At 43.6% G+C, this 72,089-nt stretch overlaps 3 protein-coding genes across 3 annotated transcripts in view; 2 read left to right on the top strand and 1 right to left on the bottom strand.

Annotated features, from left to right (window-relative positions):
* Positions 1-32,532: 32,532 nt before the first annotated feature.
* Positions 32,533-63,920, bottom strand: map7d2a (MAP7 domain containing 2a; the record flags this gene model as incomplete). The annotated part of the gene is made up of 17 exons (XM_080749499.1): positions 32,533-32,803; positions 33,516-34,152; positions 35,897-35,942; positions 36,238-36,288; positions 36,512-36,586; positions 36,772-36,940; positions 37,349-37,511; positions 37,811-38,241; positions 39,980-40,095; positions 41,909-42,015; positions 45,233-45,331; positions 48,422-48,512; positions 49,247-49,410; positions 52,503-52,580; positions 54,324-54,410; positions 56,660-56,758; positions 63,881-63,920. The coding sequence occupies 17 exons, from the start codon at positions 63,918-63,920 to the stop codon at positions 32,533-32,535; spliced, it is 2,724 nt and encodes a 907-aa protein (XP_080605625.1).
* LOC308304083 (E3 ubiquitin-protein ligase TRIM35-like) lies at positions 50,323-52,427 on the top strand (the record flags this gene model as incomplete). The annotated part of the gene is made up of 2 exons (XM_080748642.1): positions 50,323-51,442; positions 52,414-52,427. 2 exons carry the CDS (start codon positions 50,323-50,325, stop codon positions 52,425-52,427), a joined length of 1,134 nt encoding a protein of 377 aa, XP_080604768.1.
* A 2,509-nt stretch (positions 63,921-66,429) lies between the features above and the next one.
* pdha1a (pyruvate dehydrogenase E1 subunit alpha 1a) overlaps positions 66,430-72,089 on the top strand; it is an 11,153-nt gene continuing 5,493 nt past the window's right edge. Inside the window, exons 1-6 of the mRNA XM_080749755.1 lie at positions 66,430-66,551; positions 67,044-67,112; positions 68,621-68,794; positions 69,484-69,610; positions 70,845-70,936; positions 71,704-71,796. Of these exons, the coding sequence (XP_080605881.1) occupies positions 66,504-66,551; positions 67,044-67,112; positions 68,621-68,794; positions 69,484-69,610; positions 70,845-70,936; positions 71,704-71,796 (603 nt within the window). The 5' untranslated portion in view covers positions 66,430-66,503. The remainder of the gene's footprint in view (positions 66,552-67,043; positions 67,113-68,620; positions 68,795-69,483; positions 69,611-70,844; positions 70,937-71,703; positions 71,797-72,089) is intronic.

The following is a 72,089-nucleotide window of genomic DNA, read 5'->3' as shown; positions in this document are numbered from 1 at the left end:
CAGCTGTGAGCTGACGCCTGCAGAGAGGTCCCACAGGCTACACTAGTATTACACTTTATAAATCTGGTATGGTGGAATGTCACCTCTCTGGCGGGGAAGGAGCTGGAGCTGGTGGAAGAGGTTGAGCGTTTCCGGCTAGATATAGTCGGCCTCACCTCGACACATAGCTCCGGCTCCGGAACCCAAGTCCTTGAGAGTAGTTGGACCCTCTCCTTTGCTGGAGTTGCTCCGGGTGAGAGGCGGAGGGCTGGGGTGGGCTTTCTTATAGCCCCTAGGCTCTCTGCCTGTACGTTGGGGTTTACCCCAGTGGACGAAAGGGTTGCTTCCCTGCGCCTTCGGGTTGGGGAACGGGTCCTGACTGTTGTTTGCGCGTATGCGCCAAACGGCAGTACAGAGTACCCACCCTTTTTGGAGTCCTTGGGACGGGTACTTGATAGTGCCCCGACTGGGGACTCCATTGTCCTACTGGGGGATTTCAACGCTCACGTGGGCAACGACAGCGTGACCTGGAGGGGCGTGATTGGGAGGAACGGCCTGCCCGATCTGAACCCGAGTGGTGTTCAGTTATTGGACTTCTGTGCTAGTCGCAGTTTGTCCATAACTAACACCTTGTTCAAACATAAGGCTGTCCACTTGTGCACGTGGCACCAGGACAGCCGAGGCCGGAAGTCAATGATCGACTTTGTAGTCGTATCATCTGACCTACGGCCGTATGTTCTGGACACTCGGGTGAAGAGAGGAGCAGAGCTGTCAACTGATCACCACCTGGTGGTGAGCTGGATCAGATGGCAGGGGAGGACGCCGCGCAGACCTGGCAGACCCAAACGAGTAGTGAGGGTCTGCTGGGAACGCCTGGTGGAAGAACCTGTCCGGACGGTCTTCAACTCACACCTCCGGCAGAGCTTCGACCGCGTCCAGGGGGTGGAGGGGGACATTGAGGCCGAGTGGGCCGTGTTCCGCTCCGCTATTGCTGAGGCGGCTGTCGCGAGCTGTGGCCGCAAGGTTGCCGGTGCCAGTCGTGGCGGCAATCCCCGAACCCGCTGGTGGACACCAGCGGTAAGGGATGCCGTCAGGCTGAAAAAGGAGGCCTACAGGGCGTGGCTGTCGTGTGGGTCTCTAGATTCAGCTGATTGGTACCGACGGGCCAAGCGGTGTGCAGCCGCGGCAGTCGCAAAAGCAAAAACTCGGGCGTGGGAGGAGTTCGGTGAGGCCATGGAGGAAGACTATCGAACGGCTCCGAAAAGGTTCTGGAGTACCATCCGGCGCCTCAGGGGGGGGAGGCGGCAACTTGCCCACACTGTGTACAGTGGGGGCGGGGAGCTGCTGACCTCAACTGAGGAGATAGTCGGGCGGTGGAAGGAATACTTTGAGGAGCTCCTCAATCCCACCAGCACGCATTCTGTGGAGGAAACAGAGCCGAGGGGCTTGGGGCTGGGTTGTCCAATCTCCGGGGTGGAAGTTTCAGAGGTGCTGAAGCAGCTCCGCGGAGGCGGAGCCCCGGGGGTGGATGAGATCCGCCCTGGGTATCTCAAGGCTCTGGATGTTGTAGGGCTGTCTTGGTTGACACGTCTCTGCAACATTGCGTGGACATCGGGGGCAGTGCCTTTGGAGTGGCAAACCGGGGTGGTGGTACCCATCTTTAAGAAGGGGGACCAGAGGGTGTGTTCCAACTACAGGGGGATCACACTCCTCAGCCTCCCCGGTAAGGTCTTCGCGAAGGTACTGGAGAGGAGGGTCCGGTCGATAGTTGAACCTCGGATCGAGGAGGAGCAATGTGGTTTTCGTCCTGGCCGTGGAACCATGGACCATCTCTTTACCCTCTCTGGGGTGCTAGAGGGGGCATGGGAGTTTGCCCAACCAGTCCACATGTGTTTTGTGGATTTGGAAAAGGCTTACGACCGTGTCCCCCGAGGTATCCTGTGGGGGGTGCTCCAGGAGTATGGGGTTGATGGCGCGTTGCTAAGGGCCATTCAATCCCTGTACCGAAGGAGTGTGAGTCTGGTCCGTGTGGCCGGCAGTAAGTCGGACCTGTTTCCGGTGGGAGTTGGACTCCGCCAAGGCTGCCCTTTGTCACCGGTTCTGTTCATAATTTTTATGGACAGAATTTCTAGGCGCAGCCGGGGGGCGGAGGGTGTCGAGTTCGGTGGCGGGAGGATCTCATCCCTGCTTTTTGCGGATGATGTGATCCTCTTTGCTGCTTCGAGCAACGACCTCCAGCTCTCCCTGGGGCGGTTCGCCGCCGAGTGTGAAGCGGCCGGGATGAGGATCAGCACCTCCAAGTCCGAGGCTATGGTTCTCAGCCGGAAAAGGGTGGAGTGCCCACTCCAGGTCGGGGAGGTGGCCCTGCTTCAAGTGGAGGAGTTCAAGTACCTCGGGATCTTGTTCACGAGTGATGGAAGGAGGGAGCGGGAGATTGACAGGCGGATCGGGGCAGCGTCCGCAGTAATGCGGACGCTGCACCGGTCCGTTGTGGTGAAAAGAGAGCTGAGCCGAAAGGCAAAGCTCTCGATTTACCGGTCAGTCTACGTCCCAATCCTCACCTATGGTCATGAGCTTTGGGTAATGACCGAAAGAATGAGGTCGCGAGTACAAGCGGCCGAAATGAGTTTCCTCCGCAGGGTGTCTGGGCTAAGCCTTAGAGATAGGGTGAGGAACTCAGACATCCGGGAGGGACTCGGAGTAGAGCCGCTGCTCCTACACGTCGAGAGGAGCCAGTTGAGGTGGGTCGGGCATCTGGTTAGGATGCCTCCCGGACGCTTCCCTGGGGAAGTGTTTCGGGCACGTCCAACCGGGAGGAGACCTCGGGGTCGACCCAGAACACGCTGGAGAGATTATATCTCTCAGCTGGCCTGGGAACGCCTCGGGATCCCCCCGGAGGAGCTGGTGGAAGTGGCTGGGGAGAGGACTGTCTGGGCTTCCCTGCTGAGGATACTGCCCCCGCGACCCGGACCCTGACCGGAAAAGCGGAAGAAGACGAGTACGAGTACGAAATCTGGTATCAGCCTACCGGTATATAAACCTAGTATTAAACTAGAACTGCACTCTGTCGAGGTGCCAACTTGCGTCTTACGCACAAGTAGGCTACACATGCACACATGGCCAACTTGTGTGCAAGCAGAGCACGCCACGAGGAGTGCCCTGCTGGCCTCATTATCCATTTCATCGACTGTTAATGAAGACATTACCAAGAACGCTCTTATACCACATCACCAGTGGCATCACCAGGACCACCTACTTACATACCGGTACATACACACATACTGTACATCCGCAGAATCCCAGCCATTTCACGGCTACAGTCTTCAAAAAAGTCGGAGATCTACAGTACATACATACCCAGCCGATTACAGTACTTGCGCGCTCTGCTTGAGCAAGTAACTATATAAATATGGTATCAATCTATAAACCCGGTATTAAACTATATGCTGTTCCGTTGTAACTACCATCATTAATGTAGTTGGTGCAGATTTACTGGACAGTGTGCTTAAACATGATCACAAGCTGTGTGTGTGTGTGTGTGTGTGTGTGTGTGTGTGTGTGTGTGTGTGTGTGTGTGTGTGTGTGTGTGTGTGTGTGTGTGTGTGCGTGCGTGCGTGCGTGCGTGTGTTCTACAATTTGAACTCTCTAGCTATCGCTTCCTCTTTCCTCTCCTTCTCCTTGCCAATGTATTTACATCAGTTAGAAACTGACCACAACTTCTGTTAATGGTAAATATGTAAAGAAAAAGAAAAGATTATGCGGTAGGTGAAGTTATAGATCGCTTGACACGATACCGTGGTTGTCAAACTTTTTCAGGTCAAGGACCCCCAAATGTATTTATAAGCCAGACCCCCCCATGTGAAAATATTGTGTGCCACAAGTTCAAATAGCTGAAGGTACAGGGTTAAAGAAGTAGTTCACCCAAAAAATTTCAATCAATTACAAACCCCACGAAGACTTGAATTGAAGGAGATTTATTTAGTTTTTGTCGCATTTCTGAGCCAATAATTTGATGATCTCCGGTAGGACCCTTAATGAGTCTCCTTTGAGCCTCCTATTGAAACGATTGGCTCATGCAGGAGTGTGACAAAAACAAAATAATCTCCATGAATTGATAACTGTTTAATTGATAGAAAATAATCTAAATTTGTAGCACCCAAGTCCCTATACTTGGCACTACTGTGGATGCAGACGGTCAGGGATTAAAGCTCAGACGTGTGCGCAATACAACTCCAAATGTGTCCAAATGTGTCTGTTGAGTTAAATAAATCATATTTAATCTCTGTAGAAAGTCCTATACTTTGCATATACCGGTACTAAATAAGTAAATAAACAGTCAGCGTACAGAACATATGCAGCCTTCAAGAACACAGTCAAAAAAGACTTGTTTAAACTCCTGAAATGTCTTCTGCTTTGATCTTTTTCTTTCTGGAGCTTCTTCTGTTCCTGCCTTTCTTGAGCCCTGCCATCTTCTTTTCTGCCTCTTCTTTCTTTGGCTCTGCCATTTCTGTTCCTTCTTCCTTGAGCTTTTAGCTACAGGCTTCTTTGCTGCGGGTTTGGCCTTTTAGCCACAGCAGGTTTCTTTGTTTTAAGTGAGTGGCTCTTACACCACTCTGTGCTACTTGGGCTTCTCCCCAACAGTTGGTTCTGGACCCAAGCGCTGATCATCAGTTCCTCTTTAACCACCTTCCTCTGGCTTTCCACTGAGGAAGAGAGCCCTTCGACAGCAGGTGGTGGCTCATCTGCAACGGAACCCTCAGAGTCAACCACATATTTGTGACAGTCACCATTTCATCCATGAAACCATCAAAACCTTTCTGCATTGGACCATATTTGATTAGCATTTTTGGCTTCATCATACATACCCAACAATTACCCATAAATTTGCAAAATGTAGCTTGTGCCTCATTTAAATATTTATCATCATTCATAAAGGCAATTAATCTCTTTCACATTTGACAGTTGCATCTCCACTTCCTCCATAACGAAAATTCAATGGTCCATGTTCAAACAGAAATAAAGTATTTGTCCAAAACAACATATTATTGTATTCTGTTGCGGATCAAACAAACAAATTAAAATCCAGAAAAAAACTGGTTTCGATTCCCAACAGCATACGGTTCACTGTTGGTGTGAATGCATTTACGTCAAATGCAGGCAAACTTATGGTAGAGCCGTCTGCGGGTTAAATCTCCCTCTCCTCCGTCTGCTAGATTTCTGACCATTGCCGCCCGTCCCCTCAATGATTTCATTTCTGGCCACTCCCTCCCGCTGTCCCGCATAGCAGCCGCAGGGACGGTGAATCCCCACGAGGGCCCCACCCTCCACCATAAATAACCCCCCTCACTCCCAACGCACACTACCCAGCTCGGATTTTAAGCCATGATTCTCATCTGTGGGCCAAGAAAGCACCTGTAGACAACAGAGGAGGGGCCCACACATTTGATTTTTAATTAACGTATACCGGTACATTTAATTTTAGTAAATTGTCAATGACCACACTGCCCATTTCCCCCAAGGTCCCCTGTGAGCCAAGGGCCCCTGAGAGCCAAGGGCCCCTGGCAAAGGCCCCACCGGCCCAATGGTTAATCCCATGCACCATTTACCATTTATTAGCGCCAGAATCGGTCTACTCTTTATTATCAAATATGGAGCTCAAAGGTTAAACCCCGGCCTTGGACCTCCGATTCTCCCCTACAGCTGAGCAAGGTAGATAACTCTCGTTGTAGGATAAGATACATTGAACATACCACCCTGGTAACGCGTTGTTAGCCTGATACTTCAGTCCGCACATCACCACCCCCTGTTGGTGGGTGGTGTGTAGTGTGGACTGAACCCGGAGATATTTTATTTTATTTCAAGAGCGCCTGAAGAGCGGGCGCATTGAATGGGCCAATCAGGGCTGTAGACTTGAGGCACGTGGTATGCTGGTCCGGTCCCAGCCCCCTCCCTTCGGAGCTGTTCTGCCCACGTGAGATTCCGTAGTGGACTCTGATTGGTGCTCTTCTGCCCACGTGAGCCGCTAGTGGACTCTGATTGGTCCCTGAAAACTGTCATGGCGGGGTCAAACTCGACTCGCATTCTTTTAACTAGAAGCTCGGCCGCCCTTCGGGCGGCCGAGCGTCTAGTCGGCGACCTGGCCAACTCGGGAACAATGTAAATAGGGAATGAATGCCCCGCCCTTTAATGCAAACCCCATTATACCTGTTGTCATAGGATCCGTTTTGACCATCTGTTTGCGTGTGTCCATTTATGCCCATATATGGAGAGATATGTCTGTCTACGTCCATTTTCTGACATATATGGAGATCTCTGTAGGACCTGGTTTGACCATCTGTTTGCCTGTGCCCATTTATGCCCATATATGGAGTTTGCGACCTGGCCAACTCGGGAACGATGTAAATAGGGAATGAATGCCCCACCCTTTAATGCAAACCCCATTATATGGAGATCTCTGTATCTGTCTGTGTCCCTTTTATGCCCATATACTCTATCTGTGTCCATATTTTATGCCCATATGCCCATATATGGAGATCTCTGTATCTGCCCATATGCCCATATATGGAGATCTCAGTCTGTGTCCCTTTTATGCCCATATATCTGCGTCCATTTTATGCCCATATGCCCATATATGGAGATCTCTGTATCTGCCCATATGCCCATTCTCTGTATCAGTCTGTGTCCCTTTTATGCCCATATACGGAGATATCTGTCATGGAGATCTCAGTCTGTGTCCCTTTTATGCCCATATATCTGTCTGTGTCCCTTTTATGCCCATATACGGAGATATATCTGTCTGTGTCCCTTTTATGCCCATATACGGAGATATCTGTCGGGTCGAGGCAAGGCCCCTGTATTGCCCATATATGGAGATCTCTGTATCTGCCCATATGCCCATATATGGAGATCTCAGTCTGTCGGGTCGAGGCTAGGCCCCTGTATCTGCCTGCAGTGATGTCACAATGACTCAGTGCTTGCGCCCGGCACTGCAGTGATGTCACAATGAGTCAGCGCTTGCGCCGATTTTGCGCCGATTTCCGCATAAGGAGATTCCGAACGTTTCGCGCCGGTTAGGGAAAACCGCGCGTCGGGTCGGGTCGAGGCCCGGCACTGCACTCCATGCCGCGGCGGGGAACGCGCGTGCCGAATCTGAAGCCGGTGGGACGAACGGTTCTCGAGATACGCGGATTACAAACACACACGCAGAGACTTCTCGCATTTATAGATAGATAAACAATACAATAGTGCCGTTTCATTACGTTTTAATACCATTTTGCACTAACGTAAACATGCAGTCATATAATATGTTATGAGAAATAACGTATTTTTGCAATGTCACGCCGCGTCGCCGTCGGCGACACACGGGGCTGTGTGTGTGTATGTGTGTGTGTGTGTGTGTGTGTGACGTCAATAGGCTTTACCCCGCCCCCGCTGAAGTAGAATCTCCGTCCCCAGGCTCAGACGAAAACGAAGTGTGTGATTGAGTCTGGCGCTTGCAGTCAGGCTAACGCGTTGTAGCCGTGAGACCTTTGCTACAGTAACTAAATACATTTACTGAAATACTGTAGCCTACTTAAGTACAATTTTAAGGTATTTGTACTTTATTTGAGTATTTCCAATTTCCAATACTTTTACTTCTTCTCCACTAAATCTCGGATCCAAATAGCAAGTTAAAATATATGGCTCTATATATTTGCTGGATTTTGCGTGCCCCGCCACATTTTTGGAGCTGTGTGGAACACAAGCTCCCTATACGTGGCCGTGTGTGTGGCCGTCCGTCCGTCCGTGTCTGTATGTAGCCTAAAGTTTGGCACGCTACTCCTCCCACAGTTTTTGCACCACACACTCGCGCCATATGTCAAATCGACCGGCTTACTCGGGAATCGTGTGCTAGTAACTTGCTAAGAGAAAGGTTCTATAGTTTAATTGATATTAATTTATTAGTGAATTAATTTTCCCCATTGACTTATAATGGGAATCGCAAAAACTCACATTCAATTATTTTTCTCTCGCAAACCATAGGGGCTACAGTTTCAAGACTTGGAGAGGAGGTTCATAATGATTTCAAGGATTAAATAAAAAATAATAGTGTCATTTGGCCTCATGGTGGCGCTATAACAGCCCAGTTTACGTTTTGGCCTGTAACTGTTGAACCGTAGGTCGGAAAATTAAAATTATTTTTTCCCTGGATTCCTTGGGTCAAGACGCATCTCCCGATATAGGCCACGCCCATTTGCGCCAGGATAGATTTTCCGCCATCTTGAATTTTCTCCAAAACACACTTTTTGCTCCTTTTCCTACATATTTTCTTCAAATGTCTTAAAAACCGGTACACATGATCTATGAGGTGGGTAAACCACCGCTCAGTGTCTGTCTGTCTGTATGTAGCCTCTGGTGTAGCCTGAGTACCCTGGGTGACCAGAGAGGTGCTGTTGAGTCTAGCCTGCCCTGAGCATCAACTGCAATACACACACACACACACACACACACACACACACACACACAGCTCCACTTCGAACAGAGGTTCGATTTTTTTTAACGTTTTAAATGATGAACGTGCCGCAAGGTTTATGTTGTTACCATGCAGCCCATGGCTTTACATTGTGGGTTGAATAATTTGTAAACACTACACTGGGGGACAGGGACGTGCAGAGAATGTTAGAGAGGCAGGGGCTGATATTTCTAAAAGGGCCTTATGGTGAAAATATAGAAAATAGCAGACCTCCAAGCTCACATCGCGTCGCGCTGGAGCGCATTGTGAGCTTGGAGGTCGGCTATTTTCAGTGTGTGATACCACACTAAACTAAGCATAATCAAGTCTATACTGGAGATGTGGCGTAACGGCATGGATTTCTACACAGAGAGGGCAATTCTTTCAACATAAGATGCTGCATTGAAGTTCAGGAGAGTTTGGACAAGGCAAATCTCTTGAATGCTGCCTTCAGGTGTGGCATGGAAAGGGGGCATTTGCATTTCTTTCACCATAGTAAAAACAGCATTCATGGTCTGGAGAGGGCACTGTTTACAGACAGATAAAAGGGCAGGGGCTGCAGCCCCCTTTGATGTCTATGTGTGTGCACGTGCCTGCTGGGGGAGAAGAGAAGGGGAAGGCAGTATTACGCAGTGGAGATGTCCCGTAGAGTAGACCCCCCCCCCCCACCCCCCCCAATCGCACAGACTATACCAAATTAACTGTGAGAAGGTGGTATTTCAACATGTTTCTGTTGAAAACATGTTGAAATACTTTAGGTTGGTTCAAACAGAAGTTACATTGAGTGTTTGACGCCATATAAGATCATTTCTGTCTAAAGAGTTGAAGGAGAAGAAGCTGCTGCATGAACGCTGTGTTTGTCTGTTTTTTGGGGACGTTATCTGGAGTCTGTCATGGTGAGATATTATTTACCTCTTATTCATATTGAATTGTTGTCGGCTGGCAGAAACCTCTTATCTCCATTATTTTAACTCCATAAAAACAAAGTCCATATTTTAACTCGTAATTTAATGCCCTGCTTGATCATATACTACAGTGTCACAGAAAAGTATATAAAATTGTAACCCCATATAGAACCCCACCCTTTGCTGTAGAACCGTTGTGCTCCGAGATGAGGTGTGGGGGGCACTCTCTACATGTATAGCCTATGCCGGCTGCGGTGGAATTCCTCCAGTTTATCACCCTTTTTCAGTTTCAGTTACAGTTAAGGGCTCGCACTGCAAGACTTTTTGCTCCGATTTTGCTGTCGCTGACCATTTTTGTCTCCCCGAACTGATGCAATATCTGACTTTGCTCGCCGAGGTTCTGCTCGTTGTGTGTGAAAGGCACTGGGGGAAGACCTGGCCTCGATAATATCGCTCAGCGATGCCTTAGGGGATGGTGTTTTCTGCTGGTGTTTCAGTCCGAGCGTATCAAAGGGTGCGTTCGGAAATGCGCACCGGGTGTGCTCAGTGTAGTGAGTGAGTGCCTAAACCTAACCCTAATCCTAACCCTAACCTCAGTAAAACTATGCCTAACCCTAACCCTAACCTTAACCTCAGTAAAACTATGCCTAAACCTAACCATAACCCCTAACCCTAACCACACCCGGTGCGCATTTACGAACGCACCCTTTGATACACTCTGACTGAATCACCAGCAGAAAACACTCTCCCGATGCCTTGCAGGTTTGATATGGGATCTGTATGAAAGAGGTTGCAAGCGCACCCATGCAGAGAAGAACTGTGTTACAGCTAATGAGAGCACAGGACAGCTGTGCTCACAGACAGAAACAGTGCCGGTTCTACTGTAGGACTCAGGTGGCCCAATTAGTTGGGGGCTTAGGGAGATTTGTGCTAATCAGTCTAAAAGCGCCACATTTTGCACAGATGTAGCCCAGGGCATGCTCTAATAATTTAGCTAGGGCACCCGAGTCGGCGACCTTCGGGGTCGCCACAGCGGCCAAATCAAGTTGGGCTCCCATTGATTTTCTATCCACTATAGTATACTACAGGAGGAAAAATACATCTGCTTTAAGCAGGATGTGAGGGGTCTAACTAGGGGTTTGGCATGATTCTGAATCCATTCTCAATCCATTGTTTTGCACAAAAAACTTTTCTTGGGCTAAAAATGGCCTGACAAAATGATTTAGTGATGAGTCATCACTTTTCACAGTTTTGTGGGCTTTTGTAGGGCCATTTCTAGCCCAAGGAATGTTTTTGTGCAAAACAAATGCTTGCAATGGATTCAGAATCATGACAACCCCCTGGTTAGACCCCTCACATCCTACTTAAAGCAGATTTTTTTCAGGGTATTTTCATCCTGTTTCGAAAGTCGATGGGAGCCCAACTTGATTTGCCGCTGTGGTGAGCCCGAAGGTCGCCGTCTCGGGCACCCTAGCTAAATCATTAGAGCATGCCCTGGGTTACAGCTGTGCAAAATGTAGCGTTTTTAGACTTATTAGCACGAAAAAACCCTTAGGCTCCCGACTATATGCAAGATTATTTTAGGTGGCCCATGCACATTGATGATGTGCGCGCAGCGCACACAACATTTTGGGTGTTTATTTTCTGTCTTGTTTTTTGCTGATATGGGTGGATATGGGTGTCTCAGCACATAGATTTATTACTGACGGACAGTGACTGGAGTAGCCGTGTGACTGGCAGGTCACAACAGGGCGGTACTTTGATTCTCTATACCAGCTCTTGTGCCTTAACTTGAAGGCCTGTCCATACTGTCTCCGACCACCAAATATTTTGTCAGAGAGCTCTGACTTTCCGACATGCAGCTTTCCGAACTCTAATTCGGGGTAATGCTTTTCAGAAGATGCGAGTGACGTCATTTTTTAGTTGAACTGGACCTTTTCGAAGAATTTATTTGTGGTCAGAGACAGTATGGACAGGCCTTTAAGTTAAGGCATACGCGCTTCCACTGAAGACAATCAAAATAGAGCCAAAGTCATAACTACTGCAGCACAACATCGGCACACAGACACACTTAATAAGGAAAGAGAATGAAGGGGCCTGTGGGCCACAGGTGGATTGCATAATGCAATTTGCAACTTGCGTTAACATAGTAGATGCAATTTCCTGTGTTCTGGTGAATTTTGGGAGTTTGATACCAAATCCAGGAGAAATTCAGGAGAAATGACAATTCAGGAGCACTGCAGGAGATTGGGTCAAAATTCAGGAGACTCCTGCCAAATTCAGGAGTGTTGGCAAGCCTGGTGTGTGTGCGTGCGTGCGTGCGTGCGTGCGTGCGTGCGTGCGTGTGTGCGTGCACGGCTTGCTCTTGCTCTCACGCACATATCACGGCCACAGGAGCCTTTCACGTTTTTTGTATCGTTTTTTGTGCATGCTATCTTACTTTGACAAAAAAAGAAGAAATCTAGCAGAACAATCAACTTGTCATAACCACTTCCACTTCACTAACATGACAGTATCATGTTAGATGTATTGCATTGAGGGGGTACGGTGGTGCAGTGGTTAGCGCTTCGCCTCACAGCTAGAAGGTCCTCGGTTCGATTCCCACCGGGGGACGCTGTGGGCACTGGGGGCGTGTTCCTCCCTCCGCGTCATCAGCACCCCACACCCTAGGTGGGGTTGGCGATAGGGCCTTTCTGTGTGGAGTTTGCATGTTCTCCTGTGTCTCCTAGGGTTGATACCCTCACAAAACTGGTTGGAATAACGTGTTCCTTCCACGTGCTACGTCCAAACCAGGGAAATCTCCACTGTCAGGTGAAAAGAAGCAACTTGGGCTCCTCATGCATAGAAGGAAGCATGAGGTCAGTCCGTTGCTCTCCCCAGGCGTGGCAGAGGGAGTGCAGAGCCCAGGATTACATAGGCAATTGCCACTGGGTGAAAAATGGGTTACAAAATCGTGGGATAAAAATTCTTAAAAAAAAAAGATGTGTTACATTGCATACATTAATATTAGATACCATATTGAAATTATAGATATTTTTGTTTGTATTGTGATGTTGTTATCTGACAATTGGTTTACTTTTGGTGTATTCTGTCCAGGAGGAGATGACACTCAGCCTGGGAGGAAATGAACCAGCTGCTGTCTGAACCCTGTGGCACTATCCGGGACTCTCGCTGAACCTCACTGCGGCACTATCCGGGACTCTCGCTGAACCTCACTGCGGCACTATCCGGGACTCTCGCTGAACCTCACTGTGGCACTATCCGGGACTCTCGCTGAACCTCACTGCGGCTCTGTGCGTGGGGCGGTGAGATGCTGCAACACTCTCTTCCAAACATTTAGCGTTGAAATGAACTATCCTCTACAGCAGTGGTCTCCCAAACATTTTAGCTAAAGACCTGAAAACAGAAATCACAAGTCAGTTTGAAACTATAGTGAAAATAGCAGATCTGCAAGCTTGCAGATAGCCAAAATGCCCTTTGTTGAAAAATTGGAACGATACAGAGAATATTAGAGAACCACGTTGAGAACTGGCACCATGCTATTCTTCCCTGTATCGTTCCAATTTTAGCCCAAAAGTACCGCCCCTTCTCTTCAGTTGCCAGGAAACTTAAGTGGAGTACTATAGACCGGTTTCTTGTTTACAAACATTGGAGACTAAATGCACAGCTGAATGTATCATGTAATCAATTCCCACCAATCCCCAAACCTGTTGTTTTGGGGAGCGCTGGTTTCATTGGCTAATTTTGGTACCGACCCTGCTTGCGCATCTAGTTCTTATCAGTGTAACGTGGGCCAGAAACCCGTCCATGGTACTATGGAAATCAGCCCTCTGTGATATAGAATGGGGCTAGTGGTCCCGGACCCCCTGTTGAAGACCTCTGCTCTAATGAACTCTTCCTCTGCAAGGGATGCTGTCAGGGTGACAACCTTTGGTGAAAACTACCGAAAGAGAAATGTTCAAGAAACAGATCAGGATGGATGATTTATGTTTGGGTGGGGTCCCTGGAACAAAATAGTTTAAGATGGGGGTCAAGTATCATTAGCTATGGCAATGCAGGAACACTCTGTTAGGGCACGGTCACACCGCACTTTTAGTCTACTGTACCTATGAGGGTGGATTCTGCCAATGCATTTCAATGGGAATGGAGCGGTTTGCTGCCAAAAGAAGAAAAGCTTCATTGCCATTGAGTTGCATAGGCAGAATCCGCCCTCATAGTCTTGCCTAGGATAAAAGTGCAGTGGGACTGTGCCTGTACGAGTAAATGTCCGGTATTCAAAATCTACTTGAGTAAAAGTACAAAAGTATTGGCATCAAAATGTAGGCCTACTTATACCTAAAGTGCAATTAGGACGCTCTTAATCCAGGCCTACATTGTTTTATCTGCCGTTTACAGCGCCACCAGTAGGTTGACTTATGTGACAATTTTTTTTATGTGTGCTCGGAAGGGCACTGTTTCTAGTCTCCATATGATTTTTTTCATAAATGACCCTTGATCATACTACTAGGCTACTTCAAAAGTAGCAGATCTGCAAGCCTGTGGGATTTTGACTTTCCAAAGGGCTAGTACACACTGCAAGATATCTGCTCCGATTCTGCTCAAGCCGACCAGTATTGGCGCTCGCCGTCAAAAAGGTCTTTGCTCTGCGAGGTTTTGCTTGCTGTGTGTGAAAGCCTCTGCGAGAAGATCATGTTGCGTGATTCCAGTGCTCAGCGAGACCTTTCCTAGTGTTTCTGGGGATCCCCTGGAAGGCCCCAAAAAATAATAATGAAAAAAGACCATTACTTAAAGATGGGGGGACATGCAACGAAGTTTAACATTATGCTACAGTAGGTCACGTGGTCTTTCTCCAAACAGTCTGAAAAGGGGGCGGGACCGTTACAGTTAGTAGTGAATGTATACTTTGTCCGTTGTACGGTGCCGTGCACAACCTAACGCTAATGTTGTTAGCTTTAGCACGGCTATTTTCAAGAGCTATTGTGTGACACACAGAGTGTATGAGAGCCGCAGACATCAACCGCCGAGGCCACCGCCGCCTCTTTTGCTTCTAGGGGAAGAGACAGCAGGACATGGCCGCTAAAAGAGCTCAGAGCTGGGGAGGAGAAGCGTTGGACCCTCGTTACTAAGCTCTAACACCGTTTTTGTAGAAGACTTTTACTTTTTTAGCTGTAAATAGTGGTTTCTATAGTGGATTCTATATAATTTTTACACCAAGAACTGTTAGTTTAAAAATGTGTCGCAAAAAAGTCGCAAAAAAGTCACATTTTCTCCTCGCACAGCTTCTGTGGGGGTAGTTTCAGAAGATAATGATATATACACACACACACACACACACACACACACACACACACACACACACACACACACACACACACACACACACACATATATATTTAAAAAAACTGAACATAACAAACTTTCTAAATATTCCCAGAAATGGAGGATGGTCTGACGGACGAGGCCTTCCAGAGCCACCTGCACGAACAGACCCTCCCAAAAGACCATCTGCAGGATGCAGTGGGCCCCGTGGTGCAGGATGCAGACAAGAGGGACAGAGTGGGCCCTGTGGTGCAGGATGCAGACAACAAGAGGGACACAGTGGGCCCCATGGTGCAGAATGCAGACGACAAGAGGGACACAGTTGGCCTTTCACGTAAAACATATTTTTTTACTCCTTCAGATTTTATCCAAATTTCAAGCAATCTCAATAGTCATGTGATCAACGCAGATCTGTTAGATTCTTCATAATCCATCCTGATTGGCTAATATTGACATCTAAAGTTTGGAGGGGTGGCCCGTTTTGAACAAAATGTCGCAAATCATAAACACAGCGTCCAATTGCAGTGAAACATTGCACGCACATTCCTACTAGGCTGAGGAAGAAATGCCACTTGAACATTTTCAAATCAGCCTCATGGTGGCGCTATAACAGGCAGAGTCATGTCTTGATCTGTAATTGCAATGATCTCCATGAAGCATTTTAAGGACACTCCTTAGAGGCCAAGGTAAAACATCTGTCCTGCACCAGTAGGTTGACTTATGTGACACACATTTTTTTATATCAGTCCTTCACATTTTATCTAAATATCACACAAATGATGAAGATGGATCTGTCACATTTGTCATATTCTATCATGGTTGTCTAAGATTGTCATTTATTTCACACACCTCGATGATCACTCAATACCAAATAGGCGGAGTCAATACAGGAAAAAAAATACCACCTAAACCCAAAAGAATTGACACAAATGACTTTTCAATGGATTCTGGTAGTATTGGGCATGCTGAATAACATACTAAAAGTCTACCAAAATCAACCTCCCAGAAGGCCGTCATTTTCAAGATGGCGTTCACGATGGCTGCCGGGAGCTTAAAATGCCTATAAACTGGGATTTAATGTGTCAAAAATCATAACTATTGTGCACTTGGTTACAGGTTTTTGATTTTAGGCATGGTGTTAAGTATGGGCATAAGGTTTTCAAAAAACATCACAAACAAGTTGGGCTTGCCCCCAGTGGTCTGTTGCAATTAATCCAATATTAAAATGAAATAGGTCAGTATATGTTTGAAACCCCAAATAATTGATGGAAGCGATTATTCAATGGATTCTGTTACTATTGGGTCTGCTAAATAGCATACTAAAAGCTAAGGTCGCCATCGTGAAAATTATGCCTTTCCAGTCGTTTTTTTCCCCCTAAGCTTTTAGGGTCCCTTATCAGCGATCAATAGTAGGCCTATAATGAAAACCAAAACGATATAGTATTACAGCTGATTTCAAAGAGATTGTGTAGTGTGAAATACTTTAACGATCCGATGACTCCCCGACACCGGCAGTATCTGGCAGTGTGTTCCTGGCTTAAAGTTTCCACAGACTGCTGCTAGTCGTTAGCTAAACCATCTTCATCCTGATTACATAGCTTAGAGCAGTGATTCTCAAAGTGGGTGCTGTGGCACCCTAGGGTGCCGTGATACAAATCCAGGGGTGCCTCAGGATACTTAAATTTGGAAATGCAGACGTTGAAAGAGTGGTTCAGAATGTTAACCAATAAGTCAATAAAAATAAGGTGTACATTGCGTTCAACTCTCTTTCTCTCTTTCTCTCAGCCAATAAAATAGAATGTTAACGTTCCATTCTGTTTCTCTTTCTCTCAGCCAATAAGAAGGAGCTTCTTCTAGAGATTTCTGCACCTTATGCCTTTGAACACCTCAGACATGTTGGCTATGACCCTGACACTGGGGACTATACCGTAAGTTTGTGTGTGTGTGTGTGTGTGTGTGTGTGTGTGTGTGTGTGTGTGTGTGTGTGTGTGTGTGTGTGTGTGTGTGTGTGTGTGTGTGTGTGTGTGTGTGTGTGTGTGTGTCTGCTAATTAGCAGCCGCTACTGTACATAAGGCGCCGTAGACGCTGTTACTTATAGAGTTGTACAATTTACAATTTAGGCATTTAGCAGACAACTCTTAATCCAGAGTGACTTAAAATAAGCAAGGTAGGGTACGTTGGGGTAGGTGAGTGCTGAGTCTGAATAGGTGGGTCCTCAGGCCATGGCGGAAGCTAGGGAGTGAGTCTGTTGTTCTAAGTGCGACAGGGAGTTTATTCCACAGTGTGGGGGCAAGGGGGGTGAATTGTCTACGAGTGGATTTTTGTCCTGGGGCTTTTAGTGAGGGTTCTGTCGTCATCCCTGTGTTAGCTGATCTGAGTGAACGGGTGGGGTTCTAGTGGTTGATCAGGCTTTGGAGGTATGGAGGTGCCATACCTTTGGCTGCTTTTAAAGCCAGCATCAGTGTTTTGTATTCAGTGCGGGCCGCAACCGGGAGCCAGTGGAGGGAGCGGAGAAGGGAGGAGACGTGAGAATTTCGGCTGGTTGAAGACCAGTTGTGCCACGGCATTTTGGATCAGTTGGAGAGGCTAAAGTTCACATGCCGGGAGGCCAGTGAGGAGAGAGTTACAGTAGTCAAGTTTTGATATGACAGATATCTGGATGAGTAGCTGGGCCGACTCATGGGCGAGGAAGGGTCTGATTCTACGGATATTATAGAGTGTGAACCTACAGGACCGGGTGACTGATGCAAAGTGTGCCTTGAATGATAGCTGGCTGTCCAGGACCACACCAAGATTTTTAGCAGTTGGAATAGAAGTCACCAATGCGTTATCTATGGAAATAGTGAGATCTTTCATGGGGCAAGACTTAGCTGGGAAGATAATCTCCGTCTTGTCTGTAGTACTGTATACTCTTTGTGAATGTAACGTCAACTGTACCTTTCAATATTTATGTGTGTGTGTGTGTGTGTGTGTGTGTGTGTGTGTGTGTGTGTGTGTGTGTGTGTGTGTGTGTGTGTGTGTGTGTGTGTGTGTGTGTGTATCAGGGCTTGGGGGCTTGGCTATTGACCTCAAAAATCACCATGGAGGAGCAGAAGAAGAAGAAGAAAAATAAGAAGAAGAAGTGGCGGTTCTCTAGGGGGTCTGCCACCCCTCCTGTTACCCCTCCTGTTACCCAGTCTGCCACCCCTCCTGTTACCCCTCCTGTTACCCAGTCTGTCACCCCTCCTGTTACCCCTCCTGTTACCCAGTCTGCCACCCCTCCTGTTACCCGTCCTGTTACCCCTCCTGTTACCCCTCCTGTTACCCAGTCTGCCACCTCTCCTGTTACCCCTCCTGTTACCCCTCCTGTTACCCAGTCTGCCACCCAGCCTAACACACCGTCTCGGTCTGCCATCCCGCCTAAGCCTGGCAACCAGCATAAACCTGGCATCCAATATAAGCCTGCCATCCCGCCTAAGCCTACGTTTCTGGGTCTGTTTGGGTTATTATATTTTAAATTTCAGTCCTGTTGAGAACAATATGAAAGCATTTTTATCCTATCGTTTTCTGTTTTCCCTTGTATTTCCGGACCGATGCGCATGGGGAACACCCAGGAAATACAAGTAAAACAGAAAATGATCGGATTAAAATGCTTTCAATTAAACAATACGGCAGCCATGTAATTCTGGTTGAGCGGCTATATATTAACCTTGTCTAAGCACTTTATTTTTGAAATCTGAACGTTTCAAATTCCAAATGACCTTTTTATTCCAAATGACCTATTTGTTGCACAGGTGATTTTTTATAAAATATCTGTATCATTTACCATGTCCAGCTTCCATGAAGATTGGTACCAGAGTCATGAGAGGACAAGACTGGGACTGGGGAGATGAGGTCAGTTAATACAGTCAGTACAGTTGGTGATGAGCTTAGGAGCTCATAGTTTTAATCAATCAAATTGGCACTGCTTTGTGTGCTTTGGTGCAGGATGGAGCTGGGCTGGGCTGGCTCCAGACAAACGTGCTCAAGGATGGATGGGTCGAGGTCCAATGGGACTCTGGCACAACAAGAAGATACCGTATGGGCAAGGAGGGCAAGCATGACCTCAAAATGCTGACTCGCTCTGCCACCCAGCATGTCAACCAGGCTTTCAAACGGCCTTGGCCTATCAACAGATCTCGATCAGGTCAGCACAGTGACATTAAAACAAATCATTATATCGTCATAAAGTGGCAATTTGCTTGTTAAAGGTCCTATAGAATTCAGCCCCAATCGGAACAAATATAATGCTGACAATGTTCCTGTGATCATAACACCTCCAGTACGAGCAGAGCTGACCGCCTCCACTCCAGAGTCCAGAGACGATGGGACTGCAGGTGGAAAAGACCAGGTCAGTTAATAAAATATTAACATTAGCATTATAGCCATCTTATACATACGGTATATCTCTGATATGTTTGTTAGTAGCCCCAAGCCAACAATAGGCTCTATGCCTAGCAGCCATCTTGGGCATAGGATGTTAACAATGACACTAATGAAGGCTCTGTTCCATTCTGGTCGAGTCAGGGTGCTGATATTGTTGCATATTGGCTCACTGGAAACACTGGTACACAAATGGGTCTCAAAGTGTCCTTGAAGTGATTCCAAATGGCCCCTTATGGGCCTGTAACTCTGAGAGTGTACACATTTGTTGGTGGATCCTTGAAATCAAAACATTTAAGAACCACTGGGCTACACCAAATGGAACAGAGCCTAAGAGCTCGTACACACTGCCCGACATTTTGCGCCGATTATGCTGTCGCCGACAAAACCGCAGATCTGCCGCAAGATCGGGCTTTGCTCGCCGAGGTTTTGCTCAGTGTGTGTGTGAATGGCACTGCGAGAAGATCTGGCCGCGACAATAGCGCTCGGCGATCCCTTCCTGAGCGTTTCTAGATACCGGTATCTACAAAGTTTGATATTTTGCTCTGTCGCAAATTGGACATCATACAGTATGAAAGAGGTTGCGAGCGCACCTCGAGAAGATCTGTGACAGCCAATGAGAGCACAGGACAGCTGTGCTCACAGACAGAGGGCTGTATTTTGATTGTCTTAAATTTACCTTAACTTATGCCTTAACTTAAAGGCCTGTCCATACTGCCTCTGACCACCAAACATTTTGTCGGAGAGTTCCGACCTTCCGACGTGCAGCTTTCCGAACTATAATTCGGGGTAATGCTTTTCAGAAGATGCGAGTGACGTCATTTTGTAGTTGAACCGGACATTTCCGACGAAAGGTTCGGTGGTCGGAGACAGTATGGACAGGCCTTTAAGTTAAGGCATAAGAGCTGGTACTTAAGACGATCAAAATAGAGCCCAGAAAGTCTGTCTGTATGGATAGATGGATACATCATGAATAGGCTATATAGACCTTTATTCCGAGGGTAAATTCAGGTGTTTTATTGTAATATTGCGGTTAAATAATAGTCTGTTTCATAATAATATAGATGCTGTTTCATAGCAATACCTATAAGACCAACGCATCTCACTTCAATATGTTGATAAAACCGTGCAGCATAACTGCACTGAACATGTGCGGGGTGCACTCGGGTGTGTGTGTGTGTGTGTGTGTGTGTGTGTGTGTGTGTGTGTGTGTGTGTGTGTGTGTGTGTGTGTGTGTGTGTGTGTGTGTGTGTGTGTGTGTGTGTGTGTGTGTGCGCGCGCACACATGTGGAGAGAGACAAAATCATTAGCGCTCTCATGCACATATGAATTAGAATAAAAACAAGTGTTGGCTATATAGTAGGCTATATGTATTGGTTCTGGATCGCATCCTGGTATATCTGGCAATATGTGATCCCTTGTCGGCGATCAATCTTATAGTGTGAAAACCACAAGGATATATGACAGCCGATTTGTTTTCAAATCTTTTTATTGGATTTTAACATAAAGCCCAGGGGGCAGGTATACAGTCACATTCATGTACAGTATGTGGGTATAAACAATAGACCTAGAGTAAACTCCTTCCCTTATCCCACACACCCCCTTCCCTCAATCCCCCAGATGGTTGCAGAACAACCTGTAATAATAATAATAAAAAAATACATATACCGGTAGGTATATACAAATAAATAACATGTTGAAGTTTGTTGCGGTCTAAGTGATCAAGGCAGAGCACGCCTCGCAGTTTGTGTGTTGTGGTAAAATATCATAAATGGGCCCCAAATTTTATTAAACCTTTTTTCAGAACCAGAGCCAATAATCGAAAATCTCAACATCTCCAGTTTAAGACAAGACATGATAGCTCGAAGCCACTGACTGTGGCTGTGGCAATAAAGTGAAGTCAATCATGCGACACTCTGCGTGCGTAAAGGGGAGATCGTCCCCACTGGAAGTGCCAAATAGGGCCAGCAAAGGGTCTGGGTTCAGATCACGCTGTAATATAGTGGATAAAGTACTAAATACATTTTCCCAGAATGCTTGCAATTGAGGGCATATGACAGCCGATTTCAAGAAACTCCCATCCCCAGAACGGACACTCTAACCACAAGGCCACCAAGCTGGTCTCTGATAGATCACTCAATTTGATTAAAAAAAAAACTATGAGACCTTAATGTCACTGTTGGACAAAAAGTTTTGTCTTCTTTTCTTAAATTATTTTAAATTGAAATCGATTTTCTCACACATGTTAATTGTTGTTCAGAAATTTGTAGTCATGTGTTTTTGTGACAAATTCAAAATCTCTATCTGCTGTTTTTAGGATGACCAGTACATGGTGAGCAGTAATCCTACAGGTCTCTGTGTGATCATCAACAATGAGAACTTTAGCAACCTTAGAGATCGAAGTGGAACAAACAAGGATGCTGGTACGAATGCTGGATAGTCTGCACTTAGCCTCATACTCTTTACTGTTGGTTGCTTGCAATTATCTCAATATAGAAGATTATGGCACTTACAGTTTCATAAATTGTTTCTCTGGTGGTTGAATCTTAATGATCGAGGAAAGGGTTTGTTTTCCTCCCCTGCAGATGATTTGGCCAAAACATTCAGCAAGCTGGGCTTCAGAGTGTTGATGTTTAAAGACCAAACCAAGAACCATATGCACGAGATCCTCAAGTGTTTGTCTTCTCTGAAGGACCTCACTGACTTACAGAGGTTCAGTGTAAAGGAATGGTCCATGAAGAGCATGAAGTTCACCAGCCCTGACGCCGTGGATCTTCCACAGCACGGAGATGTCTTTGCCTGCTGCATTATGAGTCACGGACAAAAGGGTGTAGTTGCTGGGACCGATGGGAAGTTCCTCCTCATTAATGACGTTGTTGCGTGCTTCAACAGGGTCAACTGCTGTGTCCTTGTGAACAAGCCCAAATTGTTCTTCATCCAGGCCTGTCAGGGCATTGACATTCAGGAAGGGATTGAAGCAGACGCTTGTTCAACTCCTGTGGTCCTCACTCCTGCGGTTGCAGATACCCTGATCGCCATGTCCAGCGTGGAGGATTACGTATCATTTAGGAACAGAAAAACTGGGTCATGGTTCATACAGTCTGTGTGCAAACAGCTAGAGGAATGCTGTCCCAGGTAACTCTGAAAATATACCAAATAAAGACTTATAAGGTTTTGAAGGTATCAACACATTACAACAGCAATTACAATTCCCTAAAAGAGTTTAGGCATAGAGGTTAACATTCACCGGTGTCGGCACGTTAGCATTTCACCAGGTTAACATTAGGAGCGTGTCGATATTGCGACATAACATCTGTTCGACGTTCCATTTGTTCGACGCAGGTGAATGATAACCTGGTGAATGTTAACCACTATGCCTAAACCTCACCCAAACCCCAGGGCCGTATTAATGTCAAACTGGGCTCTAGGCACAGGCAGATTTTCAGCCATCAGCAGTCCATCTTGGTTATTTCAATAAAACCATTGGAAATAAGGAATTTAGTTTCTTTATTCTATGTGTACTCTGCTATTGGGTTAAGCAGGCTGTGGACCTAAAGCAGAAAAAACATTAAAAACTATTTAAAGCAATTGTTTTAACTAATATCGTGAGTAATATCCATATTGAGGTATTCAACAACGTTATCGAATATCGAAGGTTTTCCTAATATCGCCCCTTAATATATATATATATATATATATATATACATATATATATATATATATATATATATATATATATATTGGAATGTCATCCATTCCCTAATATATATTTATACATCAAGTCAGTAATTATATTTGTATCGTCATTCATATAAAGGTTACCCTTAAAATGCCATTCAGTGTAAATGCTAAGCATTTAAATGAAATAAAATAACATTTTCACAGTGACAAGGTGTTAAACTGACTGCAATTCAGTCAAGTGCCACGTGTGGCTTGTTCTGAATGTTGTGTGTTGTTTTACAGGGGTGAACACCTGGTGGACATTCTCTGTCGGGTCAACAACGAGGTGAGCCACAAGGAGGTGCCACAGATGTCTGAAGTTAGATTCACCCTGAGGAAAAAGCTGGAATTCAGTCCCAATGGGAACAGCAGCGATGCTGACCCTGGTCCAACACCTCCAGCACCACTGACCACCTCCACTCCAGAGTCCAGAGACGATGGGACTGCAGGTGGAAAAGACCGGGTCAGTTAATATTAGTGTTATAGTGATCTTATATAGATACCGAAGTCCTGACGTCACTCATTCATCCCCTTGGTCGCGGAAGGTTTTTCTCTATGGAGAATAACATTGTGTCATCTTAAATGGTCTCATACTGTATAAACAATGTGGTAATTCAGAATACTTTGTTGTAATACTTTGTAGTAACAAATAGTTTTGTATTTTTTTTAGGGCTGTCCAAGTTAACTCATTTAATCGCAGTTAACTCACCGTTATATTAATCGTGATTAATTATTTTAATCGCAATTAATCGCATATTTATTTATTTTAGCCATTTGGCCTAACCGTGGTTTAGGACAGTGGTTTTCAACATTATTATTATTACAGCAATTATTTTTGGGAGGTCCCCAAATGATCAGCTTAATGATCTGCACATTTCTAAATGTATTGAATTTTAATTATTTTATTAATACCTCTAAAATGTTTTTCTTTTCCTTTTTTTTCTTCATTGTGACAAAACTAATCAACAAACTACTACAGTACTCACATTACTAAGTACATTTAGATTAAGTAAATTAAGCAGATCCTTATTCATGGGTTCAATTTGTACTCCTACAGCGGCCATATTGAGGACCAACACAGGTGTTCTGATTGATGTAGAACATTAATTCTATGCCAATCAGACAAGTGAAACACCTGTGTTGGTCCTCAACATGGCCGCTGTAGGACTACAAATTGAACCCATGAATACCCATCTGCTGCCACCTGTTTAATGCAGTACCATTATGATTTATTTGGGGTTTTAATTGATTTCCAATAAAAGATTAACATAATTTTGCATAAAGCCAGCATATTTTTCCACTCCCATGTTAATAGGGGTATACAAGACTTGAGAAATATCCCTCTAAGGTACATTGTGAACAGATAAAAACGTACGACTTATGTGCGATTAATCGCACGATTAACTAGATAAATCATGCGATTAATCACGATTAAAATATTTAATCGTTGGACAGCACAATTTTTTTTATAACGCTGTTACTTCTGATTACCCAAGACACATTTCTCCTCGGAGATAATAAAGGTTAATTCAATTCAATGCAGTATATCTCTGTTAGCCGACAATTGTTTCTGTAGCGTGAGATGCAAATACACACCCTGGACATGCTGCTAGCATGTCACATGATGCCTTTACCCAGAGGTGGATTTAGCAATTACCAGAATCAAAGCAAAGTTCATTCTTGAAACCCCCAAGTCCACCTCCTGAACATGACTGTCATTATATTACTCTGCCGGGGATCAAACTCCCAATCTCAGGACGGACACTCTAACCACAAGGCCACCGAGCTGGTCACTGATTGATCACTCAATGAGACTATAATGTCACAGTTGGACAAACTGTTTTGTCTTATTATTTCTTTTTTAATCTGGATTCTCTCATTTTGCTTGAGGTTGTTGATGAACTATCTCAAAACCACACCCATGTAGAATACATTACAATTGTTGTTCAGAAATGTGTGGAATCACACATTATGTGTTTCTGACAAACTCAAAATCTCTCTCTGTTGCTTTTAGGATGACCAGTACATGGTGAGCAGCAAACCTACAGGTCTCTGTGTGATCATCAACAATGAGAAAAGACAACATGGAACAAACAAGGATGCTGGTATGTATGCTGTCTGCACTTATACTCTTTCCTGTTGGTTGCTTGTAATTATCTCAATATAGAAGATTATGGCACTTACAGTATCATAAATTGTTCTCGACAAGCATAAATGGTTTCTTTGGTGGTTGAATCTTAATGAATAAAAGGTGTGTTTTACTCCCCTGCAGATGATTTGGCCAAAACATTCAGCTGGCTGGGCTTCAGAGTGTTGATGTTTAAAAACCAAACCAGGAGCCATATGCACGATATCCTCAAGCGTGTGTCCTCTCTGAAGGACCTCTCTGACTTCAAACTAAAGGAATGGTCCAAGAAGAGCATGGAGTTCACCAACCTTGCCGCTGGGGAACGTCTACAGCACGGAGATGTCTTTGTCTGCTGCATCATGAGTCACGGAGAAATGGGGGAAGTTGTCGGGTCCGATGGGGAGTGCCTCCTCATTAATGACCTAGTTAAGTGCTTCAACGGAGATAACTGCCGTCTGCTTTTGAACAAGCCCAAGTTGTTCTTCATCCAGACCACGCAGCAAGAGGTTGAAGCAGACGATTGTACAACACATAAGAGGGTCTTCACTCCTGTGACTGCAGATACCCTGATCGCCTTGGCCACCGTGGAGGACTGTAAACCATGGTTTATACAATCTGTGTGCAAACAGCTAAGAGAACGCTGTCCCAGGTAACCCTGAAAATATACCTTATAAGGTTTTCTAGGTATCAATAACACCAATTACAATTCCCTAAAATAGCTTTTCTTTTCTTTTCTTTTCTTTTCTTTTTCATTGGAACGTCTTCCATTCCCCTAATGCAATTCAATCAAGTGCCACATGTGGCGTGTTCTGAATGTTGTGTGTTGTTTTACAGGGGTGAACACCTGGTGGACATTCTCTGTCGGGTCAACAACGAGGTGAGGCAGGAGGAGGCGCCGGGAGATTCCAATTCTACTGGGCCGATGTCTGAAGTTAGATTCACCCTGAGGAAAAAGCTGGTGTTTTCACCAATTGTTTCCAAAGCACCATAAATGTGCATTCACGTCAGGGGCGTAGGCAGGAATTAGATTCAGGGGAGGTGAAATCTCAGTGTTTAAAAGTATTTGAACTGTTGTTAAATTGTTAAACAAGTTTTATTTAAGTTTTATTTATTTATTCGGATCTTTGCCTGTTTCAAAAATATATATATATTTGTGGATCTTCAAGATTTGTATTTGAGGACCCCTGCTCTACGCCTTCCTCTCAAGCTCCTGCCTTGCGGGTTCCATGTTGTTAGAGCATGTCTTTTGATATATTATGTCTTCGAAGTGTATGACCTATCCAGTGCACGGTATGGTACAAGTGTGCATACCTTGATTCATTGTTTAAAGGGTGCTATAGTTTTATACTTTTTCAGCTTTGCATGTGTCTATCTATTGAGTTAACATCACTCTAATAGACCCCTGGGTGCACTCTTAAAAATGTTGGGTCAAATGTTCAACCCTTTTGCTGGGTTGACACTGTTGGGTCAAAGGTTGGGTCAGTTTGACCAAACATTGGATTAAAAATACTTAAAATTAGTAAACCATCTGTTGGGCTATGGATGGCCCGCCCACATCATCAGATAAAATGCATTGAGTTCATAACCCAAGTGTTGGTATAGGCTTTTGAATTCGAGTTTACCCAACACATGGTTCACTGCATTGCACCAACTTGGGTTAAAATAGACCCGCCCTCTCTGTCTATCAACACATTGGTTTGTGAATTGCACCACTATTGGGTTAAACTAAGTGGGTGGGCAGTTACCCAGCATGCAACTGTGCTCCCATACAGATATTTTGTACAAACTTTTCCATTATTTTATGGTTTTAGATAGAGAAAACAACATTGTATTGTAGATGATCGCAGTGGATGTAGCCCAGTCATAATCCCTAATTAAAAAATATATAAAAAAACATAGTTGCTTACAGAAACAGAAACCATGACTAAGATGGTCCAGACTGACACATACAAACAGGTTTGCTGTTCTTTTAATGTGAAGCACCACAGAATCTGTTGTGTTCAAAGTTGTGATATATTGCCACGATTAAATGCATAATTTACTCCGCATGCATTCTTCCTTGAGTAGATTAACCCTCTAAGGCCCACGGTTGTAATATTACAACGTTTGTATTTTATCCAAAAAAAGGTTTAAATCATTTTATTTTAGCTCCCCCTACCACCTAAACACCACCATTGGATTCTATTGTTTAGTATTACAATGCCATTGGCCACAATATTTGCATATAAATACCCCCCACAGGGGCTGACATTCACACCCGCCACACCCGCTGAAATTCCAGAGTTTTGACGAACAACATCTCACTTTTTCATGGAAGCTATACCTCACAAAAACATAAGTAAAATGCCTGTACTATTTTTTTGGTGATCATTAGAATGTCTAGAACATGTACATATGTTATTATTGTGAAAAATATCCCCCATATGTAAATTAGAGCATGATTTATGATTTTTGATTTATGGCTATAAAATCTTACAAAAACATTTTTTTGAAAAGAACATTACATTTTCCTCTTAATAGGACTCCTACAACACCATCTGATTTTTTTCAATTTTTTATTTCAAGTATTTCTTAATGCGGGCCTTAGAGGGTTAAGCATGAAAAATGTCATTGAAGAAAATGTTGTAAAAAAAAAAAATATAGATTTAATGTGAATGAGCGTACAATCCCAACAACAAGGTCACTTTTAAGCCATTTTTGGGTGTTAGATTCCAACCCATCAGCAGTATCACATTAACCCAACAGCAAAGTCACTTTCAACCCATTACTTGGTTGTACAATCCCAACCCAACATGCTGGGTCACAGCCTTAACCCAACCCTGTTGGTCTGCAATAACCCATGTTGGGCTGGTCCAAAACAGTGTTACGTGTTGGGTTACATAAATAACCAACTTGGGTTGTTTTTGACCCAACAATTTTAAGAGTGTGTGTTTATAATATGCAAATATGTCTTCCCTGTGTATTTTTGGTATCTTCCTGAAAGCTTTAAGCACTGGGCTCTATTTTGATTGTCTTAAGTACCAGCTCTTAACTTAAAGGCTGGTCCATACTGTCTCCGACCACCAAACGTTTCGTCAGAAAGGTCCGGTTCAACTACAAAATGACGTCACTCCCATCTTCTGAAACGGATTACCCCGAATTAGAGTTCGGAAAGTCAGAACTCTCAGATGAAAAGTTCGGTGGTCAGAGACAGTATGGACAGGCCTTTAAGTTAAGGTAGCCTTACATTAAGACGCATTCTGCCGAGACTTCCGCATTGTGACGTTGGGGCGATGGCAGAAGCGGCTTACCGACTTGTCAGACAGTTCAGGGGGATGGTCGGCAAAACTGCAATAGCGGCTCTACACATGCACAAATGCGAAATATAGCACACCGCCGAAGTTCTGCAAAATGTATGCGACTTCTTAGGAAGCCTTGTTTAATGTATTAGTCCGTATTTTTCAATAAAAATAATTTTTACCAAGTGTGGGTCGGGGTGTCCCTGGTTTGGTTAAACATGGCTGCACTTAACACGTGACGTTGATCGAGTCCCCCATTCGCTTATAGAAGGACATGATGTATGTTTCCGGAAGAATGCACAATAATGTTTCCAAGCCACCAACAGGCGCTGTTGCAACTAACATTGCAGCAAACAAGGAAAAGCAGTACACTTGGTAAAAACAATTTTTATTTAAAAATATAGACTAATACGTTAAACAAGGCTTCCTAAGAAGTCGCATACATTTTGCAGAACTGCTACAGAGTCCTATATTTCGCATGTGTGCATGTGTAGAGCCGATATTGCAGTTTTGCCGACCATGCCCCTGAACTGTCTGACAAGTCGGTCAGACGCATCTGCCGTCGCCCCAACGTCACAATGCGGAAGTCTCGGCAGAATGCGTCTAATGTAAGGCATAAGAGCTGGTATTTATAAAAATACAGCCCTTTGTGTCAAAAGGCCCGAAATACACCGATTTAGTTATTATCATATAGGTCTCTATGGGATGCTACTTGAGAATGCATTACTGTTGAGAACCATGCCCGGGGCCGCTAAAAATAGGCTGCTCCTATTTCGGTAGAATCCATATTGTACAGATATTTCTCTTTCCTATCTTTTGTATTTTCATTCTTTATATAGAATTAAATAAAAACACTATTTATTTAGGGAACAAAAACAGTATTTTGTCTCTGCTCCATCCTTGATCAAAGGTCATCTTTCATCTTTTTAGTATTATTCCTTCATTATTCCATTTGGTTGAGTCCAGAATGTGTTTCTAGATCTACAAGAGATCTGCTATTTTCAATAAGAGTTTTATACATTTGAAAACGCACATTACATTGTATGTGCACTACTTACTTACTTACGTAGAGATGTCCTGTTAACGGGAAAGAAAATATCCAAATTATAGCTACATTGAAGCAGGTACACATTAAAATCTTCACTGTTAATTTAACATAAACACAAGACAAAATGAGCATTTTAACACTTTATTGATACAGGTATTTCTCTTATGACCATGCTATGCATGCACAAGGTCTGCAATAGTTACATAATATTACATGTTTAGGTTGACTGTAATAGAGTATCTATTTTGTAGTTTTTATTAACACAAATACTTTTAGCCTGATTGTCTATAGTCTTAAATGTTCATCCTAAAACTCTGACAGTTTTTTTTGTCTCTCACATTCGTCAAAAGCATCATAATACTTAGTCAGTGTAGAACAGCACGTTTTCTCATAATATGCAAAGAAAGTATAATCCAAATCCATAGTTTACTGTAGATATGGCTAGTTCCTAACTAAAAAAGTCTATCTTTTAAGCTAAGGGTATTATATTTTTAAATAACTGCAGCAGAAACTTCAGAAGTTGGGTTACTTGGTATGCATGTGCCTTGTTTAATGCCACAGTAGGCTATATGTATTTACCATGTGGAGTGGTGCAGGTATAATGGTGGTGCATTATGAACCTGGGTTCAGTCATTTGTGGCACACATGCTCCAGTTCCACTGGCCAAGCAGGATAGACATATACAGAGTAGTATATATACCGTCACCTTCTTAAAATATTGGCCTATTTTGAGGAAAATTATATTTTGCCTAGCTCCTCATAACACTGGCCACCTCTGGTCAAATATATTCTAATTGAAAAGGATCATCGTGTTCCCGCCCCTTTAGTTATGTGGCCTATCTCAAGAGTGTGCCAAAATAGTAAATCTTTTTGGCCTAAATCACTTGGAGTTAGGCCATTATTCTAAGAAGGTGAGGATACTGTACAGTAATAGCCACTGTAGACATTTCCCCTCAAGTTACTACTGCACGTTATTCTTTTCTTTTTATAAAGTAGAAGCAATTCATTTGTATTATAAAACAAAACTACCTGCCAAGGTCTCCCTGCCCATTAACGCACAGTAAAATGGTGTTAGAGTTAACCACTTAGATAATACTACACGTCATACAATAAATAGTGAAAATAGCCAATCTGCAAACTCACAATTGCAACGGGTTGTGAGCTTGTAGATCTGCCATTTTCATTATTTGGGGGGGGATTTTGTTTCCCTTTAATGATATGCCCAAAATAGGGATGTCAGGTTTAAAGTGACCAAAGTAACACTGAGGTTTTACTGTGTATTATCTCCTTGAGGTGACGCAGCACACACCTGACAGCAACTCTGTGCAGCATGCAGTAAAAAACAGCGTTTCTACAATGGCTACATCTGTACATACATAACAAGGTCGAGTGTCCACAACCAGGAAAACAGAACGTTTGGTTGGTATAACAAAGAAAAGTAAAAATGTTGCACAACAAAACCTTCATTCCGCAAAATTACATCAGGAAATGGCACACGAGAAAAACTATTCTCAATGGCCATAGCAACAATCAACTAGTCGAAGGAACCTGATCAACAATCTCCACACAGGGATATGAACGTGTGGCTTGCCTTCCCCGCGAAATGTTCAGAGTTGGAGAGGAGGGGAAATATGTATATGCAAATATTAACACTGATTTAAAGGTCCTACTCTTATTAGTAAATATAGCAAACATTCTTAAAGGTATAGTAGCCAAGACTAAAAGGAATGAGCTGAATGGAAAGACATTAATACAGTGAACAATCCATGACCTGAACTTCTATACATTGTAAGGGCCGATTCATACTCCACTTTTAGAGCAGAATTTATTTCCGTTCGGTTCCGGGAGTCACAAAATCTCTGTGGCACTGAACAGTTGAATTAATGACGGTCCCCGTCCCCCCAAACCCCTGAATGACGTCATATTGTAGTTTGGACAGGGCCGAACCGAAATAAATTCATGCCATCAGCCCTAATTCGTCCCTGCACAATAATTGACAGTAGGCCTACATATCTCCAGATAGGATCAGTCTGCTTATGTGTTTGCTCTATGATATTTTAAGATCATATTGTCCTGTTGTTTTCCAGTTTCCCAGACAAATTATTGAACAAACTCAGACTGTATCAGTTTTGTCAATGCATGCATGCACACAGCATGCTGTAACTGAATGTGATGATCTTATCTGGACTGATGTAAAGGGTTGGAAAATGGTTACTCAGCTTGAATCCACAGCACTTGGTATTTTTTTAAAGGCTTAATTGGGCACAAACTTCCTCCTCAATCTCTCCTTCTTGCGCTCACACGCACACACACACGCACGCACGCACGAACGCGCGCACACCTCATAATAGACTACTTTCTGTTTGACACAATACATTCATGACTCAAGTATCATTAAACCAAGATCTATATTCACACAAGAATGTGTATTAAATATATTATAGGTGTTAAGTAAATGTGTTTTTAGATGAATCAAATCTGTGGTCAGTGGTTTCATTCAAGGTGTAACTAAACCTACCCTTACGGGTCCATTTGGTTACATTTGTACACACTCTGAGTTAAACATTAGAGGATGTTACTGTGCAAACCACTAACTTTTCAGGCCAATACACTATACTGTAATTAGCAAAAGCTAAGAGGCCACGCCAATACTCATTATGATAATTTCATTTCAGTAATTCAATGAAACAAAACTAAAACTAAAAAGAAATCACATGCACGCACAGTCGCGCAGACGCGCACACACACGCACGCATTTGGAAAACCATTGTCCTATATTCAGACACAATACAATGCATATCTTAAGTATGTGTGAGAGAGCAACGAAGAGGAAAATTAGACAGGAGTCAGAGAGAAAGATAGGCTCTGTGCACACTGCACAGCAGCCATTTGGAGAGAAATTGGGCCTCACCTCCGTAACAGGTGTTTACCAATGAAGGCTCTGTTCCATTCTGGCCAAACAGAGTAAGGGGGCTGATATTGTGCATGTTGGCTCACTGGACTACACCAGTGGGTCTCAAAGTGTGGTCCAGGGACCCTCATGGTTCCTTGGGGGTTCCTAATGACCCCTTTAAAAGATGTGTAACTCTGAGAGTGTGTACAAATGGAACCAAATGGACCCTTGGGTCCATTTGTACTCTCTCAGAGTTATGGGGGTCCTTGAAATAAAAGGTTTGAGAACCTCTGTGCTACATGAAATCATTGGTGAGAAGAGCCCAATTTCTCTCCAAGAATGTCTGCTGTGCATGTGACAGACATGTCTTTTACTGGACGCTGAGTTTATTAGAAGACGGCGGGGGCATCTGGATGAGCTTGGAGTCTGTCATGGGACTGCAGACGCCTCCTATCAGGTTCTTGTTGCAGTCGCCCACGGCGGCGGGGCCCTCAGAGGAGGTGGAGGAGCCTTTGGGACAGCTGGCGCTGCCCGTCAGGTCCAGCAGGTCCTCCAGAGCGCGGGCGTTGCTGATGGTGTTCTGGACCTCAGTGATGGGCGAAAACTCTGGGATGGAGATGAGCTCCTCTTTGGAGACTGGGCTGAAAAACGTCATTAGAAGTTCATCAGTGTTTTACCATTCACCAATGTAAAGCCCGATTGGTCGTACGACGGAGCATAAATTAGGCATAGGACTGATTGATTAGATTTTCTGTCTATACACAAAAGATTTGATTATCCAAATAATATTATTATACAGTAGTAGTACTACAGTATTACTAAAATTACATTTTGTTTCCAACAAAATGTACATTTTATTTAGAACATTACAGACAATCAACAGTATGTTTCTGATACATAGTGATATTCATTATTAAAATATGTCTCCCCATTTAGTAAACAGAAAATACAATGTCATGTCGGGGTATGTATTACGTCCAGTCAGGAAGGAGAATACAGGATGAACAAGTGACAGCAGACAAATTCGGACTTTTACCAATAATGACATAAATGTAAATCACTGGGTTCTTTCTTTCAAAACTAGCCTGATAAACCATCTATCAGGCAACCACAAGGGGAGGTAAATGGAGTATTATATGTTATTGTTTATGCTATGCTGATGAATTGAATACATACTGTAGGAGGACCACAATGTAAACAAGTCCCCAGGACCTTTTTGTGTTCTCTACTTAGCCTTAATGTCTGACTGTACCTCATGCTGTTTACATTTCTGACTAATAAAGTATTCAATCAATCAATCAACCAACCAACCAACCAACCAACCAATCAACCAATCAATCAATCGTCACTGACCTGACCTCCATGGACTGCACCTCGTCACAGGACCCAGAGTCCTTCCCATCCATGGGCTCCAGTTTGATGACCGGAGGCAGGGTCGGCTGGCCGATGGACAGGGGCGCCAGGACGGGTCTGGTGACGTTCCCCGCCACTTCAGTCCTGGACGTGGTGACCGTCACCTCTTCTCGGAGGACGCTCTGGGACTTGCAGACCTCAACGCTGGCATGAATCTTTACGTTCACTATGCCACAGTCCTGCTGGTTTGCTTTGGTACCTGCTGTCTTTTTTGGGGTGTCGGGGACTTTGACGTTTGCCTGCTTACCGTCCTTGTTTACTTCCTGGCTCGCTACCTGGCTCTCCTGCCGCCTGAGGCCCTGCTGGCTGGCGCCATCTTTGTTCACCGCCGCACCTTTCTGTTCATTGGCTTTCTCACCGTCCGGAGCTTTCAACGGATCAGTCTTTGGTTGATCAACGGCCTTTTGGACTTGAACATTCTTCTGTTGGTGCACCTGCTGCTCGCTCGCGTCTTTCTTCGCCGCAGCACTCGGCTCTCGCTTGTCGTCCTGTGCCGCGAGCGGCCCGTTGACCTGAAATTCAACTTTGGGAATATCTTGCTCTTTCACCTCCCCACTAATCTGAACACTGATGTCCCCTGTGGAGGACAAAAGAAAACAGAGCCGCACCACATTGTACAGAGCTGTTCTCCACCACACATCCAGGTGTATTTTAAGGAGCAGCTAATTTTACACACGACTCCCGCCGGTTCTATTGTGTTAGTAAATAGGTCATTTGTCATTCCACCTGCCTGCTGCTGCAACAGAGTCACCCCATCAGCATTATAAGAGAAAGGACCTTGGCCATCAAGTCATAACTCAACAAATGTTGCATTTCAATGTAATTATAACATTGCCAACCTATTTTAATGTACCAGTCTCCATATCTTTGAGATTTAAAGCTGCAATCCATACATTTCATGCCACAACCGTTTTTATAACTTGATACATTGATTGTATGAATTAATAAACGTATAAAAAGTTCTATTCATTACATTAAGTTCCAGATTGCAGCTTCAACCACTATTCTGAGCTTGTATATTTGCTACTTTTGAATTTGAATCCTGAAAAGTTGAAAAGACTTTGGACATAATATGAGGTTTCCACCCAACAGAAACCATATCCAGATCCAGTCTAACGTAATTTGAAGCCATGATAATCATGTTGCATTTCCCAGATTGCAGCTTCAACCACACTGATAAGGCCATAGCCACTATAACAACAGAGAACCTTCTCGATAGCCAAAGACCTCAGATGGATCTGTTTGAGAAACAGTCAGTGATACAGGGTGAGCACCATTCTCTTCTGATCAATGGAAGGATACAGCCTGAGCGAGCATATAGCCATGCAGCACCATGCTGACAGGTAAGGAAAGATACAGCCATCTATCTCTCTCACTGGTCCAATATCTGGCACCCAAACAGCCCAGCCTCATGCCCAACATGCTCAAGCACATGGACAAGCATCGGGCTCATTAAGGGATGCAGACAGTCTTCTCTTAATTGATATATCGCCGCAAAGCATGAAGCCTTATTGATGCTTCATCGCACAAGCGCATCGCAAACGAAAATAACTGATTTCGTGGAGCAAGGCGGTCGTGTGACGAAGTATTAATCAGCCCATAACCACTTATGCACTATTATATACTTAGTCTTACAATGAGTAGCGAAAATAGATAATCTTCAAGGTAGATCTATTTTCACCATATATGTTTTTTATATTTTATTATGTTGAAGATTTTAGATTTCTCATTCTTTTATGTGTGAAAAAAAGTTTTGAAAATGTTTAATCTTTTCTTTTTTTTACATTTTAGCCTATAATGCAGTGGTTTTCAACCTTTTACATATCAAGGTCCATTATTTATTCGGCATTTGAGCCACGGACCACCATTTGATGAGATTTAGCCTCTCAGAACCAAAACTTGACTGGATAAGACTTTGCCCACAATTCCATGCTGCATTGATGTGGTACTATAGCAGAGATAACAGGCAAATGTGACCAAAATACATTTTTTTCCTAATTATGCAGACTAGACCTCTTGTAAATTAAGTAATACAGATGTTTAACAATCGCTAAATGGACCAAATCCATTTGGTTTCATTTTACGCTCTCAAGAGTTAAATCTATAAGGGTCCATTTGGTTACCAACTCTCTATCATTTAGCAGGGGACCATCTGGAACCCCCTCAAGGACCACTGGTTGAGAACCACTGCTTTAACGACATGCCCCAAACTAGGGACGTCAGGAGTAAAGTGGTTAAGGAGAAGAAGGGTGCAGCAAGCGGGGACGTTATAAAGCGCTACCAGAGATATTCAGAGTGTGTGTGAACGGCATATACTCTACCTGGAGGAGGAGGCGGCGAAACAGGCTTATCCTCCACCTGTTCCTCCTTCTGTGTCAAAGCGGCACCAACAGGCCACCAAAGTTAAAAGTCGCGGCAAGAAAGTGCACACAAAACCGAATGTATGACCAACGACGGCATTTAATTCTATGTCAGTAATTACAAAAAAAGAGAGACGGTTTACAAATTTGAAAAATTAAAACAAAAAAAACAACAGCAGAAATAAAATAAAATATAAAAGACTCAAGATTACAGAATCATACAAGCAGGCACCAGCAACACCCTTTTAGAAGCTGAGCAGAGATACTGCTATGAGAGAACAGTGTTGATTCGCTTACAGTACCTTCGCCTCAGCATCACCCTTCCTGGTTCTCTTCATGATCTCCTCAATTCTCTGGAAAATTAAAACGTCCACAATTAACCCCGGTGTCGAGATCAACTTTTTAATTCTTCTCTACAGTTATCCATACGTTTATATTTATTCTCTTGAGTCTAATTACATTTATGACAACATGATCTCCCACGTGGGCTAAATAAACTGTCTGTCTGTCTGTCTCTCTGGCTGTCGGTCAACATTGGCTCTGTTATGGAAGCTAGACAGTTCACTAGAAACTCACCTTCTTCCTTAGCTGTCTCTCCTCTTCTTCCTGAAGCAACTGGAGCTCTCTGTCTTGACGCTGGCGCTCTTCTTTCTGTTTGGAGTTGGAGAATGGCAATATAACAGATCATAAATCACCAGACTTTACTGTCAAGAAGTGAAAAGCAAAACATGCACAGTTTCAAAAAGCCAAAGCAACGGTTCGCACGTAGATGCAATACAAAATGACACATCACGACACACAGCACTGTCGCTAGGAGACAGACGCTGGTCTCTGACCTCCTTGTCCATGGTGGTCTGCAGCTCCTTCTCCTGCGCCTCCTTGTCTCGCCTCTCCTCCTCCTCCTGTCTCCTCCTGGCCTCCTCCTCCCTCCTCAGAGCCTCCTTCTCCTCCTCCTGGCGTCGCTGCTCCGCCGCCAGCTGCTTCTTGAGCTGCTCTGCTCTCTGCCTGCATGGTGGCAGAGTCATTTACGAAAAAAACAGAAGGTTAGAATATGGACATAAGACGTTTCTGCCCGACAGCAACAATATTCATGTTGGACCAATGGGGACGTGAGTGCTCCGACGCTCAAGCACCCAGGCATAATGACGAGCAAAAATTTGCCACATTTTCACAATAATATTAGCTCACATTACATTTCGCCACGCAGCGATGCCGGCAACAGCGACGCCGGCAACAGTGACGCCAGCGAGACCCACATGGTGCCACCGCCAGCCCTAGAACCAAGACCTGCCGCCAGGCACCCAGCGGCACGCGTCTATGTGTTGGACTGTGTTGTTTTGCCTATCTGCTGGGAGCTCTGATTGTACTTCCTCCCTCTGCAGCGTGTTATTTCTTTCTTTACATGCTCCTCACCGTGCCTCCTCCTTTCTTCTGGTTTCCTCCTCACAGCGTCTCTTCTCCTCCTGCTCTTTCTGCACCCTGGCCTGACGCCGCCGCTCTGCCAGGATCCTGGATGCCTCCTCGGCGTTGTTCGTCCCTGCAGACAGCTTCCCTGCTGGAGCAGGAGACAGCGGCTCTGACAACAACAAGGAAGGAAAGAAATAATATTTTGTCACTGTCGGGGAGAAACCTCATATCTCCATGCTTTTGAGCTTGTAGATTTGCCACGTTTGAATTTGAATCCTGAAAAGAAACGGTTTCCACTTTTTCATGTAATTTCACTTTTCATTTGAAGCCCTAACCAACTTCTTTTAAGCCATGATAATCATTTTGCTTCCCCCCCCCCACAAATGCCACATTACTAGAGCATACTGCTATTATAAATAAAAACGTAGGATCTGGGAGTTCACAACAATGACAACACACTTTATTTACCTTTTCTTTTGTCTGCATCCGGGTCGTTCTCATCAGATTTGGGGGCCTTCTTCTCTGGAGTGTCCGTCCTGGACGTCATACCGTCACCACCTTCGGCGGTAAGGTCCTTTAGGTCAGAGGAATCCTTCTTTGTCGACGGCTCGCCCTTGACAACGCCCTGATCGCAACTTTCGGTCTTTGGCACTCTTCTCTTAGGCGTCTCGGGGGTTTTCTCAGCTTGTTGCAGTGCCGCATCGGGGCTGTTAACGCCACGCCTCTTCATCACGGGGGTCCCGTTCTTGGAGTCGTCGCCGTGTCTGTCCGTCCTCCCGTCCTCGACTGTTTTCTTGTCGTTGGTCGGCGTGACGGGATGGTGTCGTACAGGAGAGGCCTGCAGGTGGTGCTGCTGGTGCACAGCGCTGGGAGAGTGAGAACGCATCTTCGATGTCCGCCTGCAACCAGAGGGTAGAGTTGATTTTGACAGCAATCTATGATTTTGTTTTAGTCTTATTCTTTTGAATAAGATTATGTTTAGTCATATTTTAGTCACCTGAAATGTTTTACTTTTAGTCTAGTTTTAGTAATTCTCTCGAGACAGTCTGATAGCTTAAGCTTCTTCAAAGGAAGAGGGACAAACCGAGTGGGTGTTCCCTTTTCTTTGACGATGGCTAGCCAGATTGAATTTTAGTTGACTAAATCTACAGTTGATTTGGCCGACTAACATTTATTTTTGGTGGGCAGTGATGGCATCAGAATGGCAGACTTTTACTTAGCTGATGGCCAAAATAACCGATCTACAATCTCACGATGCGTCGCTGCGTGGTGAGCTTGTAGAACTGCTATTTTCAGTGTGCGACACCAGAGCACAATCAAATATAACGCCGACTAACATTTATTTTTGGTGGGCAGTGATGGCATCAGAATGGCAGACTTTTACTTAGCTGATGGCCAAAATAACCGATCTACAATCTCACGATGCGTCGCTGCGTGGTGAGCTTGTAGATCTGCTATTTTCAGTGTGCGACACCAGAGCACAATCAAATATAAAATGACTTGTCTTTTAGTTCTACGGGATCTCTTCTCCACTATAGTTCCTTCCCTAACAGTCTAGTTTTTATTAGTTTTAGTCAGTCATTGAAAAATGGTAGTCGACAAACATTTTTAAGTATAGTTTTAGTCGACGAAATCAACACGGCCAGAGAGAGAAATTATTGACTTCTGAAGGTAATCCAACTCTGAAGGTAATCCAGCAGTTGGTTCTGTTTATTTAAATGAAATCTGAGAATGTTGCTTTGATAATACCCACCCACAACCAATGAATGATGTAGTTCATGGGCGGCGGGTTAATAAGGCCAGGGTAGGCTGTGCCTTCCCAAATGCTACACTGGGTATTTTGCAAATTATATAATATATGAACCGCGGGGGCCCGGCCGTCAGCCTCCGACTGACAGTCAGTCTCAGTCCAAATGAACGTCAATCTGCCTGACCGTCATCGCGCTGCCTCTGTTACACCTATTTCCTGTTATTTTTCGGAGTAAAATGTCACGCATTGGGAAGAAGTAAAGGGGGACACTTTATTGTGAAGGACAACAGGAAGAGCATTCACAGACAGACAATGTTGTTTTGTTTACGTTTAGTGAGAAGTGTAGTGATGATGGCTGCAGTGGACCGCGCACTTTCAAAACCTTTTGTAATTTGTATCAACTAAAATATACCACCACGCTGCGGGGGCTGCCTCGCCAAGCGTTTGGCTCACCCACCGCCTATGATGTAGTTTGATATTCAGAGTCAAACCTATTCAAAACTGCCTTCCCCAGCTGATCTCGGACCATACTTTTGTTTTTATTGTTTTCTACTGTATCTTCTTATTTTATCCTAGTTTTTTCCTAATAAAGTTGTTGTTTTTATCTGCCGAACACACACGCACACACAAACAATTAGTATTGTAAAGCGACTTTGAGTACTAAGAAAAGCGCTATATAAATCACAGCTATTATTATTATTATTATTAAACAGAAAGAGAGGCATTGATGCTCTCATTTTCTTTAGTTGGATGCAGGGATGTCAGGGGGAACACCGCTAGCTGACTGGATTACCGGTGCAACAGTTAATCTTATTGATATAATCGATTCAATCAAACATCTAGGCTGTCCTATCTGATAAAACAAAGATGCCAGGGCTCTCCCTCACTTGGGGGTGGAAGGGGAGGCGAGGTGCTTGTGGCCCATGGCGGGGGACTTTGCTCTTCTGACGGGAGAGCCGTACACCGGGGACGCAGTCCTCCTCTCTCTCCTCAAACGCTCTTTCTGAAGTGGAGAACAGCACAGCGTTAGGAACAGGTACTTTCACAGTGCAACACATTACACACACACACACACACACACACACACACACACACACACACACACACACACACACACACACACACACACACACACACACAGTACAGTTCAATTCCTAAGCTTGCGATGACGGCACACGTGTCATTATTAAGCTCACAAAGATGTCATGTGCTGTAAAGCCTTCTGGAAGAGTCATGGCCTTAGCATAATGAAACATCTGTGATGACCACATGTTTAATCCCAGTGCAGACTTACTCCCACCCAGTGGTGTAAAGTATCTAAGTAGATTTACTTAAGTACTGTACTTATTAAGTACAATTTTGAGGTGTCTGTACTTTACTTGAGTATTTCCAGTTTTCAGTACTTTAACTTCTACTCCACTACATCTCGGATCCAAATATTGTACTTTTACTCCACTGCAATTATTTGAAAACTTTAGTTACTAGTTACTTTTGAAGATATAAATGATTATATTACAAAACATACATTAATCCACTTTTGCCCTATTTTACTCCTAGACTATTTGAAAATAGCAGATCTACAATCTCACAACGCGTCGCGATGCGACACTTGTAGATCTGCTATTTTCAAACATTTAGTACTTTTACTTTTGGTACTTTAAGTACATTTTGATGCCAATTCTTTTGTACTTTTACTCATGTACATTTTGAATTCCAGACATTTTTTTATTGAGTACAGGTATTATTATATTGCAGTATTTTACTTAAGTTAAAAAAAGCGTATTTCTTACACCACTGCTTCCACCTCCTTGCCCTCTCATGCAGTAGTACACCCAATAACACACACACACACACACACACACACACACACACACACACACACACACACACACACACACCAAGCTGTCTGCGTAATCACTGGCCATAAATAGCACAATGGAGGCTGCACTGTAAAGAAATCACTCCGTCACTCTGAGAACTTTGCAGTGTGTCGCTGCCTCAGATGCTGTGTGTCTGCAAACGCAGGGCTGGATTTGCTTGGGAGGGAAAATAGGGCAGGGGGGGGGGGGGGGGGAATCCATACCTCTTTTGATATCCACCCCTCTGGTGATTGATTTTTAATGCCAGATATGCTTTATTCCTGCTTCTGTTAACCCATTAACAGTTTTCTGAAAAAACCTACGTTGCTATATTAGTGATTCTCGAACCTTTTCGAATCAAATTATATGTATGTACACAAAGAGCCATCCCAAAATATTTCGTTCCAGTGACCCCCCAGAAGCAAAGATTTGAGAAAAATACAATGTGTATGATCACTTATGTAACAGTATATCACAATTTAACAACTTGCATGTTAACCCACATTAACCTTGGCATGGCCATTTTGGACCAAATTGGGCCAATTTGAGCTTGTGTTTGGAGGCGAAAAGAGAACGTTATGTTCGCCTATAATTAATGACATTCCCAAAATTAGGGTGCCACGTTGCAAGTGGTTAATAAATGAATGGTTGCTTAACAATAAAAAGGCTTTATCTAAATTGTGATGAAGTCAGATTCATCTGCAAAGAACTATTCAGAGTTGGGGACAATATGCATAAAATAAGTGAATTTGAGGTTAAAAGTAAACACTAGGGGGCGGCCATTGCCATCCTCTGATGCCCTACATGACGCCCCTGCCCCCTGGGTCAGAACCCTGGGTAAAGGAGTGTGTTTGGTCCGGGTCAGGGTCAGGGTCTGGGGTGAGCTGTGCTGTGCTGTGCTGTGCTGTGCTGTGCTGGGATGGGGTGGGTGGGGTGTGCTTGGTGCTGGGCTCTGACCTTGGGTGTGTTGGGTGTGGACTGGGAGCCTCCCTGAAGGCCTACTCTGTTGGGGTCGGCTGGGTGCAGGCTGCTGCGGAAGGGTGACCTGTGAGGGCTGCAGGGTGCTGCGAGGGCACACAGCATGCATCACAGATCAACCAATCAGGTGACAAGACAAAAAAAAAAAAAACAGTTTGGTGGAGGAACAAATAACAGAAGAAGTTACAGAGAGACAGACAGAGAGAGAGAGAGAGAGAGAGAGAGAGAGAGAGAGAGAGAGAGAGAGAGAGAGAGAGAGAGAGAGAGAGAGAGAGAGAGAGAGACATTGACAGAGAGAAAGTGAGACACACACAAAGGGTTCTTTTCCACTGACAAAGAACCGGTTCCAGAACCAGTGCCGGTTCAACTTTCTTGGAACCTTAGTTCGTTCTTGCGAACCGGCTTGCGTTTCCACCAGATTGAACCATGATTGAACCAAGGATTTTGTGGTTCCCGTTCGGAACCAAGTTTTACGGTTCGGAACCAACTCCGGTTCATCCCATAGGCGGGAGAAAGAACCAGAACCGGTTCTTTGCCGGTGGAAAAGGCCCCAAAGAGAGACAGAGGGATACTAATACAATACTAGCCAAGGAGCATGCCTGTATGTGCTGTTCTTCACAGTAGCCTGGCCCTGGAGAATAGGCTGAATCATTTGAGGTGAATAACAATATAGTATTGCAGGCCGGACTGGCATCGCAGATTCGCAGGAATATAAATAATCATGTACCGCATAGCGTCATTAGGCGAGCAATAAAAGAAAACAAACACTAACAAGAAAAAAACACTGTGTCATTAATTTAGCTGGGATCAAATTCTCCTGATCTTCTTTCAAATCGATGAGCAAGCGTAAAAAGGAAAAAGTGCTGGCGTCATCCAGGATGAGGAAGACTGCGTATTGATTTCTTCAATAACACAGTGAAAATCATGGCCAATGCCACTATCATTTGTTGTCTGACAAGCAAAGCCTGTCAGCATAGAGCCTGCAAACACTTAAAGCCCTATTTACGTTGTCATGATGGATAGTGAAAATAGCCAATCTACGAGCTTACATCGTGTCACGGTGTGACACGTTGTGAGCTTGTAGATCTGCTATTTTCGCTATTCTACAGTGAACACACCTGCAGGTATCCACTAATTCCTATTCACCACATAAAGGCATCTGTTTTCTCCTTTCACAAATCAAGCACAGAAAACATACAGACCTCACGTTGATACACATACAGAAAAGCCCCCGGGCCCAAACAACATTGAACACATTGAATACAGAGTAGGCCTACTAGTAATCGACATGATACCAAAATAATATCTGTGCGATTAAGATGTGCTGGCATGCTGCCTTCGTCATTGATGTGTTATCACATTAACAGTGATGTTTAACGTGAATGCCATCATTCCATTATTTGTGTGGTATGACAAAGCAACGTTTACAGGGGTTTAGCCCTTATTTCTTGTACTTCACGGTAGTAGATTCTGTAAATGCAATATCTGCCCTCGATATGACAAAAAAAGTATTTTTTTCAGAGAGACCACATTACTGTATGCTATGGTATCAAATACTATAAAATATAATGTTTTCTGGCCATGTCATCATAGGCCCTTTAAGGTTGCACTGAGTCTTCTGTAGAACAACCGTCAGCTAAATGCTAATACAACATTGCTGTACCATGTAACACTCAGATGTACACAACACACATAAACTGTACACATGTAAAACACACAGATTACATATAGTAAGGGGATTTTATAAGATATTTGACCAATCTGCGAAGTAAATCGTTTCCAAGAGATTTCTTCACCAATGTGTTTCTAAAGGTGTGTAATAATATGTACTAAAAGGTTGAAATTCAACTCCCGGGGGAAACCTCATAAAAAAACTGATTTGTGTTTGTGTCCCATTAATTTACTATACGGGGAAAAAAAATACAAAAGATAAATATGCTTTAAGTAGCATGTGAGGGGTCAAACTAGGGTTTTTTCATGATGCTGAATCCATTGCAAGCATTTGTTTTGCACGAAAAACATTCCTTGGGCTAAAAACGGATCCACAAAACAATGGTTTAGTGATGAATCATCACTTTTCACCGTTTTGTAGGGGCCATTTGTAGCCCACAGAATGTTTTTTGTGCAAAACAAATGCTTGCAATGGATTCAGCATCATGAAAAAACCATAGTTTGACCCCTCACATGCTACTTAAAGCATATTTATTTTTTGTATGTTTTTCCTGTAAAGTAAAGTTAATGGGACACAAACACAAATCAGTTTTTTTATGAGGTTTCCCCCGGGAGTTGAATTTCAACCTTTTAGTACATATTATTACACACCTTTAGAAACACATTGGTGAAGAAATTTCTTGGTAACGATTTACTTTGCAGATTTTCTTATGTTCCCCTTACTAATACTGTACACACATACCGGTACACTCACAGACACAGCACATTTGCACACGAGAACCGTCACTCACGTTTTCCAAACAGCTTGCTCTTTCCACACACAATTAACTTTTCTCTTTCATTTCCAGAAGATGCAGCCATTGTAGTGCCCCACTTTCTTTTTTTACTTTAACCTTGGAGAACTATTTCTGCACTTTTAAACCAAGGGGGACTGTTTGGAATAAGAAATGATCTGACAAGTAGTGTTTGAGACAGCAGAGTTTTGTGTTATGCCAGAAGTTACTATTGTTATATGTCTGTTGTCTCTTGTCAGACATCGTTCACAAACGAACTGTCTCCTCATCTGCCTGTGGGACAGACACAGAATAAGATGTCTACGATGGCTGTCACCATTCATGGAAAACATACTGTATTCGTTTGCCTTTGGCTTTCACTGAAACTGTCAGCCCACATCCAAAGGCAAAATAGTCTTGCGTATAGCCAGACAATCAGAGATCTCTGCCTGTGTCTAGTGACATCTAAGCTATCTAAAATAGGTCAAAATAATTCAGGCATTAAAAGAGATAACAGCATCGCAGAAAAAGACTTCAGGGTGGTACTTCATACTATAAAGGTGATATGATGTGTTGTCAAAGCAGTGGGCGTAGGTTTGTCTGCAGCCACTTTCTCTGCCGTTCTAGCAATACATTTAATTTAGATGTCACCAGACGTACCGGTAGTCGGTGATCTCCGACCGTCATGGCAACTCAAGACTAAAGGCAAACAAATGAACAACCAAAAACAGATATAATCCCGGGAAGAATGACAAATGGGGGGTGGGGAGATGCAGTAGTGGGACGACGAGGGTAGATAAGGGTGAGGGTGGTGGGTGGAGGGTGGCAGGTGTTGTTGAGGGGCATACAGTAACTTTACCAGATTCGCTGGAAGCAGGAAGGGGGCGGGCAATGCCATGGGGAAAGGCGGAGGCAGCGGAGGAGGAGGAGAAAGGGGGCGGGGCATTCTCACTGTCACCTACAGCCAGCAGAGGGCAGCAGCGGGAGCAGAGCAGAGACATCAGAGCATTAAGCGCAAAAACGTACTCCTTCTCCCACGTCCAAACTTTTCTTACGAATTTACGTCATTCCGAGCTTCGGAAAAGTCTCAGAGCTTTTCCCTCAGAAAGTTCTGTGACAGTGCAACCTCCAGGTGTCCTGGCTCTCCGAACTATAGTTCCGAAAGCCTGTGTGAGCCGAAAGATTTCCTGACGTCGGAAGGGTTATATATTGGCCTTTACGCCAATACGCCTGATTTACACTTGGCTACACGTCGTGTCGCAAGGTAAAAATAGCAGACCTACAAACCAACAACGCATCGTAACACGGTGCTTTGTGGTCTTGTAGATCTGCTGTTTTTGCCACGCGGCACCTGCACACAATTACTGTAGGTCAATGATGACAGTCAAAATACTGTCCAATGAGAGAATCATCCGCACTCACCCGAGCAGCAGTTTCTTATGTTCTTTTATTAATAGGTTTGCACATTCTTTGCATGTTCTTTGCATGTTCCCCCTTGTCCCCTAGGGTAGGTAGTAGGTACCCTCACAAAAACATGCAGTAATCCTGGTCTCTACATACTGCCTCCCCCTAGTGAACTGGTTGGAATAACGTGTTCCTTACACGCACTACGTCCCACTGGGGAAACATATCACCTGACCACCTGTCAGGTGATAAGAAGCGGCCTGCGCACTCCTCATGCATGGAAGGAAGAATGAGCTCATTTCGGAGCCCTCCCCAGGTTGGCAGAGGGAGAGTAGCGCCCAGGATTACAGCTAAGGCAATTGGCACTGGATGAAAAATGGGTTACAAAATCGTGGGACAATTATTTTTTTAGAGATTAATAGGTTTGCACTGCAGCAGCAGTCTATCTTTCTGCAGATAGACTGCTGCTGCTGTGAAAACCTATTAATAAAAGAACAGAAGAAATGACTCAGGAGAGAGCAGATGATCCTTTCATTGTATGTCCTCAGCAATCTGCACACAGCTAAATAAGAGGCCATTCCTCAAGAGACTCCCCTGGAGTTGAGCGTGCCTTCTCCTAACGTTTTTTAATCCGGTAGGAGAGTTGCTTCAAAATACTGTCCATCATCTGTATCTGTTCTCTATCTGTTTCTGTGTTCTAGAAACCGTAGCTATTCCATTCACTCTCAGTGTATGAAGAAACGGCTCTAAGAAATCATACTTTTCAGTATACTGTATATAACCCTGGCTGACATACCGGTAGCCTGCAGGAATGTATGTAGATCACTGTTGCATAAACGAAACCTAACTAAACGTAAAGTCTGCCCATTGTTAGCTCTCGCCCCACATGTCTAGAGTTATTACACTGTTTCTGAACATTACTGGCCTTTTCTGAATCGAGACAGAAAGGCTGGAAAGCTGGGAGGGAGAAGCACATGCAAGGACACTAGTTTTTTCTTAATCATTCAAACCGATAAACATGTATTACTGTTGATATATTGATATGACAGGCATTGACTCTAAGGCTTGCCCACCTAAATAAAACATCAGGGCAGGTGAAGTTTGCTTTCAGGTTGCCCGACCGGGCAATTGCTCATTTGAGAGGGGACGCAAAGATCTGTAAACACAACACGAGATATCTGTCTAAACACCTGAACGTGGCCAGCGTGATCTGTCTTCTGGTCTGTGGAATGTAAAATAAGAGCACTATTTACCTATAATGTGCTGTTTTTACTGTTGCTACACTTAAAAATATAGAATAACAAGTGTGAAACCATAGACATATTCAATCATTGCTACAGTATGTAGGTATTTGGATTTAGAGGTATTGAGGTGTGAAATCTTTTATCGCACAGCCCCAGAAAGTAAAGATATAAATGTTACATTGAGCGTTAATTAAATTCTTTACCTATCATTTTATAATGGACGATTTACTTTTCGGGCAAGTGGGCATGACCCTTGGGCAAGTAGAACATGACCTGTACTTGTCTGATGGGCAAGTGCCTCTGAGACCTTAGTGTCAACCCCTGTATTGTATATTTCTAATTATATCCACAGCAGATTGACTGTACAGTACCTATATAAACATCCTACCTAGATTGTTAACAGGTCATACATTATGCAAATCTTGGTCGGCCCAGTGGCAGACAGCCTGACCAGACTTTAAATAGCACTTTTGATTCCTACTACTTTACGATAGTTCTTGGTTTACCCATCATTTTATTGTTTACTCTTGAAGCTTACAGTCAATCTCTCTCGATTACCATTATCTGACCTGTGCTGCAATATATGACAACTGAATTCTCCTTGTCTGTCTGTCTGTTAACTGAATCTATCTACAGTATCTAATATATTAATAGTCTGCACTCAGTTACACACCATACGTAGGTGTGCATGAAAAGTTGCATTCCAAACTACGATATGCGCAAATGTGATATATGTCATTGTCCATTTAAACTAATGTTTGGCATGAAAGTAAAATGTAATATGGATAATTATTAAATTGTGTATTATCTTAGCCCCCTCGCTAGCACTGTAGAGAACACCATGCAGCAGTATTTCTCCATGGATGTACCGGTACATACAGGAGCACATCACCAAAGTGGATGCGCAGCATTTTGGAATGAAAGCCTTCGCAATCAACCTCATTCCATCGGTGTGGAACATCACATCAGGAGGAGAAACGCACACGGTATGAATGCATCCATGTCCATGCACTCCTCAGCAGCCAGCAAGGTATGCAAGGAGCAGGCCAGGTAGAGAGGCTCTCTCATCACATGCACGCACGCGCGCTCACTCACACACACACACACACACACACACACACACACACACACACACACACACACACACACACACACACACACACACACACACACACACACGTATGTGCACTCACTCTCATAATACAACCAGTCTACTACCGTAATTCATTGACCGGCTGTTACGTGTAATGATGTCCAACTGTAACATAATCCCATCCCGTCATTATGTTCTCATTATGTTCTCCTGATTTCCCATCATCAGTCATCACCCATCAGCATCCATCATCGGCCATTCACCGCTAATCAGTGCTGAGATAACATGTCCTCCATTGTCTCCTTACCTCCTGCAGGACAGCGGATCCAGCGGCGGGTCCTCTGCTCCAGCTGCAGGCTCCTCTCCAGGGAGCGCCTCATCAGGGCCTCAAGACGCTCCTGGGCAGCACAACAGGGACAGGTACAGCACAGGTCTATGTTACACTTTGTAACACACTGGCTGAACTACTGCTAAGTAAGCCATTAAGACTGGCCGGGGACGCGTAACTTGTGTGTGAGCCAGGGCATACGAGCGGAGTGGAGTGCGAGCGGTGCGGGGAGAGGAGCGAGCCGTTTTTTAGTTGAGCGTGAGCGAGCAACTTCTATAATGGGTCTGAGCGCCGACCCTCCTCCGCTCCGAGCCGATCCTGTTCCAACAAAACAGTGCCGAGTGAACAGCTCTCCAAGTCTCCATCAAAGCCGAGGCTCACGTTACCGCAGCCATTTGTGTTGGGAACACACTGGCAAAGGAGAAAGTGTTTCGGACCTGGTAGCAAACTACTTTTTTGACAATGATTGACGACCCTGAGCGGAGCATGGAGCGAGCGCAGAGCGAGAGATGCGAAAATCAAGTTGAGCGACGGAGCGGCGGGGAGCGGAGCGGCCCGGTGGCCGACCAGAGTGACGAGCGAGTGGGACAAGAGCCCTCTGGAGCGTGGAGCGGCTTTTGTCACCGCTCCACTCCGCTCGCGTGCCCTGGTGTGAGCTTGTATATCTGCTATTTTTTAATAGTCAAAGCAAAGAATAATGGTTAAAGTGCATGGTTCAAATCCAAAGTCACACAGATTTGCGTTCAGGAGGTCTAAGTGGGTTTTAATCCATGCACTACTAGGCGATGGTAAAGAGGAGCAGACCTTGTCCTCCTCCAGCTGCTGCCTGCGTTTCTCCTCCACGGCGGCCCTGCGCTGCTCCTCCTTCTGCCTCTGCTCCTCCAGGCGCCTCCATCGCTCCTCCACCGTGCGCTCGTACTGCAGCCGCGCTCTGCGCTCCTTCTCTTTGATCAGCTGCTCCCGAGCCGCTGGGAAAGAAGCAGAAACATGTTGTCATTTGTTGCCCCAAACGGAATAGCTTGTTCACACTTACTCAATACTCGATGATAACACAAACAGCAGTTTAAATGAACCCTTTAAAATTATTCTACACATGCCTTCTAAATCAGTGGATCTCAAACTTTTTTCGCCCCAAAATGCTTTGTACCAGGGACTCGAAATTATTCAAAGATTTTTCAAAAATGTTCCAAAATAGCGGTAACTCGCTGTGAGCTTGTACGTGTATAGCCAGCGCAAAAACCAAACATGATAATTTCCTGGTTTTGACGGGTTAATGCGAATCAAACAAAATGATAGCTACCCGGTGTGTATGGAAAACGTAAAGCGGACTATAATTAGCACCACCATGATTTGAACTATCTGTTGAGTAGAGGTTCTTTAAGGGTTAACTTGAGGCATACAGTAGGCTGTAAAGCACTTTGAACGGTATAAGGTCCACTCTGGAACGATAAGAACACAACCTATTCATTCTGTTCCTTTTAATGTCTATACTAAAGAAATAAAAGATTGTCCTGTCACCATTCAACCGATTCAATGTGGATTCAGGGTGCATGCGTGCGTGCATGCATGCTTGTGTGTGTGTCTCTGTCAAAGCTCCACCCCTTACCAAACTCTTACTAAGACAAACGATAAGACTCACCATCAAACGCACAAAGTCCAGTGAGGAAGGACTTACTCTTTTTTCCACAACTACAGGAGGGAATAATACTGACCAAAACAACTCAAACCTGCTGCTGACTCCGTCAGCTGGATGGACGTTAACAAGAAGCAGGATTCAAAGTGAAAGTAAACTTCAGGGAACATTCTGGAAGAGGAAGTGTTACCAGCACTGACTGGCTGAGTGCCAGTGTTTAGCGTGAGCGAGTGTTACAGTAGTTAAAATGGCTTCGAAGTTGTTTCTCTCAGAGGAGGACTTTTCCTGTCCTGTGTGCTGTGACATCTTTAAAGATCCCGTTGTCCTGTCATGCAGCCACAGCTTCTGTAAAGCCTGTCTGCAGGAATGGTGGCGAGAGAAGAGAATAAAGGAGTGTCCAGTTTGTAAGGAAATATCTTCGACGGATCATCCACCTCGTAACCTGGCTCTGAAGAACCTGTGTGAGGCCTTCATACAGGAGAGACATCAGAGAACTTCAGGGTCTGAGGTTCTCTGCAGTCTGCATGCAGAGAAACTCAAACTCTTCTGTCTGAAATGTCAACGTCCAGTGTGTCTTGTGTGTCGAGATTCTAAAAAACACACAAACCACAGAATCAGACCCATCGATGAAGCTGCAGTGGATTACAAGGAGCATGTCCAGAAATCACTCAAGCTCTTGCAAGGGAAACTGGAGGTCTTTAATAAAACTAAAACAAACTATGACCAAACAGCTGAACACATTACGTTCCAGACCCGGCGCACAGAGTTGCAGATGAAGGAACAGTATAAGAAGCTTCGTCAGTTTCTACATGAGGAAGAGAAGGCCAGCATCACCGCACTGAGGGAGGAAGAGCAGCAGAAGAGTCAGATGATGAAGGAGAAGATTGTGTATCTGAACAGAGACATATCAACCCTTTCAAACAAAATCAGATCCATAGAGGAAGATCTGAGAGCTGAACACATCTCCTTCCTGCAGAACTACAAGACCACAATGAAAAGAGTCCAGCTCACACTGCAGGACCCACAGCCGCTCTCAGGACCGCTAATAGACGAAGTCAAACACCTGGCCAGCATGACCTTCAGAGTCTGGGACAAGATGAAGGACATTATCTCTTACAATCCTGTGATTCTGGACCCCAACACTGCCTATCCAAAATACATCCTGTCTGATGACCTGACCAGTGTGAGATGTGGAGAGAGACAGCAGCTTCCTGACAACCCAGAGAGGTTTGACTACTATCCCTTTGTCCTTGGTTCTGAGGGCTTTAACTTCGGGACTCACAGCTGGGATGTTGAAGTTGGACACAATACAAACTGGGCAGTAGGTGTGCTACCAGAGTCCGTTTCGAGGAAGGAGATGAAAGGGGGTAAAATCTGGAGATTAAAGTTATATGAAGGTAAATACACAGCATTCTCGTCCTCGCCATGGTCAGTCACTGTTCTCTCAAAGAAGAGGAAACCCCAGAGGATCAGAATCCAACTGGACTGGAATGAAGGAAAGCTGTCATTCTCTGATCGTGATACCAACACACACATACACACCTTCACACACAGATTCACTGACACACTCTTTCCATTCATTTATACTGGTCATGGTGGTACTCTGAAAATGTTACCAAGGACGATCAGTGTAACTCTGGACAATGTAGTTAGACGTGAGGAGGATGATGATGATGATGATGATGATGATGATGATGATGATGATGATGATGATGATGATGATGATGATGATGACAACAACAACTTCTACATAGACAACTATGACGTTGAATGAAGATGATGATGATAAATTGTAGATTGATAGAGCTTTTTTGACAAAACACGTTCTACCAGTGATGGTAATGTTAACAATAATAACATGATAATACTGACAATGTTAATGGCAATGGTGATATTGTCAACGAAATTATATCCCAAAAATATACAAATTGTACAAGGATATCTAGACCTTCAACACTTATCAGGCCAAGGACCCCTTAGCTGAGAGAGAGAGAGGTGAAGCAGGGACCACACTACATATTGGATTCACGTTAAATGTGTGTTCTTCTCAGACAATACTTTGTAAACTTGACCTTTGGCTTGGTACTTGGTCTGCTCTTGTTTTCCTTGAACACCAAAGCCCATCTACAAGCAGTTTGTGCCTTTTTTTTACTATTTTGAATATTTTTTGAACATTTGAACATTTCTAAATAATGAAATATTTAAAAATGTTTTTCAAAATAGTAAAAAAAGGCAAAGAAGTTTAGGCATAAGGCATAAGGCATGGATCAAAATACAGCCCAAGTCAAATCACACAAAGATTTAGCGGTCCCGATGCAGTATCTCCCCGGACCTCCAGTTGAAGACCCTTGACCTAGATAGTTTTACTTTGTTTTCCTGCAGTTTGTGTTCAAAATTGATTTACCGGTATTAAAGATCATCTCTTACCCAGACTCTTCTCTCTCTCCTCCCGTCGTTCTTTGGCTAAACGCATTCTGTCATCTGTCTTCATGTAGCCTTCCACGTCTGAAAGACATTAAACACCACAAAGACAAACCCATCATTCTTTACAGACATTTCTTTTGTTGCGACCGTCAGGGAGCAGTTTACTATGAAAACCTCCACCGGCCGTCCGTCCGTCGGTCGGTCGGTCGGACGGTCGGTCGGTCGGTCACACGTCACACGTCACACCTTTGCCCTGCTCATATCTCCGCATCAGTATATAGGGCTTGTTTGTTTATTGCGACCGTCAGGGAGCAGTTTACTATGAAAACCTCCACCGGCCGTCCATCCGTCGGTCGGTCACACGTCACACGTCACACCTTTGCCCTGCTCATATCTCCGCATCAGTATATAGGGCTTGTTTGTTTATTGTATGACATCACGCCACATCATCAGCTGTGGACTCTGTGATGTCATCGTATCGCATCAGTATATAGGGCTTGTTTGTTTATTGTATGACATCACGCCACATCATCAGCTGTGGACTCTGTGATGTCATCGTATCTCCATATATGGCCATCTCCGTATATGGAGATATAAGTCGTCCATGCCCAAGTATGGGCTGGTGAGGTCAGACTTTGTGTGATGCGTAGGTTATCTCCATATATGGAGATTCAACATTCCAGGCAATGCTCTCTTCCCTGGTGAGAATTGCCCCTTTATATAGGGCTTGTTTGTGTATTGTATGACATCACGCCACATCATCAGCTGTGGACTCTGTGATGTCATCGTATCTCCATATATGGCCAGCTCCGTATATGGAGATATAAGTCGTCCATGCCCAAGTATGGGCTGGTGAGGTCAGACTTTGTGTGATGCGTAGGTTATCTCCATATATGGAGATTCAACATTCCAGGTGTAACTATGGCTACCCGTATGACGTGAGAGGTGGAGGTTGTGATATTTGTGGAGATAAGCGACCAACGGTCGCTTATCTCCCGATTAGGGAGTCTTACTGGTATATTTCCTCTACCGGCAGTAACCAACATTGTACCTTATAACTTAACTTCTTAAATTTTGTAAAAGAGAAATACATCTCAAACTTTTTACTGGTTAAATAAAGGTTATAATGGGGCACCTTTGCCACATGTCACTCCCCACCTCTCCCCCCATTTCCTGTCAGTCTACTCTCCTATCCAATAAAGGCATAAAAGCCCCGAAACAAATCTTAAAAAAATAAAATAAAAGGATAAAGGTTATAATAACCCTAATAACCTAAGACTTAAGACTTTGCTGATTGTAAACCTAAATCCCATTTTCAGACATGAAAAGAATATACTGTACCGGTATATAGTGTGGGGAAGAAATACCCTTTTTTCTGTAAATTTCTCCTGTGAAATTCAGAAATGTATGCCCATGACAATGGGCATAAAATTCTATGTGTACACCTGACAATGCAAATATAGACATAAACAGTATTGATATGGCATGGCTCTGCAGTAGTCTAGTCCTCTTTTAGAGGGTCTGTCCGTGTTCACATATGTTTTATAGTTGTTATATTCATTTCATTAAAACCTTTAACTGATGTCACAGGTTGGCCATGAAGTCTGAGATCCATTTTGTCCCACACATACATATATGATCCCCTCACATCCAAACAATAGGATATACATCAGGTTCAAAATCTGTGATGTTAAACTTATCATACCTCATCTAACTTAACTTACCTTATAAAATGGTTCTGATAAGTTTGGAGTTGAAGAAAGGGTGATGTGATGATGTGATGTGTGAGTGAAAGCTAGCAGTAGTGAGACTTACATGGTTTACCTGTGTGGTTGTTTGTGCTGCCGTTTGCCCCGTGTAAAGGAGACGGGAGGCCATTTATCAGAGGCTTCCTCTCTGTGCTGGACGGAGCTGAGAGGATCAGACAGGAGACACTCAGCACAAAGTACACAAGCATTGCAGTGTCATATTCAAGATGTCAGCCGCACAAACACATTATTATTTAACCCATTAAGATCTGAGAACGATTCTACAGAATGTCAAAGTTTTTAATGTCAAGGACCCCTAGAATTATATGTATTTGATTTGCACACATTTTCACAATTTTTCAAAAATAGCAGATCTACAAGTTTGCAGTGTGAGCTTGTAGATCTGCTATTTTTGAATAGCCAAAGTTTAAAAAAACAAATGGTTAATGTGTTTATGTGACACAGATGCGTTCCCAGTCTTAATGGTCATCATGATTGCTTTCTCTATGCTAGGGCAGGCTGATCTTATTCATCTTTACTGTAATGTTGAGTTCTTCTCAACAGTGATGATTAATTGTTGAGATATCAGAATTACCGCTACCCTGTCTGTCTGATTTTAAGTCTTGCATAGTCAGACAACTATTCCACATTCTCCAAATGTTCTATAGAGTCTGGAACTACACCTTCCGTTCCACAAAATTTCAAAATATCTTTACATTTTATTTTTTAATTTCCATTTCTGATAAGCAGCCAGCTATATAGCCTTTGATTATTTTTATTTTCCAATTTGAGCGACTGTAAACATGAAACGGAAGCGGGGAGAAGTAGGCGTCAAATCCACTGTATCCTCGTCATCCATCATTTTCAGAGCCTCTGTGCTCCAGACTTTATGACGGAAGCATTTGAAAATTGTGGGAGGACTAGTCTGACGTGGATATATTACTGCATTACGTGACAGATATTCATCAAAGCGGCGGCAGCAGCATGCACTACAGTTTGTGTTCAGACTAGGGATGGGACGATAAGTGATATTATCGTATAGTATATCGTGATAAAAAACACTCACAATAATGGTATCATGGAGATTTCATTTATCGTGATATCGTCTTCCGTCACTGGGTTCAATTCACCTTTTGCTGAGCTGCATATCCGGTACCACTTAAACCCTCCAGAATTGGTAAAAGGTACTTATAATATACGTACTTGATAGTCTTTTTTTTCCACTCTCTATCAAATGTCTTTGCCAAAACATAGCCGATCTACAAGATCACAACGCGTCGCAACGCGACACGTTGTGAGCTTGTAGATCTGCTATTTTTTTTGGACAAAGTTCCGCCCAAGGATAATGGATTTTGATTACCGCGATAATATCGCGAATCGAGATTTCTTTTGTCACAATAATCGTGATGTGACATTTTCATATCGTCCCATCCCTGGTTCAGACAGACAGAGGGCGATATAAGAGAGTTGAACGCTCGGGAGCCTCAACATGAGGCTGCACTCTAATGAGGTTGAAAGCACTGCGTTGCAAAAAGCCCCAGCCAAGGCAAGGACACACTGCAGGCATGGGGGGGGGGGGATATACAGTATGCAGAGCTACTGGGGATGGTTGCCCTTGGTCACTGCACAGAATTATTCTGAACGTCTCCTTATTGTCATGCTGTGCTGCTGTGCTGTGCTCAGTTATGGTGTCAGCAACTGTAGTTAAGGTAAACAAAAAGAAACATCATAGATCTGCTGCTTACAGCTATAGACACCTTTCATTGTCTTTCACCTCAATATGTTCATTGTAAGGTCTGTGATATGTGTATACGCCACAATAGGAATGTGTTATATAGCATATATCGTCGCTGTCGGGCAGAAACCTTTATCTCCAAATTTAAATTTGATGTGTTTCTTTTTGTTTGTTTTTGTTAATTAAGCCCTACTTGATCACTCTACAGCGTCACACAAAAGCATCAAAACTTTTAGCAGATCCACAAGCTTGAAACGCGATGCTTCGCACCGCGTTTCAAGCTTGTAGATCTGTTACCTTTGCTATTTCTTTTATTTGATTCCTGGAAAGTAACAGTTTCGGACATATGAGGTTTCCATGATCTGACAGGGATGATATGCAATAACTCAGATCAAAACGGCTGTGTCACTGTTGTGGCATTTTTTTACCCTGCAGACAAAACAGCAGATCTATGAGTTCACAGAGCTTATGTAGATCTGCATGTTTTCCCACGAGTGAGTGACACCGGTGAGAAAAGGTATTTTACTGTACATGCAGAGCTGCTGAGGTCAGTATGAAGCCCCAATTTTACCACAGAAAATAACTGATCTTGGAGTGGAAAAAGTGCTTTTCTCCACATAATAAGCACTGGGGATGAAGTGTGCGTAGAAGGAGAAAGATGAAGACGCAAGCCTTACTGGTTTTCCCGGTGGACGGTGCTCGGGCCGGGGAGTTCTGGCCATTGCTGGGAGATCTTTTATCAGCAAGCAGAGGTGCTGATGATGACATTCCTTCAGCTATAGTGGAGAAAAGAAACACAGAAAGACAGAAAGAAAGAGCTCAGGGACTGCAGGTCTATACTGTATGTGTGACGCATTTGATGTGACGCATTTAAATGCACAATGAAATATCCATCAGGGAAAGCAAAGAAGACATATATATCGTCGTTGTCGCGTTTTGATTGATTGATTGAAGACTATTATAAGTTTGCATAGGAAAAGGTACAGTTTCATGATGGTACAGTTCACTGGTACAAGGTCTACTAAAAGGAGATCCATGAAAAGACTAAGCTTATTTCCACAGGAAACCATTTAAGTATCTCATATAACATTGAATGACAGACGAATAGAACACAGTACTATGCAGTAGATTTGTAAATAAAAATAAAATGAAAGATAAAAACAAGAAAACAGTAAGTCTGAACAAACAGTAAGTATATACAAAGAAGGGGCTGGGGGCGGTAGGGCTGGGCTAGGTTTGTCTTTTTACCAGTTGCGAACGCAGTAGGAGCGAGATCATTTAGCGACCTACAACCGGGTCGCGACGTGGTCGGTAGTTTTCAGCGACCGGGTCGCTAAATCGAGCGACCGGGTCGCTAAATCACCGACCGCGCCGCTAAATCGACCGACCCGGTCGCTAAATCTACCGACCTGCCTGCAGTTTTAGGTCGGTAGATTTAGCGACCCGGTCGGAAGATTTTGCGCCCCAGTCGGTCGATTTAGCGACCCGGTCGCTCGCTTTAGCGACGCGGTCGGTGATTTAGCGACGCGGTCGGTGATTTAGCGACCCGGTCGGGAGGTTGCGTGGCAGGTTAGCCTAACTGAGGTAACGGTGGGGAGGTTGCGTGGCAGGTTAGCCTAACTGAGGTAAGGTTACTGAGGTTAGGTTTAGGGTTAGGGTTAGGGTTAGTAGGTCGGTGGAAGCGACCACCGGTCGGTGGATTTACCTACCCGGTCGCCACCGGCGCCTAACTCCGTCCCCACTAGGGGGAGCACAAATACAGGGGACATTTCGGCGCCGCAAAGCGGCGCCGCGAAAAATCGGGTATTTGCGGATATTAAGTCGTCTAAAATGGATAATTTCGGGTATAAAGTCAACTAAGGCGGGTTTCCTTCATTAAGTAATTTTCGGGTGTCTTTGGGGCTTCACATTGGATGTTATGCTAACACCAGGCAGTCAGTTCTGTTCAGTTCTGTTCATATTAACTCACCCATTTCTCCATTCCTGCTATCTCAATTCCTCCTCCATCTGAACCATCCAAATTCCAAAAGTTGCCGTTCTGTTAACCATATTCGCCGCAAAACTTCTTCCGAGTTTTACTTAATTACTCCAGTAACCACACAACAACAACAGATATCACACAGCAGCGTTCCGTCTTTTTTTACCGTCCGGGCTAGAACACACACTCGCTGCAGTGGGTTCCTGGCTTAGCCCAAGCCCAGGCCATGGGGGGGAACCATGGAGCGAGTGTGTTCTTACCCGAACGTTAAAGGAAGACGGACACGCCTGGTTTAGCTCTTCTTAAAACAGTATCTCCCTCTCTCTCTCTCTCTCTCTCTCTCTCTCTCTCTGTCTGAGCTCCCGTGGCACGCGTCGTCATTCCACCAGTCGCAGAATTAATTAATTGAAAGATATTGTAGAAGCGCGGCCCGGGACGGGACGGGACGGGGGGGGGACGGGGGGGGACGGGGGGGGGGGTGGGGGTGCGGGAGGGGGAGCCGGGCTCCCCCTACTGGCAGATTGGGGGAGCCTTTGCTCCCCTTGGCTCCAATAAACAGGCGCCAGTGCCGGTCGCTGGATTAGCGTCCCAGTCGGTGGAATTAGCGTCCCGGTCGATGGAATTAGCGTCCCAGTCGGTCGATTTAGCGACCCGGTCGCTCGCTTTAGTGCCGCGGTCGGTGATTTAGCGACCCGGTCGCTCCATTTAGCGACCCGGTCGCTCGCTTTAGTGCCGCGGTCGGTGATTTAGCGACCCGGTCGCTCCATTTAGCGACCCGGTCGCTCGATTTTGCAACCCGGTCGCTGAAAACTACCGACCACGTCGCGACCCGGTTGTAGGTCGCTAAATGATCTCGCCCTCTCTCTGCGAACGGCTGCTGCCTGTAAGTGGTTTTTCAGGGCATGGAAACCTTGTAAGTCCAAAAGCGCTAGTTTTGTATTTATCATTTTAAAAATGAACTTAACTAGTGAAAACAGCCGACCTACAAGCACACTGTGCTTGTAGATCTGCTGTTTTCACTAGTTCTATGCGATGGCCTTGTATGATGAAGCAGGGCTTTACTTAGCGAAAAAACGTACACATTTGAAACTTGGAGATACAAGGTTTCTGCCCGACAGTGACGATATGTACCTGTAATAGTAAAATGATAGAATTTGATTTCAGTCGTTAAAACATGGTTGCACAGAGCATAGGGTTGTGATCCAATATAGGATGTTAACGATTTCCGGTTTCTTAATGATTCCCTCTTAACGGTTCCTTTTATTGACTACTATAGTGGGTTCCAAATGGGAGGTCTGTAACTCCAAGAGTGTACAAATGCCAAATGGAGCAATGAAGTACACTCTCAGAGTTATGGTGGTCCATGAAATGTAAAAGGTTGAGAAGCACTGGTATTATAATTATACAGCAGACATATGAAGTCCACATTACCCGCTCTGACAGTGTGATAAAAGCGGATCCTGTAATGTTTCCAAATGTGATGGAACTGATTCCTGGTTCCTCAATGTTGTATCCGGTTCTTCCCGATTCCTCTGGTTCCGGATCCCATCCCTAACAGAGCATTGTTAATTTGTACGCACCATACAGTGATCATGGTTGTATGAAGGATTCAACACTGCTGTTAGACACTAACAACCCCGGGCTACTGAAATGGTTTTTGTCTCCTTTGTTTCCTGTTGAAATAAGCTTAGTCTTTTCATGGATCTCCTTTTAGTAGACCTTGTACCAGTGAACTGTACCGTCATGAATCTGTACATTTTCCTATGCAAACTTCTAATAAAGCCTTCAATCAATCAATCAAAGTCTAGTAGCACAGAACAATATTTGAAAGACAATATTGTTTTTAGCTGAAGTGCTCAGGAAACATACTTTATGAAGAAATAGTGGACAGCTGTACAAGGAATTTCACATTATACTGACGTAGGCAACCACATATTGGCTGCACAAACCCAATAGAGAATAAATAATATAATATAAACTACAATAACATTTCAAGGGCAGAATCATTTGGTCTGGAATAATTATTGTATAGTATACTGCAAACCTCCGCCCAGGGTTAAACATCTCAATCCCACTTTGCTCATTTGAATATTTGGCCTGCTGGCAACAGAAAGGTCATGGGGTCATCAAAATAAACAGGTTTGTTCCTCTTGGGAGCCCGCATGAAATGTGCACACAGTGAATGTCAAAGCAATCCAGACATTACATTTCACAATATGTGGGTCACAGACAGACAAATAGACGTACGGGCGTCATTACATAAACTCCTTGGCCGAGGTAGATAGACTAATGAAACCATTCAACAGTTCAAGAGGGATGTACTCTGTGCTTGATACCCAGACTCCCAGAGTAGACTACAGACTGAGCTCTGGGTAAAACAGCTTTTTGTTTATAGTGGCCCAGTTGCTTGGAATGACCTACAGCTTTCAATAAATATCAATTCTGTTATAACATTATTGTCACTCACTTTAAAACCCTGATTGAAGAAAACCTACCCACAAATATCTGCAACAGAACAGTTTTTAATTGTTTACATTTATTTGTGCTTTTTTTTTTTATCTGGAAGGATGTTTTAATAAATGTATTGTTGTATTTTAAATTGTACTGTATATTGACGACACAATCAGGGCAACCTCAATGTCCTTTGGAGGATAAATACTTTTTTGAAAGAATGAATATAACAACAGCATTGATTTGGAATGTTATAATCAATATGCTTTTGGCCAGAATACATTTTTGAGATATGGCAATTCTTGAAAATAAACTTGCTGACAACGCGAAGATTGGTATATCATTCCTGAAGCCTGCATCTGCTGTGTGTTATTATTGCACAGAGTGATTGCTTTATATGTCCCTCATGAGAGCAGAGAAACCAAGACGTCCGGTAGACATTACTGTTCAATCATGTTACTGGCAAGTGTGAGGATGTGGCTCAGCAATTATATAAAGATGTTCCATCCTGGGCAGTGGTGGAAGTACAAAAGTATCTGTATAAAAAAAAAAAAAAGATTACTTAAAGTACCAAAATCAGAAAGTACTCATTCTGCAAAATGTCCCATTTCACAAGTTTTCAAATGTATAAAAATAATCTTTTATTGAAAATAGCGACACATTGTAAACTTGTAGATCAGCTACCGGTATTTTCAAATGGCCGAAATGTATATGGGGCTGAAGTGGGTAATGTGTTTTTATACTCCAGTTAAGTAAAAATACCTCAAAAGTGTACATTACTTGGGTGCATGTACTTACTTTACCCCACTGTTCCTGGGTCATAAAATAAAGAAGCTGTTGATTACAAGTTTATAAGCACATATAGGCCTACATTAAAAGGTCCTACATACCGGTATGAAAATAATGTCCAGAATAAAAGGAATGATAGAATTGTGTGCTTTTTCTTGCCAACACGTTATATTCCAATTTGTCATTTTAACTATGACTGTTGTTCAATCACTCACTACTGACATTCCTTACCAAGGTGCTTATCAATGTCTTAAAGGAGTAGTTCACCCCCAAAATGACTTTTTTTCCCCATTGATTAGTCATGCCATGGAGAGTAGAGTTCAATAATATTTTTGGGTTTTTGTCACATTCCTAAGACAAAAATTTGATTCAAGTAAATTTACCCCCATTGATTCCGGATGGGGACCCGTTTCTTACCCCCATTGATTCCGGATGGGGACCCGTTTCGAAACGGATCCCCATCCGGAACGAATGGGGGTACATTTATTGTTATCACATTTTTGTCTTAGGAATGCGACAAAAAACCAAAAATATTATTGAACTCTAGTCTCCATGGCGTGACTAATCAATGGAAAAAAAGTCATTTTGGGGGTGAAGTACTCCTTTAAGGATGCTAGCTATACAGCTTGGTTACAAATGTAAACTGCTTGTGTTCATATTTGGAAGCCTCTGTAATGTCCATAAATCAGTTGTGAGAGGCCTGCAGATTGAAGGAATGTCTAAGCCAAGAGCTAAGGCATTGGCAAAATTCTGTTCAGTGTCTGTGATAATCGGCAGTCGCTACATATGGAGGAGGCAATGCTTCCTGTACCCATGATCTGATCTGTATCCTGAAATACTTGTTGAGTTTCACAAGTTTGTGCAATTGTTTGTGTTCAAGAAATTCTTTAAATCTCTTTAAAGTTGAATTGTGTGTGTGTGTGTGTGTGTGTGTGTGTGTGTGTGTGTGTGTGTGTGTGTGTGTGTGTGTGTGTGCGTGCGTGCGTGCGCGCGTGCGTGCGTGCGTGCGTGTCGAAGGGGGTTCGTTATCTCTGTCAAAATGAACGATTGGACGCTTATGTTTTTGCCCTTGTGCCTGTGTGCCTGTTTGTCTGTCCGTCTGTCTGTCCAGGGCTATAATCTTGCAAACCACTGGAACGATCAGCACCAAATCTCTTGTGCACAAGTACGCTAAGTCCAAATAGTAATATTAATTTGGAGGTCCTTTACATGAAAAGGTTTGAGAAACCCTAAACTGACGTCACTGACTGGTCTGGTCACACTTCCTCTCGTTAGTAAGTCAGGGTGGCACTGGCCTCATTTTCAAGGATAGAATATCTGGGAAAATGTGGTACATACCCAAGGTACCAGAACAAAATGTATTTTACTCTTATGTACACCTGTACACATGCTCTAAGAATAAATAAATCATTGAACCTATACAAGTAACAGGGATTTGCCAATATTCCTCATAACTATTATTGTAATCTCTGGATGTTTTCTGTTTTCTTTTGGCCTCCTAAATTAGAACAACTAGTCATCACTCCTTTACAAACCAAACCATCCCGAGATTTACTTACAGGCTATAGTTTTAGTTGACCAGAATCCCCTGATTTCTATATAGTAGGCCTATTTCCCTTCTCTATACCAAATCTTTTTGCCGAATCTACAAGCTCACAAGTCGCAAGAGTTCAGTTTAGGCATAGTTTTACGGAGGTTAAGATTGGGAATAAGGCAATTTTCACAATATTTATCTGTGAATCACAAAATGTAATGCTTCAACTCCGACAATTCCAAGTGCTTATCAGGGTGAGGGGACCCAGTTCAAATATGATTAATTGGGGTGGTTCCCAGTTCAAATATGATTATTTGGGGTAGTTCCCAGTTCAAATATATGATTATGTCCTATACAGTCCTCTTCAGTGATGAGGATGAGAGTGCAGCAGCCCAATCCAAGCATGTTTAGTCCCGACAGGACAGTTCTCTCATCTAGACTCTAGAATAGAACATGTCCTCATCTAAGGGGCACAAGTGATTGCTGGATGGAATGACAATTATGTAACCATCTGGCCCCATGCCAGCCCATTATACTGTCTGTCTACTCAAGTCCAACTCAAACCCAATTATTGAACACAGATAACAAGGTATTACAGTTGTGGCCAAAGCAACAGAAATGAGCTGATAGTGTTCATAGCAATCAGTTCCTTATGAAAACCAATTACACACACACACACACACGCACGCACGCACGCACGCACGCACGCACGCACGCACGCACGCACGCACACACACACACACACACACACACACACACACACACACACACACACACACACACACACACACACACACACACACAGGGCCTAAAGCCTTTATGGGACAGTGCAGTTTAAACTAGCAAATCAACAAAGCCAAGCTATTTAAATGTAGAGGCAATACAATCTGTTCTCCAGCACATTTAAAAATAATGTGAAAACAATTCGTTTCTTGGGACAGAAAGGGATGGAAAAAAGGCAAGCTGTCCCAATGAATGGATTGTACTCCTCAAAGAACAGATTGGCCTGGGTACATCAATATCAGTTGCGTCATTAGAATGAATGTGCCATCATAGAGAGAAAAGCCATTCCCTAAAAAAAATGCAACGACACAACGACAAACGTTGTGCTTTAGTTTAAACCATAGCCTATGGTTCTTATCTTACCTGTCAGCACATGAGTCGGCGAAATGACTGTCTTCGCCATCGTTGATATTTTTTCACCCCAACGGTGCTGCTTTCACCCTGCAGATGCAGACAGAGAGACAGAGGTAGCCTAATTCCAGAGCCGATATCGAACAGGTATTGGGTTTTTTATCCCGCTTGCCTCCCTAATCAATGCGCGCATCCATCCCTTGTTTGACGCAAAAGCACACAAGAACGTCGGAAGGCTTTCTACTAGGAGATCTTGAAATGGAAGGTCATCTTGACTGCTGGATTAAGAGCTGCTAGACTGAAGGATATATTATTGTGCGACTTGGAGTTCAGTGGACTGCATGGATGAATGATGCTGCTGCTGCTGCTGCTGCTGCTTCTATGAGGGTGGTGGGTGGGCGTGGGGCTGATGATGATGAAGAGGAGAGAGAGACAGAGGCGTCAATTGGGTATGGCAAGCTATGGCAGCTGCCATACCTTGGCTACCGGAGGAAATGATACAATGTACTTTTCATCGTGCCTGTTGCTAAGGTATGACAACATGACTGGTGTCTTGCACGCGCGCTAGGCGCGCGTGCAAGACACCAGGCTTTTTTAACGCATATGCTTATGCTTTTTTTACGCATAGGCTTTTTTAAGCATGCCTATGCGTTTTGTACATATACTATCTGGTCTTCCTCACATATACTCCCTCCTTGGTGTAGCCTGGAGCGTTTACGCATACGCGAGCCTCTTCACGGACAGTACGCGCGTATGTGCACATTTCTTGGTGTAGTCCCACCGTTAGCTTTTTGCTGAACTGACGCCACTGGAGAGAGAGGCTGTGATGATGATGCTGCAAGTAGAAAGGGCCATGCTAATCAATAACACGTCTGGTCTGACTGCCTGGCCACCCACATCATATTATTAGCCTAAATGAATACTGCTATTATAGTGTAGGTTTCATTGACTTATTATAGCCTAAGTATTTTGAATGCTGCCCGTGACTGTTATGTTTATTTTTGACAGATTTATTAGGCCGACGTCATTCATGATGCCAGTACGTGCCTTCCCTCCCAGTAGGTGTCGCTGCGCACCGCTTCCATGCGCCACTTGAGCACAGAGAAAGAAAGAACACGGTTCTGCGGGACTCCCTCTTTCCCAGGTGTTTCGCCCCGGTGGGCGTGGTTATATGCCTAAACGTAACCCCTTTAACCTCACAGTAAAGAATCTCTGAATATATACTCTATAGTCTATAATAATAATATAGAGCCTACTCTATGGTCTGAACCTAACCATGACCCTAACCTCACAAACAGTATGCCTAAGCCTAGCTCTGGTCCATAGCGTTAGTGGAGTTCTCCCTAACGCTATGTTCCTCTACATCCGTATTCCTTGGCAAAACCGGAAAACCCCGCCGTCTGGTCCGAAAATATCAAAAACTGTTTCGCCCCTCATCAAACCAAAGGTATCAGTGGACAGTTGAAAGCTTACTCTACTTAGTGGACGCGGGCTGAGCCCCCCACCACACGATTAAAATACATTTCTAGGGCAAAATGAAAAATATTCTACCGGATGGAGACTCCATTTCTTCTCGTTTTTCACTATTTGTCGTCACCATCAAGGTGCCAACTCACTACTGCCGCGCAGGTCAGAGGACCGAATTACACTGAGCATTAGTCTCACTGGGTGTTATTCAACTCTGCGACGTTGGAAGCGCTGTTTCGTAAAAACCTGGAAGAGCGTCTCCATCCGGTGGAATATTTTTCATTTTGCACTAGAAATGTATTTTAATCGTGTGGTGGGGGGCTCAGACCTCGTCCACTAAGTAGAGTAAGCTTTCAACTGTCCACTGATACCTTTGGTTTGATGAGGGGCGAAACAGTTTTTGATATTTTCGGACCAGACGGCGGGGTTTTCCGGTTTTGCCAAGGAATACGGATGTAGAGGAACATAGCGTTAGGGAGAACTCCACTAACGCTATGGACCAGAGCTAGCCTAAGCCTAACCCTGACACTAGAAATTATACCTAAACCTAACCTCAAAACCACGCCCACCTGGGCGAAACACCTGGGGAAAGGGAGTCCCCTGATTCTGCATACGCACATTACGCAGGAAGGACAGAAGAAGGGAGAAGGGTACTGTCTGGAATCCCATATCCCAGAGGGACGACCATTCGAGTCGGTGATTGGTTGGTTGGTTGGTTGTCAGGCAACAATGTATTCATCAACCAATTAAACTTTAGTTTGATTCAATAAAGTTATATCTAAAGAGACAAGCTAGCATTTACAGCCATTGTTTTTTTGTTTATTTTTATATACTCATACCAGAAGAGTCGGAGGACACTGTTGGCTCTTGTTTGATGTGTCCACTTTTATACTTTAAAAAAAATACCAGCTCTACGCTCACAGTGCATCACATTGGAATATAGGCCTACATTATGAGATAGTTGAAAAAGTATATACATTATATATTTTTGGAAATATTTGAAACATGTATTTTGTTTATTCGAAAAAATTGTGTCCGACACAAGTGAGCCAATCACAGGGCGTCCGTCCCCGCGGCCTATGGGATATATGGTCCTCCCACAGAAGGACGCCTGAAGCCGTCAGCAGAGCTCTGTGGATCCGAGGACTGAACAGAAACACATGAAAAGATGCTGGCCAACGTTTCTAATGTTCTGAGAGCCTGCGCTCAGAGAAATGTAAGTTATACGCTTTTATTCCTAATAGAATATGACAGAAACTGGACTTGGGTGTTGTCTTCCGTTCATAATAAGCGACGTTTGCCCTCCAAAATAATATATTATTATCAGCGAGCTGAGCTGACCTTGTCCCATACAAGCAGATAGAGGCCTGATGATAAGTTAGCTTATTGAGCTAAAGTTAGCTGTACAGTAGAGTACAGTGATGTGGTGGTTCAGTGTTTTGGTCATATGATGATAGGGTGGGACCTAAGATTAATGTCCAACAGGACAGTGTGTGTTGTTGTATGTTGACATTGTGATCAGCTGCCAAATACAACAATTATGACATGGTGAAAGTAGCTGTCAGTGAGTGGTGGTGTGACAGGTAAATGTTTAACACCACTCCCAAGCCTCATGATACATGGTTTTAAATGTATGTTTAGTAGCTAGCTAATTTAAATGAATTAATATAAACTAACATGTAACATCTGCTTTGTCCTCTCTTTGCAGGCCACTGCTGTGGTCATATCTGCTCGTACGTATGCTGACTTCACTCCTGAGGCCACTTTTGACATAAAGGTACGTGTGGAATGATGGGTTAGTTCATGTTACTGTCTGTCTATTAACAAATGTGATCACAGTACAGTAGTTGGTAATTGTAATTTGATGCTAAATGTATTCCTTCCTCTTGTGTTCGATCATGATCGCTTCTCAAATCCGTATTTAGACAAAACCTTTATTACGGTAGGTTCTTGCCAGTGTGTGTACACACACACACACACACACACACACACACACACACACACACACACACACGCGCACACACACACGAAGGAATGAATGAATAACCAGCATCATCTGTTGATGACATAATCAGTATAGCACAGCATCAGTACATGACACTCTGTGATTTCCTGTTGATTATGAGAAGCTTGAGATACTGTCTCAGAAATGGTGCTTTTTGGACATGTAAATTTAAGAAAGACCGCATGTATGTTGTGGACCCCTATAGTGCAAAGAGTTGTCATGTTTGGTAAACAAAGCCATGCAATCACACGTGTGCACTCGCTCAGCACCGGTGGGGAAAAGCTGAACAATAGAGAGCATGTCTCTGCAGATGTTATTGTGCACCAAATGGACCCGTTTCAATTCAATTCAATTCAAAGAACTTTATTTTCCTTTCGGAACTTTGTTTGTGCAGTGGTTAAAAACATACATTCACAACATAAAAACATAAATGTCACTATGTTAAAAAGCACTACTACGTTTAAAACTAGTTATTTTAAAAATATATAAAAGATCATTTATAGAAATATATATGTATGTATGAATAGATAAATGAATAAGCAAGGTAAATGACAAACTGCAAAACATGTGTTCACTAGTCCATCAGGTTGGGGGGGGGGGGGGGGGCAGTCCAGACATGCTCCACCAGACCTAGGTGTTCAGCAGTCTGATGGAGGTGGGCACAAAGCTGTTTAAGCCCCTTTTTTTAAAGGTCGAGGATCTGTATCGACGGCCTGAGGGCATTAAATTAAAATAGTTGTGGAGGGTGTGTGTATTATCCTCAACTTTTTGAGAGGCCTTTTTTTCTGTCCGTTTTTTATGGATGCTGCGTGGAGTGGCTCCTGGTTCATGCCAACCAGGAGCCAGTACATTCTCAGAGTATGGCTGGGCAATATATCAGTAATATTATATAGTTGTCATATGAGACTATCGTCTGGGAATTTGGATGTTGTAAAATCGTGATAGGGCGTATATGTGTTTCCTTTTCTTGGTTTGAATCACTTTTTTATACTGACAAAATGTGTCAAAAATAGCAGAAAGCAGATCTAAAAGCTTACACGCATCGCAGAGTGACTCAATTTCAATTCAAAGGAGCTTTATTGTAGATAGTTTAGAAAGATTCTGAAGAAAATTCACATTATTGTCTCTGTCGATATCAAGGTATTTGGTCAAAATATTGTCATATTTGTTGTCGTTTATATCACCTAGGGCCTATCTTAGAGTTACAAAAGTGAAGTGAAGTTAACGCTATGATGATCTTTTACTGTGTACGGCTGTCTGTCTTGTCTTTTTCCCTATAGAAATGTGACCTCCACAAATTCGAGGAGGGTCCACCGCTGACGTCGACCCTGACCCGTGAGGATGGTCTGAAGTACTACAGGATCATGCAGACGATGAGACGCATGGAGCTGAAGGCTGACCAGCTCTACAAGCAGAAGATCATCAGGGGCTTCTGTCATCTGTACGACGGACAGGTACGGCAGCAGGACGCTCCAATGTTCTCTCACACTTTGTTCCTCTTGTCTTTACATGTAGAGCAGTGGTTTTCAACCCTTTTCATATCAAGGACCATTATTTATTGGGCATTTGAGGGACGGACCACCTTTTGATGAGATTTAGCCTCTCAGACCCAAAACATAGAATATTTTGTTGTCGTTGGATAAGATCTTTTCCCCCTCACAATTCCATGCTGCATTGAGGTGGTGCCATGGAGATAACAGGCCAACGTATAACAATTCTTCTACATTCTCTAATTGTGTAGATTTCTTGTAAATTGAGTAATGCATGTGTTCAACAATCATTTAACTCTTGAGAGTGTAAAGTGAAACCAAATGGACCCTTAGTTTTACGCTCTCAAGAGTTACAGCTATACCATGTAATTTTCCTCTTCTACCCCGGAACTGCTGAAATTTTTACCATTGAGCTAATAGAGCATGTCTGCCTGCCTGGAGTGCCTGTTTGCTCAGGGGACAGGGGAGTAAAACCTTGAGAGAAGTTGAGACGTAATGATTTATGATACTTTTAAGTGCATACCGTCCGTACAGTAAAATGTATATTTACAAATAAGTGAATTCCTTAAGTTCATGCCTGTCTCATCATGTAATAATAGATATTGCTGGATAAATAAGACAACTTAAGGCAAAAAAAAAAATTCTCTTCACAGGAAGCGTGTGCGGTCGGTATTGAGGGGGGCATCAACCTGTCGGACCACCTGATCACTGCATACCGTGCCCACGGATACACCTTCACCAGGGGGGCCTCAGTCAGAGAGATCATGGCTGAGCTGACTGGTGAGTGCTCAAATACTCATTACACCTTCGGTTCTCAATGGGGGTTCCTTGGGTACCCTGCTGTCAAAAGTTTGTGAAATGCATATCAATGTAGGAGTCCTTGACACAAAGAAAGTTGAGAACCACTGTGTTACACATTTCCAATTAAGACATTTTATACCCTGTATTCTTACCCTGGGGGGGGGGGGGGGGGTTATAATTGCTGTCGCCCTCTCATGTCCCTCTGCAAGTTATTTTCTCTCTACTTCCTCTACAAGTTGTAGATCATTTGCAGAATGTTTGCCTATTATGGCATACCCAGAATAGGGATGCTAGAGTTCAATTGAGGGATATTCTTAACCACAGAAAACTCAATCTGGCAAGCCATCGTCAAAGAGAGGGGAACGCCCACTCGGTCTGTACCTCTTTTCTCGAGAGATTGCAGAAAACTAGACAAAGTGCAACAGTGGTATGAGCTCCAGTTCCTAGATTATAATCATTACTTATAACACTAGTAAAGAGGACAAGGATCACTGCCGTAGTGCCCAGAGAGATAGTCATAATCTTAACACATTTGGTCATAATCTTAATATTCCATTTCTCTGTTCCTTTATTTAATGAACCCACACATTGTTGGTGTTTATGGGATAGATCAGTTGATAGATCGTCTGTTAACTTCAATTTCAGTCATGGGCCAGACAGGCCAAAATAAGACTATTATTTGTGTGTGTTTTTTCAACCTGTTCTCGTGTGTTTCTCTGCTATAACTACAAAGATATTTTGCTTCCATATTTTGCGTCTTATTTATGATTGCCCAGAAAAGCATTACTTAATATTACTTTCTTGGTAAAACTTAGTCATAGGCTACAAGAAAGTTGTAATGAGAGATAAAAAAAGAAAATGCTATTTCTTTCTGTTTTCATTGACAGAGGTCAATTCACCCTTTCTGTGAAAAAAAAAAAAAGAAACGTTTGAAATCAAACATTGGCAGACACAACATGTAGAACTAACGAAATGCACTGTAAATGTTAAGCTACAAAATTGCAACATATTTCTATTTTTAAGATGATAAAGCTTGCACAAGTCCCAGTCCCAGCACAGGCCAGACATGGCCTGCAGGCGGCCAGTTTGTTACCCCTGGCATAAATTATTAGAAAAATAATAATATAAAATGATATAAAAAATATAATAAAATCACTCTACTTCGTATTCATGTATTGTCTCTCATCTGCATTGTTGTTGGTCTACCTTTTAGGCAGAAGAGGAGGAATCCAAAAGGGCAAAGGAGGCTCAATGCATATGTACACTAAACACTTCTATGGAGGAAATGGAATAGTGGGAGCTCAGGTAACTCCTTACAGTCCCTTCACCATTTGTCTAACCAGGCATTTGATTAGTCTTCAGATTGTTGCAAAATGAATTTTATTTCATGTTTTATTTTACTCTATATAATGATTTGAGGGTCCCTTTTTTATGTAATGCAAAAACAAAACCCTGAGCTGTTCTGGGAAGATGATGGACAGAAGTTAGAATGGTTGTTTAATTATGAAGTCTTTAAGACGGCACATTTTGTTTCTAGAGTCTGGAGTAGAAGACAGTCTCATCTTTTCAAATAGTAGCTTGAGTGTTAAAAGTTGGAGTTGGTTATTTATTTGATCGTTGTTTGTGTGAATTGTTATATCGGTGAATTGTTTTGGTTAAATGGAATGTAAAAGTGTCCTTTAAGTCCATATGGGCTGGGCTTTCATGGAAGCATGACACTTTAATTAAGAAAAATCAATCAATCAATGATGTTGCTACAGTACATTTCAATTTTGGGCCTGGTTAAGCTGTCACATAATTATTCATTTATATTGATGTAGAGAAAATAAATATTTCAGATAATCTTCCACTGGTATATATTTCCACAATAACCAAGTCACATGAATTTCTGTAAATACAATTTTAGTCGCTAGTGTGAGCCAAAATGAACACAAATTCTCTTAACACAAATTACGCTGGCATCAGAAAACTTAACGTTCATGTATTTTTCTAATTGTGTAACTTTTAACTATGCATATGATCCCAAGGCATGCTCCAAATGTGACTTTTTACCATTGTGGTGTTGTCCACAGGTTCCCCTGGGAGCTGGTGTCGCCCTGGCCTGCAAATACCTGGAAAACAATCAGATCTGTGTCAGTCTCTATGGTGATGGTGCAGCCAATCAGGTGCGGAATACAAGTGTAATAATGTGTAATATGTATTTAGTTATTTTTCAGGTAGGTTGTAGTAGTGACTTGCTTGTCTGATTAAGTGGTTCATTTATACTAAAATGTATATAATTATAGTCATATAATTAATAGTTGTTATCAGGCCTGGAATATAATCATTTTAGGGGCAATGCCAGGGCAGGAAGGCCATCAAATAAAACAAGATTTACATTCAATATTTAATTGAATGTAAGGGTTACATTTAATATGTAGAATATCTACTGTGAAATAAATAAATAAAAACAAAGATA

This window comes from Nannobrachium achirus (assembly GCF_963921795.1).
Source record: "Nannobrachium achirus genome assembly, chromosome: 19".
NCBI classification, from domain to species: Eukaryota; Metazoa; Chordata; class Actinopteri; order Myctophiformes; family Myctophidae; genus Nannobrachium; species Nannobrachium achirus.
Note: the sequence above shows the minus strand (reverse complement) of the source record. Positions and strands in the feature narration are given on the sequence as shown.